This window comes from Nomascus leucogenys, chromosome 5 (genome assembly GCF_006542625.1).
Source record: "Nomascus leucogenys isolate Asia chromosome 5, Asia_NLE_v1, whole genome shotgun sequence".
NCBI lineage: Eukaryota > Metazoa > Chordata > Mammalia > Primates > Hylobatidae > Nomascus > Nomascus leucogenys.
Window position 1 is genome coordinate 78,580,135 of NC_044385.1, and position 57,394 is coordinate 78,637,528.

Here is a 57,394-nt window from a genome sequence, read left to right on the forward strand (position 1 = left end):
CAGCAAGGGCAGGTACTTGTATCTTACTCAGTGTTCCCTGCTGAGGCCCAGGAGCTGTGACTAACTCCTTGCCGGGCCCAGGGCCCTGCCCCTAGTGAGTTTTAGTTAGTATCTGTCTAAAGGAATCATCTTTGTAAACTGTTGGATAGGCCGGGCGCGGTGGCTCACGCCTGTAATCCCAGCACTTTGGGAGGCCGAGACGGGCAGATCACGAGGTCAGGAGATCGAGACCATCCTGGCTAACACGGTGAAACCCCGTCTCTACTAAAAATACAAAAAATTAGCCAGGCGCGGTGGCAGGCACCTGTAGTCCCAGCTACTTGGGAGGCTGAGGCAGCAGAATGGCGTGAACCTGGGAGGCAGAGCTTGCAGTGAGCCGAGGTCGCGCCACTGCACTCCAGCCTGGGCAACAGAGCGAGACTCCGTCTCAAAAAAAAAAAACAAAACAAAAAACTGTTGGATTGCATCATTGTTGTGAAATAGCAAGTGTATGCAGCTTCTCCCTCTTTCTCTTCTCTCTCCTTCTCTCTTGTGTGTACATTTTCACAATGTACTATTTTATAATTACATTAATAATGGTTCTCCCAGTAAAAATAATCTGGATTTAGACCCTTGGTATCTAAATATTTATATGGCACCTATCACTAGATATTTAGCCATTTATAAACATCTTTTAAAAATGCTTTCATTAAATTAGTGATTCTGGGCAAACACAGGCAGATATAACCATTGAACGGACACACAAATAAAGGCCCAGCAGAGTTGAGATGCCATTGCCTTAGAGATTAGCATGCAGGCTCTGGGTCGGACACCTGAGAGGGAAATCCTAGCCTCTCTGCTTCCAGCTGGATGAGTCGGAAAAGTCTCTTGGGGTGGGAATGAGAGGAAAGATCTGGTTCTGCCAGTTGATGCTCTGAGTACCCCCTGCTCCATGCTGCTGCTTCTCAGCTTCATGAGATTGTACCTTTGAGGACTTCCATGGGCCACATTCTAACCCTTTTTTATTTTTTTTTAAGATGCAAGGTCTTGCTCTGTCACCCAGGCTGGAGTGCTGTGGCGTGACCATAGCTCACTGCAGCCTCGAGCTCCCAGACTCAAATGATCCTCCCACCTCAGCCTCCTAAGTAGCTGAGACTACAGGCCTGTGCTACCATGCCTGGCTAATTTTTAATTATTTCGTTTGTGTGTTTGTTTGTAGAGAAGGAGGTCTCACTATATTGACCAGGCTGTTCTCAAACTCGTGGCCTCAAACAATCCTCCCATCTAAGCCTCCCGAAGTGCTGGGATTACAGGTATGAGCCACTGTGCCCAGCACTCACCCTCTTATTTACAATGGGATCGTTTGCCTTGCTGTGCTTAAATTTGTAAAACATGGCCAATTCTTAAATGCTCCATCATTCAAGGTATTTAGTCAATCTCTCTGTTCCAATTAAGCACCAGAAATTTGGAGATGAAAAGCCACACCTCATTTCGTTCACTGAGAATCACAAAGCCAGGCACAGGGGGCTGGGAGCAGTAGGGCATGGGCACAGAACCCAGCCCAGAGAACCAGGAAAGGTTCTGGAGCTTGGGGCAAGAGCTGAGCCTTGAAGTAGGAGTAGGAGTCAGGCAGGGAAGAAAAAGGGAACACAGCATTGGATTGCAAGGAGGTGGGGGAAGGCATGGCCATGTCTGGGAGCTGCAGGGGCTCTGGTCAGTGTAGGAGGAGAGGTAATGGGAAGGAGACTAGCGAAGGAGGCAGGGCTGATCTTGTGGGATCTCACAGGCCCTGCTAAGAGAGTGCAGGGTTTCTTTAGAGGATGGTAGAGGGAGCCGCTGAGTAATACAGACTTCCTGATGTGAACGTGGCTCTGTGGAGGAGGCTGACAGCATGGACTCTGGGTCGACTGTCCGGTCCTCAAAAGCTGGCTCTCCCACCTGATGACTTTGTGATAGTGAGAAGCTCCTGTAAGCCTCAAATTTCTCATCTTAAAAGTGAAAAATGGTGTTAGTTGCCTCACGAAATTTTGTGAAGATGAGACAATACATATAAAGCACTATTATAGTGTCTAATACTTGGTCAATAAATGCTAACTATTGTTATTGATCATTTGAATAATAATGAGGTATACAGTTTGTCTCATTTTATAGACTTGTGATAATGGAGTGAATGAACTTTGTCACAGCAAAATAAGTTTAAAATGTTAGTTGTGTATCCTGATAGGAAATATAAACTTAAAAAGATTTCTTCATGAGACAGAGGTCTCACTATGTTGCTCAGGCTGGTCTCGAACTCCCGGCCTCAAGCTAACCTCTCACCTCAGCCATTGTGCCTGGCTAATATAAACATTTGTTTATTCATTCCACAAATATTGATTGACCATAAAGGATGTACCAGGCACAGTTCTAGGCTCTTGGGATAAGGTAGTAAATGAGGCTGACGGGTCCCTGCTCTCACTGAGCCTACATTCCAGTGGGGAGGCTGATGATGAAGAAGGAAACAATGTGATTCCCAAGACCTGTACATTCCACCAGGGCAGGGAACGTGTTGCATTTGTACCTTGATCTATCCCAAGTGCATGAGACAGGGCCTAGGTCAGGCACTCGATGAACGTGTTGAGTGAATGGAAGATTATTTCAGATAGTGCTGAGTGCCGGAAGACAAGGAAACAGCGTGACATGACAGAGTGGGAAGGTCCACTTGGCTAGATGCGGTGCACGGCTGAGAAAACACTGCTGAGCTGAAGTGGATGGTGTGAAGGAATCAGTCATGGGACAGTCTTTGGGACAGCTATTCCAGGCCAAAGAATTTTCCATGCCTAAGCTGAAGGCCCTGAGGCAGGGCTGTGCTGGGAATGCACAAAGACGGGAATGAATGGACCCCACAGCACAGGGGCCAGTCATTTGTGGGTCATTGGCAGGCATGTCTTTTATCTAACAGGAGACTATTTTTGCCTCCAGAGGGCACTTGAACATGACAAATGCATCTAAGGGCCAGCTTGGGTTAACACTTAAGACAGAGAAGCAGTTTCCTGAAAGCATAACTTCAGAGGCCAGGAAAGCAAAAAGAAAATAATCTCAGCTGAAGCCTTTGCTTATTGAAATTTGAAAGCACCTCTTTTAAAAATTAACTTTTATGAGATAGTACAAGTGTAAGCTAGCAATGCGGGCTTTCATACATTAGTGTTAGTTTAACAACATAGCCCTCCCCTTGGTGGAGAGATGAGAAAGCCGTTTGACAGGTAGGAGAGGGGACGGAAGGCTAATTTAGAGACGTCTCGGCAACAGTGTCAGGCCTGGGTGAGACCCAAAGCAAGGAGGCTCTGGGAAGCTAAAAGGCAACATAGAGAGGGGCCAAGGGACAGGGGCGAATGCGTACAAGAAGGCAAGAGGATGGGCTGGGGGAACCAGAATACTCTCACGTACTTTAGAAATTGACCCGAGGACAGTTCTGCCTGGTCATATCTCTGTCGTCTCCAAAAGTCATGTGCTAAGCACTGTTTCAACATAGTTCTATGTCATATGCTGTGCAATACACACTAGTGTGACATGATTCTGGTCTTCCATGCACTTAAAATCCAAAGCAGTTTTACACATGAATATACTAAGAATGAGTCATCTTACATGGAGGGGAAAGACAAGTACCTAGACCATCTAATTTGAAGGACACGAAACCACTTCGTCTTCCGTCCCATCTCTCATAAGTCCTCCTGCTGTGGGGCTCTCTGTGCCCCTCCCTCTTACTTTGTCCTTTGGCTTTGGGCACTAAAGCGCTTGTGAAGAAGCTAATGAAATCTAGGAGACTCATCCATCTGGGTGCAACCTCTCTGGGCCTCCACAGGCCTGGCACCTGTTGCGTTGCCTATCTTGTTAGATTACCTGCTCCACATCTGTGATGTCTGCTAGATCACTAGCCCCTTGAAGCAGGGAACAAGTCATACTCACCTGTGTATTCCAAGGGGACTAAAGCTTCATTTTTCACATAGTGTTATGCAGTTACACTAATATCATCTACCTATATATTATATAAACATGCACGTATATTCATCTTTTGCTGTTGTTGTTTTTTTTTGAGACAGGCTCTTGCTCTGTCACCCAGGCTGAAGTGCAGTGGCACTGCAGCCTCTGCCTCCAGGGCTCAAGCAATCCTCCCACCTCAGCCTCCAGAGTAGGTGGGACTGCAAGCACACACCGCCATGCCCACCTAATTTGTTTATTGATTTGTATTTTTTGTGGAGATGAGGTTTCACCATGTTTCCCTGGTTAGTCTTGAGCTCTTGGGCTAAAGTAATCACCCACCTTAGCCTCCTAAAGTGCTGTTTTAGGCTGTGTTTGAGGCTGTTTTAGGCTGTGTTGTGGAGATGCAGAGACAAAACAGCTCTTTTTTTTTTTTTTTTTTTTTTTTTGAGATGGAGTCTCGCTCTCTCGCCCAGGCTGGAGCGCAGTAGTGTGATCTCGGCTCATGCAAGCTCTGCCTCCTGGGTTCACGCCATTCTCCTGCCTCAGCCTCTCGAGTAGCTGGGACTACGGGTGCCTGCCACCACGCCCGGCTAATTTTTGTTATTTTTAGTAGAGACGGGGTTTCACCATGTTAGCCAGGATGGTTTCAATCTTCTGACCTTGTGATTCACCTGCCTCAGTCTCCCAAAGTGCTGGGATTACAGGCGTGATCCTTGTTTTGTCATGCCCGGCCCAACAAAATAGCTCTTAATCCACCTAAGAAAAAAGAAAGGAAATACCACATCCAGTATATACCACACACATCATCCCTCACCCAGATCAGGAAACCTCACGATGAGTTATGCCCCCAGTGAGCCCATCCAGCCTCATTCTCTCCTTCTTTCTGTGCCTTTAGCTAGTACGCTGCCTTTGGAAAGATGTCCATAATCCTTTAATACTTTTGCTAGTAGAGCCACAAGTGAATTGAAGTAGGTAGCTGAAACTGCTGGACAACTGGGTTTATTCTGCAGGCTTATTTCACAAAGAGCAAACCTCAGAAAACTGAGGCCATTGGTGGCCTGGCTAGTTGGATTTCCAAATATTGACCATTCCTGGACTCCTCATTACAGGTTTTCATACACCTGCTGAGACACATGACTACCCTTGTTGGATAATCCTGATGTCATTGAGGAAATTAAATGAGATGAGGAAGTAAATTGTTTAGTGTGCAGTGGGCAGTCAGTGGTGTCATCTCATTACCACATTACAGGTATTTATGCTGCGCCCTGATTTTGTTGGAAACAGTCTTATGTACTTTTTTTACACAGAGGCATTGAAAGTTAATTCAGAGTTGATTTTAGGGGAAAGGATTACTTTGAACATAAAAGACACAGATTTACAGACATATTTATTGGGAAATGAAGTCACATATATGGGCAATTCTAGTGACTAAAAAGCAATTAACAAAATAAATTACATTTGATTGCCCGTGAAGTACATAGACAAAGTAAGTATGATGGAAAATGGCATAAAACAAACAGCAGAATAGGGTACATTTTGCTGCACAAGCAAAGTAGCGACAGAGCCTGTAAGCCTCACCTGGGCCATGACATTCATGTTCTGCCATCCTGCCGCTTGGGAGAAGTGGCTTCATGGTTTACCTTTTTGTGTGTGATCCACTAGCATGAACTACTGATTACTTCATGCAGATCGACAGAAGATTCTAAATTTTTTCTGAATCTTTGTAGATGTATTATTTATTCACTTAGATCTTTCCAAGATGTATTATTTACTATATCGAAAGTGTTTCTTAGAATTCATATCGTAATTAAATAATGTTAGAAATGAATCTGGGGTACATTAAATATCATGAGAAAGAAGTTCATTCAGGTGAATTGAAATTGCTTGTACCATTAAGGTAACGTGCTATTTTAATATCTTTGCTGTGATTTTGTAACTTTGTAAGAGTTAACCTGTTTTTAGTATTTCTACGCTATTATGAATACCATGCGTAACATAGTTTTTCAGCTTTTCACTAGTCATTGACTCCCACCTCTAATCATTAGCTATCAACTTTCAAATGATCATTTATTCATAGAGTGTTTTGGAATCAGGGTGGTGATTATAAAAGTTGGGTGAGCATTATTGTGTTATATGGCAGGAAATAGAACTGTTGTACTGGACTCTAGAAACTGGTCAGCATGGGCTTCAAAGATTTCTTTTGGGCAGCTGGACCAACCCCTTCCCTGTGGTTCTTCTGCATCCATGCAACCCCCAGAGCAAGTCAGATTCTTGGTGCTGGTCCTTCCTATCTGCTCGTCCCACTGCAGAAAACAAAGAATGCCTATCTGTGTCTCAGGATAGGACTGATCCTAAGCTCTTATGGACTCCTCCAAAGATATGCTATACTTTGGAACACAGACAAACTCTTCATAATATCCAGTGCTAAGTGCTTTATAATACAACGGAATGCAAGAGCAACACTATTTTCACTTAGATTTCTGACTTTTAATGATGATTCAAGAGGTCTGCAGCACCATGAATTATTAATAGCTGGAAACAATATTCTGATTTCTTTTTCTTTTTCTTTTTTTTTTTTTTTTTGAGACAGAGTTTCGCTCTTGTTGCCCAGGCTGGAGTGCAGTGGTGCTATCTCGGCTCACTGCAACCTCTGCCTCCCGGGTTCAAGCGATTCTCCTGCCTCAGCCTCCAGAGTAGCTGGGATTACAGGCATGTGCCACCACACTTGGGGCTAATTTTGCATTTTTAGCAGAGATGGGGCTTCTCCATGTTGGACACCATCTCAAAAAAAAAAAAAATCAGTAACATTTCTATATGCTAACAGTGAACAATGTGAAAAAGAAACTTAGAAAGTACTCCCAGTTACAATAGCCACACAGAAAATTAAATACTCAGGAATTAACCAATGATGTGAAAAGTCTGTATAATGAAAACCATAAAATACTGATGAAGGAAATTGAAGAGGACATTCAAAAATGGAAAGACATTCCATATTCATAGATTGGAAGAATTGTTAATTGTTAAAACATGCATTCTGCCCAAAGAAATCTACAGATTCAATGCAATTCCTATCAAAATACCAATGACATTCTTCACAGAAATAGAAAAAAAAGAATTCTAAAATGTATCTGAAACCACAAAAGACCCAGAATAGCCAAAGGGATCCCAAGCAAAAAGCACAAAACTGGAGGAATCACATTACCTGACTTCAAATTATACTAGAGAGCTATAGTAACCAAAAGAGCACGGTACGGTACTGGCATAAAAACAGAAACATAGACCAATGAAACAGAATAGAGAACCCCAAAAAAATCCACACTCTACAGTGAACTCACTTTCAACAAAGGCGCCAAGACATATACGGGGGAAAAGACAGTCTCGTCAATAAATGGTGCTGGGAAAACTGGATATCCACATGCAAAAGAATGAAACTAGACCACTATCTCTCGCCATATAGAAAAATCAAATTGAAATGGATGAAAGACTTAAGACCTCAAACTATAAAGCTACTACAAGAAAACATTGGGAAAAATCTCTAAGACATTTGTCTGGGCAAAAATTTCTTGAGTAATACTCTACAAACACAAGCAACCAAAGCGAAAATGAACATATGGGATCACATCAAGTTTAAAAAGCTTCTGCAAAGAAAAGGATACAATCAACAAAGTGAAGGGACAACCCACAGAATGGGAGAAAATATTTGCAAACCACCCATCTGACAAGGGATTAATAACCAGAATATATAAGGAGTTCAAACAACTCTATAGGAAAAAAACTAATAATTTGATCAAAAAATGAGCAAAAGGTTTGAATAGGCATTTCTCAAAAGAAAACAAACAGCAAACAGACATATGAAAAGGTGCTCATCATTATCATCAGAGAAATGCAAATCAAAACTGCAATGAGATATCATTTCACCCCAGTTAAAATGGCTTATATCCAAAGCCAGGCAATAACAAATGCTGGCAAGGATGTGGAGAAAAGGGAACACTTGTACACTGCTGGTGGAATGTATATTAGTACAACCACTATGGAGAACAGTTTGGAGGTTCCTCAAAAAACTAAAAATTGAGCTACTACATCATCCAACAATCCCACTCCTAGGTATATACCCAAAAGAAAGGAAATCAGAATATAGAAAAGATATCCGCACTCCTATGTTTGTTGCAGCACTGTTTACAATAGCTAAGATTTGGAAGCAACCTCAGTGCCCATCAACAAAGGAATGGATAAAGAAAATGTGGTATATATACACAATGGAGTACTATTCAGCCATGAAAAAGAATGAGATCCAGGCATCTGGAACAGCATGGATGGAACTGGAGGTCATTATGCTACATGAAATAAGCTAGGAACAGAAAGACAAACGTCCCATGTTCTCACTTATTTGTGGCAACTAAAAATCAAAACTATGGAACTCATGGTCATAGAGAGTAGAAGGATAGTTACCAGAGGCTGAGAAGGGTAGTGGGGAGTTGGAGGTGAGGTGGGGATGGTTAGTGGGTACAAAAAATATAGAAATAATAAGACCTATTTTAATTGCACAGTAGGGTGACTGTAGTCAATAACAACTTAACTGTATATTTTTAAATAACTTAAAGAATGTAATTGAATTGTCTGTAATTCAAAGGATAAATGCTTGAGTACTCCATTCTCCATGATGTGATGAATACGCATTGCATGCCTATATCAAAACATCTCATGTATTCCATAAGTATATACACCTACTATGTACCCACAAAAATTTTAAAAATCATTTAAAACAGTTTTTTAAAGAAAATACTGATGAAATGAATGGAATTAACTAATTAAAAGTTTTCTAGGATGTGGTAGCAACTCTCTGAAAATCGTCCCCCAGTGACCACTGCTGCTGGTACTTGCAGGGAAGTGTGGTTCCTTCACTTTGAATCTGGACTGGCCCTGTTACCCATTTTGCACCAATAGAATGAAATGAAAGTGATGCCATGTGACTTTCAATGCTGTGCAGCTTTAGTCTGGTGTGAATGTTCACTCTAAGGCAAGCCAGCTGCTCTGTAAGAAGTCCAAATATAGGCCAGGCCCAGTGGCTCACGTCTGTAATCCCAGCACTTTGGGAGGCCGAGGCAGGCCGATCACGAGGTCAAGAGATCAAGATCATCCTGGCCAATGTGATGAAACCCTATCTCTACTAAAACTACAAAAATTAGCTGGGCGTGGTGGTGCACGCCTGTAGTTCCAACTACTCGGTAAGCTGAGGCAGGAGAATTGCTTGAACTCAGGAGGTGGAGGTTGCAGTGAGCTGAGATTGCGCCACTGCACTCCAGCCTGGAGAGAGAGTGAGACTCAAATAATAATAATAATAATAATAATAATAATAATAATAAGAAGAAGAAGAAGAAGAAGAAGTACAAACATACTGAGATGCCATGCTGTGAGGAAGCTCAACCCAGCCAGGTACAAAAGTCATGGGGCAAGCCGGTGCAGTGTCTCACGCCTGTAATCCCACACTTTGGGAGGCTGAGGCAGGTGGATCACCTGAGGTCAGGAGTTTGAGACCAGCCTGGAAAACATGGTGGAACTCCCGTCTCTACTAAAAAAAATACAAAAATTAGCCCAAGGTGGTGTCGTATGCCTGTAGTTCCAGCTAATCTGGAGGCTGAGGCAGGAGGATAGCTTGAACCTGGGAGGCAGAGGTTGTAGTGAGTCAAGATCACAACACTGTGCTCCAGCCTGGCAACAGAGTGAGACTCCATATCAAAAAAAAAAAAAAAAAAAAAGGTCATGGGCAAAGGTGTGGAGAGAGATTCAGCCAGCCCCTGTTTCTTCCAGTTACTCCAGCTGAGTCATCAGATGTGTGGGTGAAGAAATCACCAGAGGCGGTGGCTCACGCCTCTAATACCAGCACTTTGGGAGGCCGAGGCGGGCGGATCACGAGGTCAGGAGTTCGAGACCAGCCTGGCCAACATGCGAAACCCCCGTCTCTACTGAAAGTACAAAAAAAAAAAAAAAAAAAAAAAATTAGCCGGGCGTGGTGGCTCACGCCTGTAATCCTAGCTACTCAGGAGACTGAGGCAGGAGAAGTGCTTGAAGCTGGGAGGCGGAGGTTGCAGTGAGCTAAGATCGCGCCACTGCGCTCCAGCCTGGGCGACAGAGGGAGACTCCGTCTCAGAAAAACAACAACATAAAAACAGACTGATCATCTGTAGTTTTTGCACAACTGATCACGCCCTCCACTATCTTGTTCGGCGGTCTCGGCGGTCTAGGATCCTCCTAGGCCAGCGAACCTTGCTGAACACGGGCCAGGAGTCCGCCTCTAGGAATAGAATCGCGGGGTGGGTGGGGTCGCCTGGAGGTAGCTGGCTCCGCCCGGCCCGCGGGCGAGTCCGGAATACAGTTACCCACCTCAGTTGCCCACCGGAAAGCAAAGGGAGAGGAACACGTCAGACCGGAAACGGAAGTGAGCCCGGAGGATGTGTTTGGCGTGGGGCGCACTGTTACAGTTGCGCTCCTGGTTGGCTTTCTGTCTCCGCGGTGTTTCCTAGGGTCTCGGCGTTTCTACCTCTTCGCACCCTTTCCTGCCACCCTTTGTCCTCTGGAAGCCCGGAGACATCAGCGGCTGCAATTTTGCTACTCGCTGCTCGGCGTGGAAGTGTCAGGTACCGCAGTTCAGCGCTTTTGGCCCCGCAGGTCCTCGGGCATTCCCGTGCCCCGTGCTGTACGTTCAGTTATCCCCCGACTTCCTGGGGTCGATGTTATTACCTGCTGGGTTTTAGAAGCTATTGCTTTAAATCTGAGAAAAGAAAAATCCCAGAAAGATAAGATGACTTGCCCAAGGTCATAGCGTGCGTGGAAAACAGAGCTCCGATTACAAGCCGGGTCGCTGTGCCTCATTCCTCTTGTCATCAACTCCTGTCAGTGTATCCAAGCTCCAAAAGCGAAGTTATTTTATCTTTTGCTTCCCAAGATTTATTTGATAGTCTCACTTCTGTTTCCTTCATTTATTCTTTAGTTCATTATTGGAAAACTTTACAGCGTGCCAGTACTGGTCATAAACCCCAAGTAAGACAGTCTTGTCATCATGGAGGGTGTAGTTCCAGCAAGTAGACAATTCAAGTGCTGTGCAGTGAAGTAATTGCTGAGATAGTGTATGGAAGCACAGAGTACACCATTCATCCAACACGTAATTGCTGGAGGAGCAAATAGGGACATCTAACCATTGCAGGGGCGACTCAGGATATCCTTTCTGGAAGAAAAGTCTGATGAAATCTGAAGGACCACTGGTTGAAATTAGCCAGGAAAGAAAAGGTGTTGCGGCATACTTGGTTTTGCTATTTATCCTCCGAGTACTTTATTGTTATGAAAGCCTAATTCCACCGTGTAAATTCCATGCATAACACTCAGAAGCCAGTTAAGTACAGTGCTGAAGCAGGTTAGTAGCAGTGAAGATGGGAAGGACCAGCTGAATGGAGGAGAAAAATTGCCCAGGTAGAATTAAGGGGATGTGACATCATGGGATAATGGTAGGGTGGTCAGAGATAGCAAAGATTTCAACTGGCTGCTTTGGAGGATTATGGTATCCTTAACGTTAGCAGAAGAATGCAGAGCCGGGGTTGAGAAAGAGTTTTACGTCTGTTATAAATATTGGAAAACAGAAAAAATCTGTTATGTCAGGGAGCATTTTAATATAGAAGTGTGAAAAATGGAAAATCAGTCTGAAAGGGGACGTCTTGAATGTCGTTTTGAAGGTGTTGCATTTGAGGTACTGATGAGATGCTGTCAGTGGAAACAAACTCGGGTGGGAGGTTAGGTTTAGCATTTTATTATATTAGTGTTATGGAGTTACTTATACATAATTTTCCTGTAATGTAGATTGCTTTCTGTGGTATGAAAGCAGTCTTGAAAGAAAACATTGTAGTAAAGATTATATGTGAGATTCATTCCCCTGATTACCACCTTTCTGTTAAAATACCTTTAATATTAACTTTATTTATTTATTTTCTTTTTTTGAGACGGAGTTTTGCTCTTGTTGCCCGGGCTGGAGTGCAATGGCACGATCTCGGCTCACCACAATCTCCGCCTCCTGGGTTCAGGCGATTCGCCTGCCTCAGCCTCCCGAGTAGCTGGGATTACGGGCATGCCCCAGCTAATTTTGTATTTTTAGTAGAGATGGGGTTTCTCCAATGTTGGTCAGGCTCCAACTGCCGACCTCAGGTGATCCGTCCGCCTTGGCCTCTGAAAGTGCTGGGATTACAGGCGTGAGCCACCACGCCCGGCCAGCTTTATTTATTATTATTATTATTATTATTACTAATTATTTTTGAGACGGAGTCTCGCTCTGTGGCCCAGGCTGGAGTACAGTGGCATGATCTTGGCTCACTGCAACCTCTGCCTCCCTGGTTCAAGCGGTTCTTGTGCGTCAGCCTCCTGAATAGCTGGGACTACAGGCATGCGTTACCACGCCTGGCTCATTTTTGTATTTTTAGTAGAAACGGGGTTTCACCGTGTTGGCCAGGCTGGTCTCGAACTCCAGACCTCAGGTGACCCATCCGCCTCGGCCTCCCAAAATGCTGGGATTACAGGCGTGAGCCACTGCACCTGACCAGTGTTAACTTTAAATGTAGAATAATAGGCTGGGCGCGGTGGCTCACGCCTGTAATCCCAGCAGTTTGGGAGGCTGAGGCGGGCGGATCACGAGGTCAGGAGATCCAAACCATCCTGGCTAACACGGTGAAACCCCGTCTCTACTGAAAATACGAAAAATTAGCCGGGTGTGGTGATGGGCGCCTGTAGTCCTCGCTACTCGGGAGGCTGAGGCAGGAGAATGGCGTGAACCCGGGAGGCGGAGCTTGCAGTGAACTGAGATCGCGCCACTGCACTCTAGCCTGGCGACAGAGCGAGATTCCGTCTCAAAAAAAAAAAAATAATAATAATTATTATTATTTTGCTAGATTGTAGCATATATTGATTATTACGAGAGTCCTGTGTACCTATTATGAGGATACTAGTTTGGCAATTGTTTTTTCATTCTAATTTTAAAGTGCCTGATTTGATAGCCTCTGATGTTTTCGTAAGCAGATGAAATAGTTTCAGCATTTTTTGAAATTGCCGTTTTCTCTTTCATGCAAGTATCCTTAGCCTGTGGCTACTATTTTCTGGCTTTGAGAACTTGATATAGTATTTAACCTAAGGTCTGATACAGGCTCTTGAGCTCACCTGCATCAGAAGCACTTGGGTCTTATTTTTTTTTTTTTTTTTTTTGAGACGGAGTCTCGCTCTGTCGCCCAGGCTGTAGTGCAGTGGCGCAATCTCGGCTCACTGCAAGCTCCGACTCCCGGGTTCACGCCATTCTCCTGCCTCAGCCTCTCCGAGTAGCTGGGACTACAGGCGCCCGCCACCACGCCCGGCTAATTTTTTTTTGTATTTTTAGTAGAGACGGGGTTTCACCGTGGTCTCGATCTCCTGACCTCGTGATCCACCCGCCTCGGCCTCCCAAAGTGCTGGGATTACAAGCGTGAGCCACCGCGCCCGGCAAAAATATTTTTAATACAAGTACTTGGGAGATATTGAACTAACGAAGAAAAAAATATCAGCTTGTAAACACAGGGACTCTAATAATTACTTGAGAAATGCTGTGATTGTATTATATTTAAATAACAAGAGGATATCTGTACACAATCCAGTGAAAGGAAAAGGGAAGTGATCTCATTGCAAATTCTACACTCTTACGTATTTATCAGTGTTATTAACTGCCACTTAACTGCCTCTTTAAGCTGTTAATTAACAATATCATTTACATCTTGATTTGAAGGTAGCTTCATGTCTGTAAAGGACTCGCGTATTTGAAATTTTCCATTTTAAAATTTTTTTCTGGAATAAAGTTTAGCATGTTGATTACAACTGCTCTATATGACTTCCTGTGACCAATAACTATCCGTGCTTTCAGCATTCTTGGCTTCCTCAGAGCATTGTAATTACTTGTGCTTGTCAAAAGAGTGTTTAATTCTAAGTGCAATCAGTGATATCTTGGCATTGTGTTGTAGGTTAAATGGCAGTATTTTTTTTTTAATGATACATAATGATGTATTTCAGGGATGTCATTAATTCAAGTAGTAAGGTGTGTGGCTTTAGGATACCCATCATTGACTTCCCTTATCAGAACAAACAGATAATATAGGCTTCTGTTTTTCAGAATGATTTAACATTTTAATGGAACTTCTTGGTTTCTACGTGGTATCAAAAGTACCTCTGGAAAGTATAATTGGGTGGTAGAGTAAGCTAATTCAGACAATCAGTACCCATAATAGGTACTTCCTCCTTGTCCTACTCTTTAGAAACAAAACAGTTACATATAAGTATATGGAAGTAAATAACACAAACATATAAATACTTATCAAGAATGGCATTTTTAAGGCTACCAGACCTGTTTACGACCCCTCATGCCCTTTATTATAATTTAGTTAACTGTTACAGAAATGGTAAAGTGAGTTCAATGCTTTGGAAAGAGTCAGTAAAGGTCACATAAACAATTTCTTTCCAGTTAGGCATGAGTGAGACAAATACACATACGCAGGAACATCATACCCTTAGATCGCTTTGTAAGCTGTCTCACATCCTTGCCCCACTTTTCCACTTAAACCAAAGTTGAAAATATTGCAGGATGGGTGTGATATATATAAAATATATATCTTAGAACCTTTTATCAGTGGTCCTGTGTTTAAAAAAGAGGCTTTGGTCCTACATCAAAAGACTGGTGAATGAGGTGCATTTGTTTTGAGTTTTTAAAAGGTGTCTTTTAATGATTTTTGCCTTCCCTCCCCGCTTTTCAAGGACTCCAGGATGCATGGGATTAGATGAGTCGTGATCTTTGCTTCATGAGGCACTGTCATCATAGCTTCATGCATAGCCTGCTTTTCTTTGTATTATATATTAAATCCCCATTGATATGGTTACCATGGTTACACTACCTCCCAAACTTAGTGGCATAAAACATTCACTCATTATGCCCACAGATTCTGTGGGTTAGCAATTTGGCTGGAACACAGTGGGGAAGGCCAGTCTGTGCTCTCTGATGTCTGGGTCCTCATTTAGAAGACTTAGAAGTCTGAGGCTGGAATCATCTGAAGTTTGCTCACTCAGTGGTCTGGCAGTTGATGCCGGCTGTCAGCTGAGACCTTAGCTGAGGGTGTTAGCAGAAACACCTACATGTGGCTTTCTTTGTGGCCTGGGCTTTCTCACCGCATGGTGGCTGGGTTCCAGGGTGGGTGTCTCAAGAGAAAGTGAGCCAAGAGGAAGTTGTGTTTTGTTTTGTTTTGTTTTGAGATGGAGTCTTGCTCTGTCGCCCAGGCTGGAGTGCAGTGGCACCGTCTTGGCTCACTGCTGTCTCCACCTCCTGGGTTCAAGCAGTTCTCTGCCTCAGCCTCCCGAGTAGCTGGGATTACAGGTTCCTGCCACCATGCCTGGCTAATTTTTGTATTTTTAGTAGAGATGGGATTTCACCATGTTGGCCAGGCTGGTCTTGAACTCCTGACTTTGTGATCCACCCTCCTCGGCCTCCCAAAGTGCTGGGATTACAGGCAAGCCACTGCACCCAGCCAGTTGTATTTTCTTTTTAATGACCTAGCCTTGTAATAAGATTGGACATTACCACGTTTACCCTCTTCCACATGGATTTTCCTAGGATATTTGTTTTTACCACAACCACTTCTGAGACACCATCTTAACAAGGATAATGTCATTGATAGGAATGGAGTAATATACAGTTGGCCCTCTGTATGCGTAGGTTCTGCATCCATAGATAACTTCTGATAACATCTTTTAAGAAACACATAGAAAAAAATACCAATTAAAAAATACAGTATAACAACTACTTATGTAGCATTTGTTGTATTAGGTATTACAAGTAATCTAGAGATGATTTAAAAGTATTCACGAGGGGCCTGGAGCACTGGCTCACGCCTGTAATCCCAGCACTTTGGGAGGCCAAGGTGGGCAGATCACTTGAGGTTAGGAGCTGAGACCCGCCTGATGGACATGGTGAAACCCTATGTCTATTACAAAAATAGAAAAATTAGCTGGGTGTGGTGGCATGGGACTGTAATCGCAGTTACTCGGGAGGCTGAGGTGGGAGAATCCCTTGAACCCGGGAGGTGGACATTGCCGTGAGCCGAGATTGTGCCAGTGTGCTCCAGCATGGGCAACAGAGTGAGACCCTATCTCGAAAAAAAAAAAAAGTTATGAAGGAGAAAAGTATGTATTCATGAAATAGTTTTAATTACAGGATTGAATAGATTCTTAAAAGATACTTTTTTTTTTTTTTGAGATGGAGTCTTGCTGTTTTTTGCCCAGGCTGGAGTGCAGTGGTGTGATCTCGGCTTACTGCAACCTCCGCCTTCTAGGTTCAAGCGATCCTCCTTCCTCAGCCTCCCGAGTAGCTGGGATTACAGGTGCACTCCACAATGCCTGGCTAATTTTTTGTGTTTTTAGTAAAGATGGGGTTTCACCATGTTGACCAGGCTGGCCTCGAACTCCTGACCTCAGGTGATCCACCCGCCTCGGCTTCCTAAAGTGCTGGGATTACTGCCCTGAGCCACCACGCGGCCCTAAAAGATATTTTAACAAGTTCTCATTACATTGTTAAAATCTATGAAGAAAGATCCTTGTATGTAAAAATTATGTTGTTTAATGACACAGGCTCCCTACAATTTTTATTAATTAGAACTTTATAAATTATAAAGCCAGAGACTATAACTATGAAGGAAACCATTGTTATGAAATGCATGATTCTGAAAAATGAATATTCATCTATGTTCTGTGCCTACTCTGATCAAATACACATATTAAAATTTGAAAATGAAGTTTACAAGTGGTTTATGAAAGAAATAACAATGACGTGGAATAAGGTTAAAGCTTTATTCACAGATAACAGTTCTGAAAGCACATTTCATTTTAACTGTTATATTTCCTTTTTTCCTTTTCTTTTTTGAGACAGGGTGTTGCTCTGTGGCCCATGCTGGAGTGTGGTAGAACAATCATCACTCACTGCAGCCTCAACCTCCCAGGCTCAAGTGATCCTCCCACTCAACCTCTCAAGTAGCTGGGACTGTAGGCGTGTGCCACCACTCCTGGCTAATTTTTTTTTTTTTCTTTTTGTGGAGATGGGGTTTTGCCATCTTGCCCAGGCTGGTCTCAAACTCCTGGGCTCAAGGCGATCCTCCCTCCTTAGCCTCCCAGAGTGCTGGAATTACAGGCGTGAGCCACCATGCTCAACCCCTTTTTTCATTCTTCTATTTTTCTTCCATTCCTATCAGATTTTAGATCTTCCATATATATCTCAGTTAAGTCCTTAAAATCTTTCTCCAAGAACTTTAAGAATTTGGGAGCTTTAATTTGAATATTAGGTAATAGATCATAATATAGAAAGTCAGGCATAATAAAATATTAATTTGAGTCCCACTTACTGAGATGGCAGTTCTCTGAGTTTAAAAATGTCGCAAATAGCCAGGTATGGTGAGAGATGCCTGTAGTCCAGGCTACTCAGGAAGATGATGTGGGAGGATTGCTTGAACCCAGGACTTCGAGGCCAGACTTCACGACATATTGAGATCCCATCTCTTAAAAAAAAAAAAAAAGGAAACAATGTTTTATATTTTATATAGTTTACTTTCTTTTTATAATAGGATGTTTTTGTATTAACTTGCTCTAATTTATTTAGGAAGCTTTTAAAAGCTTTTTCTTATGAAAAATCTAAAACATACGCAAAGTACGCAAAATGGTACAGTGAACCCCTTTATACTGTCACCCAGCTTCAACAATGATCAACATTTTGCTATTCTTGTATTATATATACCTTCACCCAGTTTTCATCTCCTACTTGATGATTGATGGCTTTTTTTTTTCCAGGTAAAATTTACATACATTAAAGTGTACAAATCTTAGCTGGAGGATTTTGACAAATGGATAAGCCCATGTGACCCACACACTTAACCAAGACACTGTGTTTCCCGTTTTCACCTTCCCAGTCAGTAGCCTTCTGTCCTGAGGCAATTGCTGTTTTGATTGTTTTTTCACCTCAGATTAGTTTTGCTTGTTCTGGCACTTGACAGCAATGGAATCATACAGAATATATTCTGTGTCCAACTTCTTTCACTTGATCTAATGTCTATGAGAATCATTCATGTTGGCATGAGCTGAGTACTCTTCCGTTGTTTGGATATCTCACAATTTGTTTTTTCATTCTAACAACAGACCTTAGGTTGGTTCCAGTTTGGGGCTATTATGAGTAAAGCTTCTGTGAACAGGTTAAGCTGCCTTAATATTTGCTTGCAATATATATTGTTTTTGAAATACGATAGCATCTAATTGAAAATTCCACTAATTTATAATTTTTGAGGCTGATCCCTTATCCCTCCACCTCATTTATTGTTCTGAGTTAGCATTTCAAAGTTTATATAAAACTGGTACCTAATAGTTGAGAATTCTTGCTTTTGTCAGATATTGAATTGAATGATACTTTTTTGATCAACAGAAAATTTTCCCCCCAAAATCATTTTGCTTTTCACTAAACTACTGGCATAATAAGCAATCTCTCTTTTTTCTTTCTCATTTGGTTTTCATTTTCTTTTTCAGAAATGAGCCCCTGAGTCCTGAGTTGGTGGCAGCTGCATCTGCTGCTCTGTTTTGAAAAGCAGGCAAGCCAGAGCTGCTCAGGCAGCTCCATAGCATGAGGAAGAGTCAGGGGCACAGAGAGATGGAGAGAGACCTAATTAGGTAAGTGAATCAAACCATTAGGTTAGTAATGTTTATATCTCAAAACAGGCCATTTTCATATGGCTAGTAAGTAATACACATAATATATACCACATAAGTGGAATTTACATATAGAATATACCATATAAATAGAATTTTACCAATTCAAGTTTTTAAAAAACTTATGTCTTAAGTAAGATTATAGTTTTAAGAGACCAATTGAATAGTTACTTTCCTTTTAGAAAGTTACAGTTCCTTGTCCATGAAACAAGGAATGATAAATTCAGTAATGTTATTAAAAATAACAGAATAAGATAGCTTTTCTGAGAAAAGTAATTTTTTTTTTCAGTTAAATAGCTTGCTGGTTTTATGCACGGTATAGCAATCTTCAGGTCTGTTTCCTTCTCTTTTTCCTCCTATTCTTATGTTTAAGCTGACATCTTTCCACTTACTCTCTTCATCTCTCATTATTTTATGCTACGTTAGACTCCTTGCTGCCTACAATGTAGTAAGTGGTAACACTGCTTCATCTTGTAGGTGATCTAAATCTGTTGTTCCCAATGAGCGTGTGTACCAGATGTATTTCAGGAAGTTAAAAGAAATGGCCATGGGTGGTGGCTCATGCTCGTAATCCCAGCACTTTGTGAGGCTGAGGTGAGAGGATCACTTGAGGCCAGGAATTTGAGACCAGTCTGAGCAGCAAAACAAGACCTCATCTTTAGAAACCATAAAAAAATTAGCTGGGCATGGTGGCGTGTGCCGGCAGTTCTAGCTACTTTGGGGGCTGAGGCTGGAGGATGGCTTAAGTCCAGAGTTTGAGGCCGCGTTGAGTTAAGATAGGCACCACTGCCCTCCAGCCTGGGTGACAGAGTGAGACCCTATCTCTGAAAGAAATTATATTTAAAAAAAAAAAACCATAAATATCTGGACTGTCTGTTCAGTTACTCATTTTGTTTGTGTTTGAACAAATACAAAGGCAATAAATAAATATATCTATTTTGGTTTTAATTTAGTTATTGAATATAGGTGATAGGTATACAGATACTGATTGTACTTTCTGTTCATTTTCTTGGAATAATTTTTCATGTGACACTTTTATGTTTGAAATGAATATTTCTGAAGAACATCTTTAAAAGACGGAAGTAAACAAAAATTGTAACGTTCTGCGTTATGTGAATGTTAATAGATGACTTTTTAAAATTTAATTTAAACATAACTTTGTATGCTGTATAATTAGTGGATAAAAATGAAATAAGAATTAAATGTTATCACTGTCCTGTTTCAGAAAGTTTATTATTGTTCTGTAGCTAAGGTTTCTTTATTTTTTTATTTTTTTGGAGACAAAGTTTCACTCTTTTTTCCCTGGCTGGACCACAATGGTGCGACTTCGGCTTACTGCAACCTCCACCTCCTGGGTTCAAGCGATTCTCCTGCCTCAGCCTCCCGAGTAGCTGGGATTACGGGCGCCTGCCACTGTGCCCAGCTAATTTTGTACTTTTAGTAGAGAGGGGGTTTCTCCATGTTGGCTTGGCTGGTCTCGAACTCCTGACCTCAGGTCATCCACCAGCCTTGGCCTCCCAAAGTGCTGGGATTACAGGTGTGAGCCACCGTGCCTGGCTGTAGCTAAGATTTCTGATGCATTTGACCTTTTTATTATTTCAGTTTCAATAACAAAATATCAGATATGAAAATTGCCAGATGTGCCACAGCTAGAGTTAATATAAGGCCAGAGCATCAGATTCAGTTTGACCAAGGCTATGACAATTATCCTGGCCAGGAGAAGACTGCTGATCTTCGAAACAGGTTATCAGGCTTTGTAGTCTGCTGGGTTTTGTTTGTGTAGTTTGGTTTTACCTTGACTGTAGATTTACCTTATTATGGGTGTGTATTATTGCTGTTGGATACGTGAGCATTATGAATGCATTTACATCTGTGTTCTTACTCTCTGTATACCACTTCCTAGAGAGGGAACCATGTGCTGGATTTAGCCAGTCCTGCATTTTTCTATACCTTAAATCAAAATGGGCCATGCTTCATATCTACCCATGATGGATAGGGTTCCTTTGATTTAGAATAAATAGAGCTGACTGAATTCTGAACAAGTGAGTATTTTGTGAGAAACATTATTTTTCATTTTAAATATAAATGCCTGTGTATTCATTTACCCTTTATATCTCTATACGTGCTTATCTTTTGTTACACCTTAGAGAAATCGACGAAACCCACCATTGACGAAAAGAAAGAAAGGCATAGGCTGGGCATGGTGGCTCATGCCTGTAATCCCAGCAATTTAGAGGGCCGAGGCAGGCAGATCACGAGGTCGGGAGTTCAAGACCAGCCTGGCTAACATGGTGAAACCCCGCCTCTACTAAAAATACAAAAGTTAGCCGGACGTGGTGGTGAGCTCCTGCAATCCCAGTTACTCAGGAGGCTGAGGCAGGAGAATTGCTTGAATCTGGGAGGTGGAGGTTGCAGTGAGCCAAGATCGTGCCACTGCACCCTATAGCTTAAAATGGTAGATTATTTGTGGCCTTTTGAAATTACTGATTTGAAGTTCTTTAAGATGGTGAGCCATGTCTTACACAGTTATTTTAGAATCTAAAGTTGTTCTGTATTTAAGTAAAGTTTCTATTCTTTCTCTCCTTTAAACCCTGAAAGTGGTAGTTGCGAAGGAGGAGCCAGATATTTGGCATGGTCTGACAAAAATTAACTTGTCTTTTATTTATTTATTCGTTTATTTTTTTGAGATGGAGTCTCACTCTGTCGCCCAGGCTGGAGTGCAGTGGCACCATCTCGGCTCACTGCAACCTCTGCCTCCTGGGTTCTAGCGATTCCCTTGACAGCCTCCTCAGTAGCTGGGATTACAGGTGTGCGCCACCATGCCCAGCTCATTTTTGTATTTTTAGTAGAGACAGGGTTTCACCATGTTGGCCAGGCTGGTAACTCCTGACCTCAAGTGATCCGCCCACCTCGGCCTCCCAAAGTGCTGGGATTACAGGCGTGAGCCACGACGCCCGGCCTAACCTGTCTTTATAGCAGGATATGCTCACAATTGGAGTGTTTTCAATACATCGTGTATTCTGTGGATTTGTTTTAAGTAAAATCAGGCACTTGAGTTAACTCCTTCTGGGTGTTAAATTACTGATTTATACAGGAAAGTTGTAAAAGGTGGTTAGCAGTTAACACAGGAAGTTCAAGAGTTTATGGTGACTTTGGAATATTATTTGAATTACTAATTTAAAGTGATTTAGTATCTGTTACATATTATTGAATAAAGTAGAAAGTGTTCTTGGAGTTTTACTTAAGAATAGTTAACTGAGTCCGTTAAAGTTGAGAAAATTTAACTGAATAATTCAGCTTGCATATAATACTGTGCAGCTACATCGGGATGGCATATTTGATTTTTAATATTAGATTTGATATTTAATATTTTAAAAATTAGGTGGCCAAGGAGAAGCTGAAAAAGTAGGAAGGGTTCCTGTGCCTTCAGTGTGTTAAAAAGCCAGCTAAAGGGGAGTAAGGGAAAGCAATGGTGAGATGCCAAGTTGTTCACTCTGCTATGACTCGGGCAGGGTCTAGGGTATCAATCCCAGACAACCCAGGCCTGGACTTACTGCTTCTGTTGGAAATTGACAGTTCCCACTGGCCTGCCTCAGAATGTTGGCACTGCCACTGACTAATTCTGTGACCGGGGCACCTTTTATAGCCTCCATCAGCCTGTTTCCCCAGCTATAAAATGCTGAAAGTGAAATCTAGCTGAAATGGCTTTGAGGAATAGAAAAGAAACACGTATAAACTATCTGGTACATAGTAGGTGCTCAGCAAATGTTCATTCCCTTTCTTTGTTGTACATTCTTCTTTTGAAGTTCAGTGCTTTACCAAGGCATTTCCTCTCTGCCGTGACTTGCTTTAATCCACCATCCTGTTCACCGGACGTTCGGTTGAGGGAGAAGAATGCAAGGCACTGAGGAAAATTCTGGAGCATAAAAGCCTTTGTTTACAAATAACTTAGGAACCTGCCAGAGGAAAACTTGTATGACTTGAAATCACATTACTTAATGTTCATATGATATTTCCATTTTTTCTGGTAAGTTCTATTTAGTAGCGAAAAGTAATTTAGTCCATAAAAAAAATTTAAAATTATTTTTAAAATTAGCCCTCCAGTTTATAAACTGGATTTTAATCTGCCAGTAAGTTTATTCAAGTAAATATGTAAAGTGATGCATAAAGCAGTTGATTATCAAGTTTGTAAGAAAATGTTACCTGTTAACTCTGATATTAATTTCAATAGTTAAAAAGTCATGTAAAGAAAGTTAATTATTTTACAGAATGATTGCTTTGTGAAAGGGAATGTTGTGATTTACCTACACAATCTTTTGTAATTATAATTTGTAATTAAACATTGCAGTGTTTCCTGCCCTTAAAAACAAATGTTGACTCTTTTTAACAGCTTCTTTTTAGCATAGTTTTATAGTTTTTCACAACATGGAGTTTTTAAAACTTAATATAAAAGAGAACAAATAAAAATTAATACTAATTGAGCTAATCTTTTCAATTAGATATTTTGGAAATTAAGTTGCTGTAACTGATTTGTTGTATTATGAAGCAAAACTTCAAGTGCACATTTCTGTTTTTAGTCTATCAGTCCTAAAAATGTGGCAATTTAGCTAAGATGTTTGATGTACGTCAGTGGAATTATTTTGAATTTTTACATAGAATATTTCACTTAAATTTTTTTCTCATAATTTTGTTGACAGTTTATATTCATTAAAATGTTCTTTTTTTTTAGGAAAAATATATTCGGGGAAGAGATGTAATAGATTTCACATTATGGCAGTTACTAAAGAAGCACGTGAACAGGTTTGTAAAGAATAACTGTTTCTCAGGTGGAAAAATATTCCATCCTTTCAAGATGTCCTTAGTGTTCCGATGGTGTAATAGTTGGATATTTTAATATTCCCTCTTGTCATTGGCCTGGATTCGAATCACGAGTGTGGCGGTTGTTAGAAGGAAAACTTGGGACTGTAAATTGGGAAGGCATTGAGAGACCAGAGAATAATTTGGGCAAGACCAGCTTGATGAATAGATGAGTTTACTAGGACTTACCTACTGGACATTTCTGGGCAGCTGTAGAGTCACCCTGCCTCTTATCTCTAAGCTGCTTTTAAGCTTACATGCTGGCTGTTTGCCTACGTGTGTGCACAATGAGACTGTTTTCCTTGATATGTTTTGAGGTATGCCCTGGGATGTTTTGGTTCTCAGGGACACCTGCTCCTCAGCTAGACACTGTGGCCTTGGCTCCCTGCCCAGCCTTCAGGGTTTAACCAACACACATATACCCTTAAGTAATCTGGTGGGGGACATACCACACTACAGTTGTTGACATTGCTAGTTGTGGTTCGGTTTCCCTCTTGAAATGCTGCATTCTGTGAGATAATGGGAGGTAAGTACTACCAATTACATGAATCCAGAGGTCCAGATTAGCCACTAATTTGGGTTAGAACATTATTAATCACCTACCATTTGCAGTGTATCTCTATGCTATTACATAAAGACATACTGGTTCCTGCCCCTAGGCAGCTTGCTATCTAGAAGAGGAGATAGCATTTATAAAATAACTTATTGAAGTGATTTAGTGATTGTTCAGGAGATGGGAAGAACATTCAAGGAATATATTTAAGAGATTTGTAGTGTTTTTTTCTTAACACATGGTTGGTCTTTGTTCTCTATTCTTCTCCTTTTCTTTGGGTAAGAAATTTACCATTTTAAGTCTAAAAGAGAAATGAGTGTCCTCTTGCTTGGCATTAAATTTGGTTTACTAGTAAAATAAATGAAGAAACTCAGTACAAATGGTCTCCAGAGTGTAAGTGATGAGCATTTCTGAAGAATAGAAGTTAGTTTTTTGGATTTTGATAGAAATAATGTTGTATGTGGACTTAGGAGGCTGAGACAACAGGATGGCTTGGGATTAGGAGTTCAAGACCAGCCTGGGCAACATAGTGAGATCCTTTCTGTAAAAAAAGAGAAAAAAATTATCTGGGTACGGTGGTGCATGCCTATAGTCCTAGCAACCTGGGAGGTTGAGGTGGCAGGATCGCTGGAGCCCAGAATTCGATGCTGCAATGAGCTACAATTGTGCTATAACACTCCAGCCTAAGTGACAGGGTGAGACCCCCTCTCAAAGGGGGAAAAAAAATGTTGTATGTGATAGATAAGTTCCTAGGCCAGCCTCCAATGGCTCATTTAATCTTTCTACCAGTTACTTACATAAACTTCTGATTTTCCCCCTATTTAATAAACTATATTAGAGGCTAGATCTCATTCATGTCTGTATACTCTGTAGCATCTACTCATGTGGCTTACAGATCATAGGAACCAGTTATCTTAAATCTTAAATTCTTTTTTGAATAAACTGTACTATAAAATATACATCTGTAAAGGAAAGTAGTGAATTCAATTAACGTTTGTTCGTTAGAACTGAAGGTGAAGCTAAAAGAACAACCCCCTGTATTACAAAAACTGCATTCTGTTGTGTGTGATAAAAAGGAAATGCAAAACGCATAGGGACAATGAATCACCTCTCCCCTGCTCAAATGGTATCCATTAAGTGTGCATCAGAAAGGAATTTTTTGTCAGGGCACCTGCTGTTGTCCAGCCAAAAGAGACACTTGGATTCTGGAAGGAGCCCGCTTGCTTTTTAAAATAAAATAATCTTATATCTAAAACTGAAATTAGTTGGCAAGGAGGCATTTAAATTTTATGTATTTTATAAAACAGTATCAAATGATTCTACCCTAGTGAGGAAAGTAGCACACAAATTTATGTAATAATTTACTCTAATGAAGGTACTGTTTGTGCTATACTTGCATGAGTCTAAAGAATGTTTTTTGTTTCCAGTTAAGTACAAGAATAGCAAAATGTGGAAACTTAAATTTAGCAATTTTTCATTGTTGTTATCTTACCATCCCAAATAATGCTGGAAATATAGTTGGCATTCAGTAATTTTTTTTATTGACCAATTGAATGAGTTATTCTGTTCCATGATTCCCACGTCTTGTTCCCCACTAAGTTCTTACCACTGCTACAAAGGATATAGTCATAGGCCCTACTGGTTATCCTAGAGTCGACAGGCAGTATAGCCCAACAGAAAGAGTGTTGGTGTTGTGTAGATCTGGATTCAAATTCCGATTCTGCCTCACTAACCTTTCCGCAACTGTACAATGAGGGTTAGTATGTACATCTGAAGGATGAAATGAGGTCATCTGAGAAAAGTGTGAGGCACGGTGCCTGGAACATAGTACACATTTAATAAATGTTTGCAACTATTAGCAAGTGTAAAAATATGATCCTAATGATGATGGAAAAGACATAGGTCTGTCAGTGTCCACCAAATAAAAGATAACTGAGACAATTATTTTATTGGTGTGATTGCTCTGTAAATGTGGCTAGTTAAGCGTAACAATTGTGATAGTTACCCAGTATCAGATGAACTAGGCCAAAATACTTAATATCTGCCAGTCAGTATGTGGTTAGACACATCTCTGCACATAAAGGCTCATAGAAACCGATTCAGAAAAAGCAAATAGATAAAATAAGGCTTACCCAGGTAGAAGAGTAAATGAGCTATTTGTTGACATGCTTTAGGGGGCTTGACAAAAGTGTATAAACAGGTAGGCTGGAGGAGAAATCATATGCAATGTATACCTCTAGCCCGGAAAGATAAAATATGTTTGAAAAAATAATGAAGGACCAAAAATTAGGGAAAAAAGTAGCCAAGGGATAGATAGTGATACTCATTTTCTTTTTACAACTTTATTAAGGTATAATTTGTGTGCAAGGAACTGCACACATTTAGAATATAGAACTCGACTAGTTTTGACAAATAGATACACCCATGAAACTGTCATGTACAAATCTGAACATTTTCATGTTCTTTTGCAACACACACACACACACACACACACACACACACACACACAACACAGGCAACCACTGATCTGCTTTCTGTTAAAATAGATTGGGTTGCATCTCTTAGAATTGTACATAAATGAAATCACACAGTATGTACTCTTTTGCATCTGGCTTCTCTCAGCTAATGATTTGAGATTCATCCATGCTGTAACATGTACTAGTAATGCATTTTTATTACTGAATAGTATACAGTTGTATGGCTGTATTAGCTTTTTTTTTTTTTTTTTTTTTTTTTTTTTTTTGAGACAAGGTCTTGCTCTGTAGCTCAGGCTGGAGTGCAGTGACGTGATCTCGGCTCACTGCAACCTCCACCTCCTGGGTCCCGGTTGAAGCATTTCTCCTGCCTCAGTCTCCTGAGTAGCTGGGATTACAGGCACATGCCACCATGCCCAGCTAATTTTTGTATTTTTAGTAACGACGAGGTTTCACCATGTTGGCCATGCTGTTCTTGAACTCCTGACCTCGTGATCTGCCCGCCTCGGCCTCCCAAAGTGCTGGGATTACAGCTGCAAGCCACTGTGCCCAGCTGATGTATTACATTTTTGTACCTATTCACCTGTTAGTGGACATTTGAATTGTTTCCCACATTACAACTCACATTTGGCTATTAGAAAGAAAGCTGCAATGAACTTTCATGTACAAGTCTTTGTGTGGACATGTATTATCTCTTGGGTAAATATCCAGGGATGAAATAGCTATGATGAATAATAGATGTATTTTTAACTTTTTAAGAAGCCATCAAGCTGTTTTCCAAGATGTTTGTACCATTTTACGTTCCCAGCAGCAGTAACTGGTGGGAATATGGCTCATTCTCAAAAGATGATCTGAAATTTCAAAAGTAAAAAAGTTATTGAAACATGTAATATGATGGTGGTAATTAGCCTACTCACAGGGTTGGTTGTGAGGATTAAATGTGCTAATGCATAAAAAACATTTAAGCACAGAGGAAGCACTCAAGTGTTCATTAGCAGTTTTATTGTTATTCTGTTGATCTAACTTCTTTGGTTGTTAACAGTAGTACATTAGTGACTAATTTTGATAGAGTTAAAATAAACAGCCTAGATTTTAAAAATCAGTCACATATTATATAAAAAATATTCATATTCGTAAAAATACTTTTAAACAAAATACAAATTTATTTTTTTTTTTCCAGTGGAAGGGGCAGTGATTACCTGGCATTGTTGTAAAACCAAAGTTAAGCTTGCCATTATTGTAGTTATAGTCTTTATTTAGCCTTTATTTATTTATTTATTTATTTTTTGAGACAGAGTCTTGCTCTGTCACACAGGTCGGAATGCAGTGGCCTGATCTTGGCTTACTGCAACCTCCGCCTCCCGGGTTCAAGCAGTTCTCCTGCCTCAGCCTCCCAAGTAGTTGGGATTACAGGCACGCACCACTGTGCCCAGCTAATTTTTTGTATTTTTAGTAGAGATGGGGTTTCACCATGTTGGTCAGGCTGATATTGAACTTCTTCCTTTTTTTTTTTTTTTGAGACGGAGTCTTGCTCTGTTGCCCAGGCTGGAGTGCAGTGGCGCAATCTCGGCTTACTGCAAGCTCCGCCTCCCGGCTTCACGCCATTCTTCTGCCTCAGCCTCTCTGAGTAGCTGGGACTACAGGCGCCCGCCACCACGCCTGGCTAATTTTTTGTATTTTTAGTAGAGATGAGGTTTCACTGTGGTCTCGATCTCCTGACCTCGTGATCCGCCCGCCTCGGCCTCCCAAAGTGCTGGGATTACAAGCATGAGCCACCGCGCCCGGCCGATATCGAACTTCTGACCTCCCCACCTTGGCTTCCCAAAGTGCTGGGATTACAGGCATGAGCCACAGCGCCCGGCCTAGTTATAGTCTTTAATATAATTTTTGTTGCTGTTATCTCTCAGCGAGTAACTTTTTATTATATACTGTAATTATGAGTGTCAAGGTATTAAAAATACACGATCAATTCAAGATTGGTTATAACATTTTTAAAAAAGATATTTACATTGACTCGTTCTTATTTAAAATGTCTTATTATACAGACACATCACCTTCACTTTGGGATATGGAATTTGATAAGCAGTTAGCCACAGAATATGAAGAACCCCTTTAGAATGAGATTGAAGAGCTGATCCAGTGGACAAAAGAGGGGAAACTGAGAGTTCCCAATTAACAATGAAGCAGGTAAGTTAATTCCAGGGGTTATAAAATTCATTGATTGAGATTATTTCTGCCAGATATTCACTTTTAGAGTGTAGATACTTACATGAATTTCAAAACACTGTGTAGATATCTTCACGGTGTCCTAAAGACAGTTAGTTGCAGCAGAATGCATGCAATATAATAGAATTTTATAAAATTCAAAAACCAAATTTTGAATATACTTTCTTAGCTCTAAGGGTGATGAAACTATAAAGAAAATGATCAATATAACGTGGTATTTCAGGAAGTCAGGGTAATTGAGTAGGGACACCCAGGGGCTTCGACAGTACTATCATTCTGTTCCTCAGGTTGGACAGCAGGTTCACAGGTGGTCATTTCATCATGCTTTTATCTCGTTTTATGTTGTATATATTATACTATATGTTATCCATATTATAATTACACATTATATTCTTTTGTTTGTAACAATGTTTCATAATATTTCAAGGAATGAATGGAAATGGGCACATAATGAAGATATGCAGTGCCTAGCCATCAGTAGAGTCCCAGCATTATCAGATTCCAAGATAATTCTTATACAAAAACAAGCAAACAAAGGGCATGTTATCTAGAATGAAAAGACCATCCATATTCTAATAAACTGAGACAATCAAATAGGGAATCCCTCTTTTAAGGATGGTATTTGTTATATGCTTGGAAGTGTTTTGAAGTAGAAATTGGTTGTAAATAAATCTCCTTATTAATAGGAAAGTATAAGCTTGCTTTTAATGTCCCTGTTATCCCTACCAAGAAATTTAAAAATCCTGGAGGTTAGTATTGCTTATGAACGCACTTACTTGCTTATTAATAACAGGTGCATTTACTCTTTTAGGGGATGACCATGGGTATTTTAAAAGATAAGAAATTTGCTGAGAATTCCTTAAATTTTTCTGATTTTTACTAGCCAGTGAGGACATTGACCCTTTTTTGCAGGTAGCTTTGAAAGATGATGATACCTCCAGTTGAGACCATGTTGTTAAAACATCCTTCATTTAACCATTTAGACATTTGGTTCTAAAGAATGTATTATCCTTAGATTCTTGTTTCTAAAGAATGTATTATCTTAAGATTCTTGTCTTATTACTATTCTTAAAATTGCCCTAAAACTTGCTGAGGTAATCAGCTTTAAATTCTGTAAATACAGATAACAAAACCCTCTTAATCTTAAAGGTGCTTTTAAAGTTCATGCATTTATACATGTATGCAAATTGGCTATTAAATTGGGACAATTTTATTCTAAGTGACCAAATCTTAAGGAGCTAAAGCCAACCTGCTTTATAAAATATATTAATTCCAGGACTAAGCAATTTCTGAAAACAGACTGATTTACTGTGCTGCTTAATATTTCCTCAAACTAGAATACAAGTGACGGTGGCAGAGGGAGGAAGTAACTCATACTAGGAAGAACAAACAGCTGCTGGAATATGCTTGTGGTTTAGAGCTTCTTTTAAAAATCCTGTCAGCTGCAAAGGGAAGGAAGGATAATATTTTCCACTATGTCAGTAACATCTTTATGAAGATGCTCCTTTTGAATGTGGTACAGAAAGTTGGAAAACACTTAGGCATGGTATCTGGCATCGTGCCCCTTAGGGAGCACTTCACATACAGACGGTCCGGGGCTTAGGATGGTTTAACTTAGAATTTTTTGACTTTTTGATGGTTCCAAAGGCGATGCACATTCAGTAGAAAGCGAACTTTGAGTCCGCATACAACTATCCTGTTTTTCCTGTTTAGGACATTGCTCCCATAAATTTCATGAGCTATTCAACCCTTTATAATAAAAAAGAATTTGTGTTAGATGATTTTGCCCAAATGTAGGTTAATGTAAGTGTTCTGAATACGTTTAAGGTAGGCTAGTCTAAGCTCTGATGTTCCGTAGGTTAGGTGTATTAAAGACATTTTGACTTATAATATCTTCCCCTCCCAATAAACCCATTGTAAGTCAAGAAGCACCTGTAGAGGTCTACCTTTACCAATATCAGCTGTGACAGATTTAATGTTCCTGTATTGCTTTTAAATTGGAGAGCAGCAGCAGGTCTGAAACAAATACTGCAGTTAGCTTTGTGTTCTTCACTATTTATTGAACAGTTCAGAGGGCAAGGAAGCAAAGAGAGGCGCTCTGAGTGTGTCTTTGCTTGCCAGCTCCTGAATTGTTAACAGTTCTATAGTGGCCTTCCTGTATTTTTCTCTCGTTTTATGTGTTCTCTTCTCTTTTTGTTGACCCTGTCTCAAAAGAAGAAAACAAAAAACAAAATCAAATAAAAATATCCCTTGGGAATACGTGATGTTCGTATATGGAAACCCTCATGCCTTTCTTGCTACCTGTAGGATAAAGTCCAAAATCCTTAGCTTAACATTCAAATTTCTCCATCAAACTGGGTTCCTAGGCCAACTATTTGAGAGTTAATGTTCTTTTTTTTTTTTTTTTTTTTTTGAGGTAGTGTCTCACTCTGTTACCCAGTTTAGAGTGCAATGGCACAATCTTGGCTCACTGCAACTGTCACCTTCCAGGGTTCAAGCAGTCCTCTCACTTGGCTCACTGCAACTGTCACCTCCCAGGGTTCAAGCAGTCCTCTCACTTCAGCCTCCCGAGTTGCTGGGACCACAGGCCTGCACCATGCCTGGCTAATAGATGTGTGTATTTTTTGTAGAAAGGGGTTTTCACCATGTTTTCCTGTCTGGTCTCCAACTCCTGGGCTCAAGGGATCCATCCCTCCTTGGCCTCCCAAAGTGGTGGGATTACAGGCTTGAGCCATTGCACCCAGCTGATGTTTTTCTTAAAATGGAAATTCTTTGGTTACACCCCATACCTACTGAATTTGTATCTCATGGGAAAGCTGTACAGTTTGTATTTTTAACTAGTATTGTTTATTTCTTGCTACTCAGAGTGGTCCCCAATTAGCATCTACATCACTGGAAACATTTTAGAAAAATAGAACTCCAGGCCCTGCTCCAGACCTAATGAATCAGAATAACATAGACATTCAAGTTTGAAAAGCACTAGGTAATCTTAATGTACACTTGGAAGTTTAAGAATAACTGATCTGGCCCCAACCTGTCATTTTAAGTTTGTCCCTCAATGTTGCTCTACATTTATTCGTTCAACCAACATGTATTGGGTAAGGTATCAAGGATGGCTTCACATAGTCATGGAACTCTTAGTACAAAGTTGACAGAATATAATGTCTGCCCTCCAGAGACACACTGGGGTTAACCAGTGAAGTTGCTTACTGCTGTGTGTGACCAGCCAGTGGCTCTCACCATCCATTTAGACTAAAGGGATCAGTATTCTGGGCACACACATAACCATTCATAGTACATTAGTTGGGGAGCTCTGCCTTATGTCCTGGTATTTCTTAAGATTCCATTCTTGGCTCTCTTCCCACTGCACATGCGCCTTTGACAATCTCATTTACTGCCGTGGCTCAGTCACATCTGATATCCACATCCAATCAATCATGCAGCCCAGGTAATTTACCTCCTCAAAAGCTTTTAATTTGTCATTTGTCTTCATGTTTCTACCTTAGTTTAAGTTACCATCATTTCTTACAAGGAATATGCAAACTTCTGAACAGGGTTTATAAGGACCAGCATGATCTGTCCAGATAATACGTCTTGACTCTCTGTAGCCCTAACATAATCTAGTCATCAACTCCTGAATAGGACATGGCTGTCAGTACTTGGCCTCTCCACACCAAATCATTGACTCAAGATTGTTTATTAAGGAAGGACCTGTGATGCTCTTGTCATTGTCCTTAACCTGTAAACTTCCTGCCTTCCTCACTTTCCGTTTATTCTTTAACCCTCTGTAGTATTGCATTTGACTTATTACCCTGAATTTGTTGTTGCAAAGGTCACTAAGAGTAAACAGTTTCCATATTGCTGAATCCCATCCTTCCTTCTCTTCCTGGACCTCTTGATCAATTGATAACTTTCATAACTCACTTTTCCTCTAAACTCTCTATTGCCTTCAGTTTTGCCCAATCTGAAGTGCCCAACTCTCCTATCCTGCTTCTGTAATATTTTCCCCCTTTTACCATGTAAAAAATAATTTCCTGATGTTCCCTTTGGGTTGCTCCAGAGACTGTTTCAAAGATTGGAGTTCTCCCAAGTTTTGTCTAAAGGTCACCGTTCTTGTTCTCTGTTTTCAACTTGTCCGCTTCAATCTGTTCTCCCCAATGCAATAGAAGTGTCAGTCTAATTATGTCAAGCCTTCAGTGGTTTTCTTAATCTTTTCAGATGGAGTTGAGGCCCTATGTGGTCTCACGAGACTCTTCTTTATCTCATCAGCCTTATGATCAAATTCTGCACTCCCAGACAGAATAGCAATTAGAATAAGAATGTTTTCAATGGCAAGAAGCAAACAGAAAAACCCAACTCAAAATTATTAAATAATACAAAACAAAAAGTCAGGAGTTTGGAGGCTTCTGGGTTGGTTAACTCAGGAGCTCACTGGTAACACTGATGAACTAGGTTTCTCCATCCTTATGCTTTCATTTTCCTTGGGGTATTGGTTTGGTCTTCCAGGATGGCTATTGCTAAAGGTAGCTGCAGTAATTTATTCTGTGTTTCTGTTTATCAATAAGGAGACCTTTCCCAGAATCCCTGAGCAGACATCTCATGCATGGCCCAATTGGCTAGATTAGTTATATACCCCTTCCTAAACCATGTTGTTTGCCAATATGGCCAACAATGTGGGGTTGGGGATCCCAACAATGTGGGATGTGGGATTACCACAAATGACTTAGTCATGTGCTGGAGAAACAAAATTAGGGCTTCACAGCAAGGAAGAAGGGAGGAGTGAAGTATCCTATTATGTATACTTCTCCTTCTTCCTGTACATACACTCAAAAATGTTCAGGCCCATGTGAAAAATGTATTTATTTCCCAAAGAGAATCAGCCAGAATCTCATCCAAATACTCTATCCAGCTTCATGTCTAAGATCTCTGGTGGAATACGTAGGCTGCTTTTTCATCTGGTGGCTATGGCACTCTGGTGTTTTGTCCTCAACAGCCACATCTAATATGAGCACTGGGAAGAAGACTCTTTCTAAGGCTGCTCAGCTTTAGAGTACATTTCTTCATGGTGTGAGCTTGGTGTCCTGTCTCAGAGTCACTAGTTTCCCAGCCCGAAACAGTTGTGTCTCAATGCCCTCCATCCTGCCATTTCCACCCAGCCAGTTACACACCATTCCAGGTCTGTTTTGTAGCACTCCACTTCCAAATACAAATTGTCTATCAGTTTGGATTCTTAGTCATAAGCCAGAGAGATGGATTCTGGTTTTCAGCATAAGATAAACTGTATTAGAAGAATATTGTGCTGCTTGCAGAATGGCCAAAAGGACTAGAGAATCAGCATCAGTCTGAGCCACACGGCTGGGAATAAATCCTGGAACTATACTGCATAACTGGTCGGGTGAGGAGATTGTAGCCACTGTTGCCAAGCACTGACACACTCTGTGCTTTGTAACACTACCTGCTGCTTTGGGAATTTGATCTTGACACATGTGTTACTGCATCTGGAGAGGACACACTAAGGTCCTTCCTTGATTTGTTGTTGTTAACCAGCTACAAATTTTAAAGTATGTGCAAGTTCAGCTTAAATCGTTTGGCATTTTCAGCTTTTGTAAAGGGAGACTGGCTCAGTGGGAAGACTCAAGGAATTTCCCAGACATAAGAAGGAGCTGAATTCTAAGTAACCCAAAAGAAAGACCTACTTAAGGACAAATCCAGGTTTTGTGGGGCCAAAATTTACACAGTTTGTTGGGGTTGTGGGAGTGGGGAGGGGATTTATTTAGGAAAAATACATACAAAATTATATTAACAAATTAGATAGAGGATTTGAAGGGGCTTTTGCAAATAAACATCCCTGAAGCTGTACTTCCCAAATCACTCCGCTAGCTCTGATTTCCAGCCCACTCTGCTCAGCACAGTTTATCTCATGCTGGTTAACTCCTATATGTTCTTCAGGCTTTGGCTGAGACATTACTCACTCTGAGCTTTCAAAATCTTCTGACTGCTCTCACAGAACCCTTTAATCTCTCCCATTTAGACATATATGACACTATAATAACTGCCTGTTGATATGAGCGATTCCAACACTAGATTATTAAGCACCAAGATTGCAGTCATTTTAGTATCCCCAGTCCCTCGCATATCTATACATAGTAGGGACTCAATATTTATTAAGTGAGAAAACTACATATTTACATATTCTTCTTGCCTTTTTTTTTTTTTTTTTTTTTTTGAGACAGGGTCTCACTCTGTTGCCCAGGTTGGAGTGCAGTGGCATGATAACAGCTCACTGCAACCTCGACCTGGACTCAATCAATCCTCCCACCTCAGCCTCAGTACACTCAGTGGACTACAGGCATGCACCACCACATCTGGCTAATGTATTTTGTAGAGAAAGCGTTTTACCATATTGCCCAGGCTGGTCTCAAGCTTCTGGGCTCAAGGGATGCTCCTGCTTTGGCATCCCAAAGTGATGGGATTACAGATGTGAGCTACTGCGCCTGGCCTCCTTGTGCTCATGTTCTCATGTTGCTTACCACCATCCATATGCTGATTACTATCAATTCTTATCTATAGCTCTAAATGTGTTTTAAAAAATAGCTTTAGGCTGGGCGCGGTGGCTCACGCCTGTAATCCCAGCACTTTGGGAGGCCAAGGCGGGCGGATCATGAGGTCACGAGATCGAGAGCATCCTGGTTAACAAGGTGAAACCCCATCTCTACTAAAAATACAAAAAATTAGCTGGGCGTGGTGGCGGGCACCTATAGTCCCAGCTACTCGGGAGGCTGAGGCAGGAGAATGGTGTGAACCTGGGAGGCGGAGCTTGCAGTGAGCCGAGATTACGTCATTGCACTCCAGCCTGGGCAACAGAGCGAGACTCCGTCTCAAAAAATAAAATAAAATAGCTTTATAGGGCTATAGTTGACATAAAGCAAACCATGCACATTATTTAAAGTGTACAGTTTGAAGTGTTACATATGTATACACTCGTAAAATCATCACCATAATCAAGATAGTGAACATACCTATTACCCCAATATGTTTCCTTATGCATCTTTTATTCTTGAAATTCCACCCTGCTCTCCAGCCCCCACCCCCGCCCAGTAAACCACTGATTGTCATACAGATGAGTTTTAAAATTTTTCAGGATTTTATATAAATGGAATCATACAAAATGGACTATTTTTGTCTGATTTCTTTCACTTAGCATAATTTTGAGATTCATCCATGTTATAGTGTGTAGCAATACTTCATTCCTTTTATTGCTGAGCAGTATTCCATTGTATGGCTATACTGGCTATACTGCTGTTGTTTTTTGTTTGTTTTGAGATGGAGTCTCACTCTGTTGCTCAGGCTGGAGTGCAGTGGTGTGATCCTGGCTCACTGCAACCTCCACTTCCTGCGTTCAAATGGTTCTCCTGCCTCAGCCTCCTGAGTAGCTGGGAATATAGGTGCGTGCCACATTTTTTTGTATTTTTAGACGAGACAGTGTTGGCCAGGCTAGTCTCAAACTCCTGATCTCAGGTGATCCACCCGCCTCGGCCTCCCAAAGTGTGGGATTACAGGCATGAGTCACGCGCCCGGCCAGCTCTACTACTGTTTATCCATTCACCTATTGATGTACATTTGGGTTGTTTCCAGTTTTCAACTGTTAACCATTAAAACTGCTATAAACAGACACACACATTTCTGTACAAACATTGCGTGAACATGTTATTTCATATCTCTTGGGTGCTAATTGTGTAGCAGTGGTCTAAGTCATTTTATGGTTGTGCCTTTTTACATTCCTACCAGTGGTGTATGAGTCTTCCAGTTGCTCTACATCCTTGCCAACATGGTCAGTCTTTCTCATTTTAGCCATTTAAATGAGTGCGTAGTGGCATATGGTTGTGGTTTTAATTTCTATTTCCCTATTGACTTACAGTTTCTGAGTTTTGAGACATCTTCATATATTCTGGATGCAAGCTCTTCATCAGAAATGTGATTGCAAATATTTTCATAGTGTAGAATCTTTTAAATTTTGGTGAAATCTAATTTACAAATTTCTTCTTTTATGGATCATGCTTTTGGTGTGCTAAGAAATCTTTGTCTAACCCAAGCTCACAAAAATTTTCTTTCCTCTAGAAGTTTTATAGGAGTTGTAGCCCCATAATCCATTTTGAGTGAATTGTTGTACATGGTGCAAAGATATGCATTGAAACTCACTTTTTGGCACATGTATATCCAATCTGTTTTAAAGTCTCTCCTTTTCAACTGTTTTTTCTCCACTGAATTACCTTTGGACCTTTGTTAAAAATCAGTTGTCTACATATGGTATGGGTCTATTTATGGATTCTCTGTTCCATTAATCTGTCTGTTTTTGTGCCAATACCACAAGGTTGACAAGTCTTGAAATGAAGTAATGTTATCTCTCCAACTTCGTTATTTTTCAAAGCTGATTTGGCTATTGTAAGTTCTTTGCATTTCCATTTGAATTTTTTCCCCCATTTGAATTTTAGAATCAGTTTGTCAACTTCTAAAAGGGAAAAGCTCTGGGATTTTTTTTTTTTTTTTTGAGACGGAGTCTCGCTCTGTTGCCCAGGCTGGAGTGCACTGGTGCAATCTCGGCTCACTGCAAGCTCCTCCTCCCGGGTTCGTGCCATTCTCCTGTCTCAGCCTCCCGAGTAGTGGGGACTACAGGCGCCCGCCACCACGCCTGGCTAATTTTCTTTATTTTTAGTAGAGATGGGGTTTAACTGTGTTAGCCAGGATGGTCTCGATCTCCTGACCTTGTGATCCGCCCGCCTCGGCCTCCCAAAGTGCTGGGATTACAGGCGTGAGCCACCGCGCCTGGCCAGCTCTGGGATTTTTAAATGTATTTTATTTCAGAGGTGGGGTCTCTGTTGTCTAGGCCAGTCTCCAACTCCTTGCCTCTAAGCAATACTCCTGCCTCAGCCCCAACAAGAACTGAGATTAGACATGAGCCACCATGCCCGACTAGGGATTTTGATTGGGATCATGTTGAGTCTATAGGTCAATCTTGGAAGAACTGAGATCTCAACAATATTGAGTCTTCTTGACTCATGAATTTGGAGTAGCTCTCCATTTGTTAGTTTTCTTTAATTTCTCTTGGCAATGTTGTTGGGTTTTTTTTTTTTTTTTTTTTTAAGAGTCTTGCTCTATTACCCAGGCTGGAGTGCAATGGTGCAATCTTGGCTAACTGCAACCTCCGCCTCCCGGGTTCAAGCAATTCTCCTGCCTCAGTCTCCCAAGTAGCTGGGATTACAAGCACCCGCCACCACGTCTAGCTAATTTGTTTTGTGTTTTTAGTAGAGATGGGGTTTCGCCATGTTGGCCAGCCTGGTCTCAAACTCCTGACCTCAGGTGATCCACCCGCCTTGGCCCCCCAAAGTGCCGGGATTACAGACGTGAGCCACCGCGCCTGGCTGCAATATTTTTTAGTTTTCAGTGCACATCTTGCATATCTTTTGTCAGATTTATTTTTCAGTATTTAATATTTTGATGTTACTATGCATGTCATGGCTTTTTGTATTTTAAATTTTGATTATTACTGATTTTGTTTTAAATCTTTTTTCTGTTGAAGTATAAACTTGGTAAAGTGTACAAATCTTTTTAAAATTTTCTCTCTTTTTTTAAACTTCTCTTTGGGAAAGCTTTATTGTGAAAAAGACACAAATAAGAGATTTTGTTAGATTCAGTTTGAAATTATCAAGTGTAATACACTTAAGGATGGCTTCAGTGTTAGACTGGGAAGGTTTTCTCTTTTAAATGAAAAGGATCCCTTTCCTAGGAAGATGTTAGGTAACACAGTATAAGTGACTATTTTCACTCTTCAGTTTGAAGATGAATTATCCTTCAATAAGTGCCCACTTAATCCAGCATGGTCACTCCTCCCCTTCTTTAAATTACCAAGGCTAAGCACATTGGTATATTTAGTTATGTCATTTGCACATAAAAACGTTTTTTTTAACTTTTTTTTCTTTTTTGCGATAAATCTTGCTCTTGTCCTCCAGGCTTGAGTGCAATGGCTCAATCTCGGCTCACTGCAACCTCCGCTTCCCGGATTCAAACGATTCTCCTGCCTCTGCCTCCCAAGTAGCTGGGATTGAGGCGCCTGCCACCATGCCCGGCTAATTTTTCTAATTTTTTAGTAGAGACGAGGTTTCACCAAGTTGGCCAGGCTGGTCTTGAACTCCTGACCTCAGGTGATCTGCCCACCTCGGCCTCCCAAAGCGCTGGGATTACAGGCGTAAGCCACCGCGCCTGGCTGAAAACATTTTATTAATAACTTCTTAAGCATTTGTCTCTCCTTCCTCCCAAGATTTCAATAAACTGATGCCAAGAATTTATGGAGAAAATTATAAAAACTTTACTGAAAGACATACGAATAACTGAATGAAACAAGCAATTATGTTCATGGACTGGAAGAGGCAATACAAGGGAAAGATATCATTTCTCCTCAAACGAATCTGCAAAATCAAAGTGAACAATTTGTTGTTGTTGTTGTTGTTGAGACTCACACTGCTACGTAGGCTGGAGTGCAGTAACACGATAAGAGTCTCAACCTCCTGGGCTCAAGCGATCCTCCTGCCTCAGCCTCCCAAGTAGCGAGGCACGCACCACCATGCTTCGCTAATGTTTTTTATTTATTTTTTGTAGAGACCAGGTCTCACCATCTTGCCCCAGGCTGGTCTTGAACTCCTAGGCTCAAGTGATTTTTCTGCCTTGGCTTCCCAAAGTGTTGGGATTACAGGTGTGAGCCACTGCACCCAGCCTGCACAAATCTTGTGCATAACTTGATAAAATTTTATGTTTGAATACACTGCTGTGATTACCTGCCAGATCAAGATATGTAACATTTCCCACATCCGAGAAGATTTCTTCATGCTCCTGTTCCCCACCCTCCCTGACAACCAGGAGGTTCCCTTATGATACCTCTCTTCTAAGTGGAATCAATCATGATGTACTCTGTCTGGCTTTTTTTTTTTTTTTTTTTACCACAACTTATGTATATAAGGTTCATCCATATCGTTGTGTGTAGTAGTCGTTCATTCTTATTGCTATGTAATTTTTTTTCTCCTATTTAAGGACATTTAGATTATTTCCAGTTTTTGCTACCTTGGGTAATGCTGCAATGAATATTCTTCTACATGATCATAAATAATAAATACTCTTGGGTATATGCCCAGTGGTAGAATTATTGGGTTATGGTCTGTGTATAACTAGCTTTAGTAGATAGTGTCTGATATAGTTTGGATATGTGTCCCCACCCAAATCACATGTCAAATTGTAATCCCCAGTGTTGGAGGTGGGGCCTGGTGGGAGGTAACTGGATCATAGGGGTGGGTTTCTCATGAATTGTTAAGTACCACCTCCCTTGGTACTGTCCTCACAACAGTGAATTCTTGTGAGATCTGGTTGTTTAAAAATGTGTAGCACTTACCCCACCCTACTTGCTCCTGCCATGTAAGATGGCTGCTCTACCTTTGCCTTCTGCCGTGATTGGAAGCTTCCTGAGGCCTCTGCAAAAGTAGAAGCTGCTATGCTTCTTGTACAGTCTGCAGAACCATGAGCGAATTAAACATTTTTTTCTTTATAAATTACCTAGTCTCAAGTATTTATAGCAATGCAAGAACAGACATACAGTACCAGTTTTCCAAAATGATTAAACTCTCACCAACAATATATGAAAGATACAGTTGCTACATATCCTTGTCAATGCTTGGTATTGGAAGTCCTTTTAATTTAAGCCATTCTGGTGGTAGTTTTGGTATCTCATTGATTTCAATGTCCATAATACATAGAACTTCTTTTCATCTTGGGCACGTAGGTCAGCCTTGGAATTCACCCTTTCAGAGGCCATACATATATGTGTATTGGTGCATGGCAGAGGCTGGTGTACACACATTAGTGTATGGCTGAGCCATAACTGGAGCATACCTGAGACTAACCCTATGGTCTAAGAAGAACTTAGTTTGGAGTCCTGGGCTAAGGAATCCAGGAGTAGCCAATCCAGAGATTGACTCCTTATCTATGAAGGACATCCACATCCCTGGCCCATATCTTAGGCTGTACAGGAGATCAAGGCCCTTCGTTTTGGGTTAAATGGAGATTGCTAGAAGGAGGGTGCTAAGTGAAAATGCTATATAGACTACATGCTTTTTACAAATGGTAGCAGTTCTCCAGGCCAGCCCATCACCACTGGACCACCCTTGTATGTATCTTGAATAAACCTTGTCTCCTTCACTGACTCTGCCTCTCTTCTTACAGTGCCATCACAACTGGAGTCAGTGGGGTCCAGAAAGACAATTAGCCATTTAGATAACATTTGAAAATTAACCAAGGTAACTCATAGCAACATTAAAAAATACAAATGAACATTTCAATAAAGGCAGAAAAAGCACTTGATATTCAGTGCTTTCCTCCTGATGTTATGACCAAGACAAGGAAGTCCATTATCATTATTTTTATTCAATAGTGGAAACACTAGCCAGCAACAAAAGGCAAAAATAAATAAAATAAAAGGTATAAAGGTTACAGAGAAGTTAAACTATCTTTATTCGTGGATCGCAAGATTTTGATCACAGAAATTCCGAAAGAATCTACAGAGTATTACAAATAACAAGGGAACTTAGAAAGATGCTTGAATATAAGGTCAGTATGTTAAAATCAATATTGTTTATTCTTACGAGTAGAATATAAAAAAGTCAAAATGCCATTTAACATTGTATACAACACTAAATACTCAAGAATAAATCTAATGAAAGATATATATGTTCTCTATACTGCAATCTATCCAAGCACAGCTGCATTAAAATATAGATATATGTGCAATCTACAAAACATTGCCAGGAGAAATTAAAGACCACTTAAATAAATGGTGGGGGAAGAATGATATTCATGGATTGAAGGACTTAATGTTGTTAAGATACTAGTTTTCCCGAAACAGATCTATAGATTCAATGCGAGCCCAGTAAAAATCCCCCCCCCCTTTTTTTAAACAAGCTAATTCCAAAATTCACCTAGAAATACAAAGGCCGTAGAATAAGCCAAAAAAATCTTGGGAGAATAAGTTACAGGACTTAAAGATTTATTATAAAACTACATTAAATTAACACAGTTTGGTACTGGTATAAAGTTAGACAAAGATTACTCCCTCCCGCTCCTCAATCTGCCCCCATCCCTAGAACGTGCTGGCAGCTTTCTCCATCCGATCTGCAAGGGTTAAAGGGCGCTGAGGAAGGGCTGACCGACTGGGGTGGGAAACAAAGCGGCACTGAGATAACTTCAGGCCACCTTCCTCCCCTCAGTACCTTCGGATGAAAGGTTTCCTTCTTGGTCTGGGAAGCCCACTAAGAAGAAAGCCTGGGCTGTGGCGTTCTGGGGAAGGGAATAGTACGGCCGCCGGGCGCGTCGCTCCAGGAACCGGAAGGCTTTTTGCCGCTATTAGGGCAGAATGACTTCCGGCAAGTCCCAGACGTTTCGGATTCCCAGCCCAAAGATCGCGGGGATCCATGCGTCATCCGGGCCTCTGCTCCCGGAAGAGACCACGCCGCCGCGAATGACGTAATGGAGGCGAAAGGGCTTGGCTACCTGTGGCAGCCATGATAAAAACTAGGGAAAATGGGAGCTCGAAGTAGCTTGCGTTATTAACAGACATACAAACGCCCCTAACTGCCACACGTTCCTTAGGGATGACAGTACGTTACAAAAGTGCTTCTAAACTACTACTGAAAGCTCCGTGGGAGTGCCCGCTGGCGTGGGCGCGCTGGAAGGGAGGGAGAACGTGTACGCCCCAGGCCTCCGTAACCATGGCTGCGAGGGGCGGGGACTGGGAGCGCTGGTGCTGGGCCGGGGTGGGGCTGGGAGGAATCGGTCCTCCACTGTCCCAGCCGGCCACGCGCCGGCGTGTCGCTTCCCGTCCCGCTAGCAGCACGCTGCGTGGCTGCTCGTTGGCTATTTAGGACGGAAGCTCGGTTGGTGTTTCTCCAGAAGTTTCCCCCTTGGGCGGTGGTGGAGGTAGTAACCGTGATAGTAGCAGCTTTCGGCCGGCAGCAACAGCGACTACGAGGGATGGCGGCGGCTGCAGCAGGAACTGCAACATCCCAGAGGTGCGTGTTTTTCTTTCCCTTTGCTGTTTATTTTATCCCCGTTTCCTTGGCTAGTGAGCCCTGCTGAAGTCGTTGTTTTCTTGACAGGTTTTTCCAGAGCTTCTCGGATGCCCTAATCGACGAGGACCCCCAGAAGGCGTTAGAGGTGAGAGAGCCCATTTCTGCTTCCTCCTCTCTCCTTAGGGGAACTGGGCCACTTCGGGTCCCCGCTGACCCGCCTTCTCCCCGCACCGCCGGACAGGGACCCAGGCTCCTGTTGATGCTGTGTCTCAGCCCCGGTATTGAGATTGTCGGTCTCCTTTCTCTGTTACACGGTAGTCGCGTTACCCCAGACTCCTATCTTGCCCTTTCCACTCCCTACAGCTCCTGAGAAATACCTCCTCTATTTCTTGGGAGCATGGTTGGCATTTGTAGTTTGGCTGAAAGGATTTTTCTACTGGAGCAAAAACCTTTTCCCTTACGTCCCTGAAACTTTCCAGAGGTCTTATCACAGTTCATTATTCACTTATTTGTATATTCATCAAAAAATTTTTTGGAGTGGCTGTGTGCAAAGGCGCTGATTGCTGTGGGTTAAAGTCTTGGTTATATACTTAGCTAACCTAGAAATCACTTTTTGTAGGTGTGCAGTGAAGACGAACCATAAAGCTGTAAAGGAATGTAAAAGAGCAAGAGTTAATAATAAGAATTAAAGGAGAACCTGAGGATAAATGCTGCTGTGGGTCACAGAATTTAGTCAGGAGTTTTTGTTTGTTTTTGCGTTAAATCACAGAAAAGAGGAAACCTGTTTTGTTGTTACGTTTAATAATTTGAGGCAAGACAGCGTCTTTTCTAGCTGTGACTTTTATAAGAAATATGCCACATGGTACTAGAGCCTCCATTGAGATCTTTGAGCGGAGATTTGAGGAACAAGGGAATTAGCTTGGAAGCTCTGGGGAAAAGAATATTCCAGGCAGGACCAAGAGCCAGTGCAGATCCTGAGGTAGGAATGAAGTTGGCCTGTATGTGAAGCAACACAAAGGCCCTTTTTATTAGAGGGCCCATTTGATTAAGAGATAAGGTTGGACAGGAAACTAGGAGCCAGGTCCTATAAGGCCTTTTAGGGTCCAGGTATATTTTTTACATCTAATATATAGACCTTTAGATACTGGGAGTAAGGCTTCTGGGATGAGTTTGGGGAAAATATTACAGGAAGCACTGAGAATTTTTCTCCATAATTTCTTGTATTAGCTAGACAGCTATTACTTTTAATTTACATTTGCATTGTTTAATTTACATTTGTTTAATTTACATTTGTATTGTGTTAGATAATTAAACAATTTACATTGTAATTAAACAATTTACATTGTTTAATTTACATTTGTATTGTCGTGTTAGACCTAGTGCTTCCTTTGGGGATCCAGTTTATATAAAAGTTGCTTGTAAACAGTATTAACATAATGATTTTATTGTCACTTTCCATCTTATTTTACTTTAAAAATTTTTATGGAGGCATATATGATATATGTAAATAACACAGGTTTTAAGTCTATAGTTTGGTGAGTTTTCACATGTTTACACCACAGATTAAGATACAGAGTATCTCCATTCATAATGCTCCTTCATGCTCTTTCTCAGCCAGTAATTCTTCTTTACTGTCCTGCTGACTCCTGCTTTGACCTCCATCACCATCAGTTTTGTTTGTTCTTGACTCATAAAAAGAATCATACAGTAGGTGCTTTATTGAATGTAGGCACTCTGTTTTTGCTTTAATGATTACATGAGTATAAATTCATTTTGTGTGAAGCAGTAGTTCTTTTGCATTGCTGTGTAATATTCCATTGTATAAATATATGTTGTATAGCCGTAAGTACGGTGCAGTTTATTCTAACAGTGGACATCTGGGTTATTTCTAGTTATTAGCTAGCATAAAGCTTCTGTGAATACTCTTGTACATGTATTTTGGGTGAACACATGCATTTCTTTTGGTTGTATGTACCTAGGAGAAGAATTGCCTAGGATAGTCATGTGGCTAGCATTAGTACCTTGGTTTTTAATGTGTGGGTCTTGGACCAGCATTATCAGCATCACCTGGCAATTCATTAGAAGTGCAGCTGGGCGCGGTGGCTCACGCCTATAGTCCCAGCACTCTGGGAGGCCGAGGCGGGCGGATCACGAGGGCAGGAATTCAAGACTAGCCTGGCCAACATTGGTGAAACCCCGTCTCTATTAAAAATACAAAAAATTAGCCGGGCATGGTGGTGGGCAGCCATAATCAGTTGCCTGCGAGGCTGATGCGGGAGAATCGCTTGAACCCTGGAGGCGGAGGTTACAGTGAGCTGAGATCGCGGCATTGCACTCCACTCCAGGCGACAGTGAGGCCAGGCCATCAAAGGCATTAAATCCCAGCACAGGGTTTTCAGTTTTATCATGTGATTATGGAGATCTGTTAGGAATTTGGAGGAAGGAAAATGAAATTTTCTGAATTATGAAACCTTTAAAAGCAGAGTAGATAGTGAATTGGAGGAGGCACAAGGGATAGTGGATAGCAGGAAGATGGTCTTGCAGACCGGGTCAAAGATGAATATCTGCATGAAGGGCAGTGATTGAGGGCATGGAGGGGAGTTGTTTTATGTAAATGCACTGGACTTGGTGACGATTAGAATATAAGGGATGTCTTCTGAGTTTCTGGCTGGGGGAATGTAATAGGAACTGGTGCCATTCATTTAGATAGCACTTAGGATGATAGCACTTAGAAGATTGCATTCAGCATGGGGGAAATAGGTTTGAGGAGAGAAAGTAGTTTTAGATTGTGAATATTTGTATATGAGTTGCCTCTGGGACATTTCAGGTAAAGTCTAGAGAAAACTATACACCGATGTTGCTCAGGACCACTGTCTAGGCTCAAGATTTGAGTCATCAGCATGCATCAACACATACGTGAAGCCCTGCAGTAGTTAAGGAATCAAAGAATGTTTGTAGAGGGGAAGAAGTCTTAAGCACTGATCCCAAGGAGAACATTAGTTTTTAAGAGGCAACAGAATGGTAAGCCGAAAGGCCTGGTTATTATTGTCAAGGGCCACAGAGAGATCAAGTCAGATAGGAATCAGTTGGATTTTATAAGGGGTTATTAGTGACTTTGAGAAGATTAAGACTAGAGAGGCAAATATTTTTGTATTCTGTGGCGAAGGAGATGCAGTCAAAGTAGAGACCGGGGGAAAAGGGTGAAAAAAAGTCTGCAATGAGAAAAATCAATACTTTTCATTGAGTGATTACTGGATGTCACATACAGATCTAGGCAAGCCCAACACCCTGGAGTCATCTTCAGTTTCCCTTATCCCACATGTTCACCCATTAGCAAATCTCTCTGCTTCTAATATGTTCCAACTTAATCGTATTTCTCTTCATCACCTCTGTGGCTAACATCCTTTTCTAGCCTAGACTTAGTGTAGTAGTTTCCTAAGAAGTCTCCATTTCCAGTCTTGATTTGATAATGTGTTCACCATACTGCAGCCAGAGTGACATTTAAAAAAAAAGTAAATTGGACCATGTTCCCCTTACTAACAGTGAACTTTCCATGGCTTTCCATCAACCTAAGGTCCAAATTCCTTTAAACAGCCTGCAAGCTGCAAAGTAAGGCCCTTGAAGTAGCATCTTACAGCTTGTTTGCTCTCTTGGTTTGAGCCATACTTTCTGTTGATTGACTGTAACCCCATGTGAGTTGAGGAGCATCTGTATATGTTGCTTTCTGAGAGTCACACTACTAGGTTAAAGCAAAGTCAATGATACATGTGGCTCTTGAAATAATTTTACCATTTTAAGAAAACTACCAAATCCCTAGAGTTTGTAGGCAGTTGGCAGAAAATAAAAGTGTTCTTGCACTTGTCTTTGATCTCCCTAATTGTGTAATCTCTTACATCATTATTTTTCCAGCTACCGCACCTATATGTTGTGACTGCACAGGTTAGAAAAGTTTCAATCTCTAATGTTAACTCTTGATAGTTGACATAGCCATCTATTAGATTGTATCTGGGCTTTGAACAGAATATTTAGTTGGGTCTTATTAGAGTTGCATGCTATTGATAGAGGCTAGGAGACGGCCAGGTACAGTTGATTGTGTATGTATTGATTGTCTTAACCTCCCAGAGTGCTAGATCTAACTTCTGGTCTTTTTTTATTGCACCAGCTTCACATTTTCTAGGAATCTCAAATTCTATATGGTGTTTGAATCTTCTTCAAATTAGTAGGAGGAAGTCTGTAATGGTCAATGTGTAACAATTAAACTCTTCAGAATATATGAGCTGATAATAATTACCATTTATTGAGATCTATAGACCAGGAACTAAAAGCTTTATGGTACAGAGACACTACATTAGATTGCCTACTTTTGGGAGGAGGGGCAAGAGAAGTGGGGGGAGATAGTGATCCTTTTATAAGGAAAAACTCCAATATTACATCCCTGTTATCTTTCCTCCAAATAGCTTCTGACAATATGTTACTTGATTAAAAATTATGTTTTAGGTTAGAATTTGATGGCTTCTTACAAACTTTTACTGACACTCCCACATGTTTGTTTTGTAGGAGCTGACTAAGGCTTTGGAACAGAAACCAGATGATGCACAATATTATTGTCAAAGAGCTTATTGTCACATTCTTCTTGGGAATTACTGTGGTAACATTTCTTATAAAGTATATTGCCCTTTTTAATAAGTTACTTATAGGTTTTACCCATGACAAATTAAAGTTTGTCTTTGAGAATTTTTAAATTGGTCTTTTATACAAGGTAAATTAGCTCAAATGTGACAGACATGGTGAGCAACCACCCATTTAAATTTTATGGATGTCGCTTTTTCCTTCATTGGGTGGAGAATGTATACAGATTTTCATTCATAGTTATTGGGTATGCTGATAAAAAATAGCATCACATTTACTATTTGGCGGAGTATTAAAATGAAATGCTCGTTTATATTTTTTTTATAAAAAAGAATGTGGCCAGGCATGGTGGCTCACGCCTGTAATCCCAACACTTTGGGAGGCCAAAGCAGGAGGATCATTTGAGCCAGGAGTTCAAGACCAGCCTGGGCAACATAACAAGACCACCTGTATTTAAAAAGTAATGTATTTCTGTATTTGTACCTTCTGAATAGGGAAAAACTGAATACCTTGAGTAAAATTACATAGATGATGTTAATGAGACGAGGTGAATTTTGTGACACAGCTCTAGTCATTGAAGAGCATTAAGAAGGAAGCTAAATGTTAAGCCAGAAGGGAGATACAAGAGTAATATTTATTTGAATTCTATCTTGTATTAGCTTTTCCTAATTTAAAACCATTTGGCATTTCTACCAACTTGAAAACTTTAGAAATCTAAAACTGATTCATATGTTATGTGTATTTGCTAGGATCTATAAATAACTGACTAAATACCCATCTTTTTCTACATAGTTGCTGTTGCTGATGCAAAGAAGTCTCTAGAACTCAATCCAAATAATTCCACTGCTATGCTGAGAAAAGGGTATGCAAGTAGCTACTCTTCTTGTTGAGCTTGGTATAGATAGTAGGTATTTGTTGAATGAGTTCATTGCAAGCTTTATATAAGTTGTAAAAATTCTGTATACATTATATAGCAGAGATATGATTCAATTTTAAATACAACTTATAGTTATATTATTTTGTTAACCATAGTATGTGATAGGAGATCTGTACTTAGTAAATTTTAAAATAGTGATGATTGAAATAATTGCAAGGTATAGATGAAACTGATAGATTTCACATTGCTTTTTTTTTTTTTTTTTTCAATCATTTTGGAATTTACTATATTTAATTGACTGGACAACATCCTATTCAGCAAAGCTGAATAGGCTACATTTAATGCTATGAAAGCTCTATATCTGTATACTTGATATCCCATCTTGTTTCTGTTGATAAGTATAACTATTCTTTAAGAACTTCCTTAATTCCTTTATATAATTATATTTTGGAGTAAGCAAGTCTGTACAATTAAAGTCAGATTCCTTCTGAAGTGAGTTCTAAAATTGAATTTTAGTAGGAATTGTACTAGATCTTAACAGTATATTAGAAAGTCTCTAGATTTATTAACATATACTTAAAATAAATTTTTTCTATACTTAAAATAAATTTTTTCTTTCAACAGTAGAAAATACTAAGTTTTTCATTTAGAAAGAAGGCTATTTTCCAGATTTTTTGTGTGTCTTAATTTGTTTTAAATATATTCTTGCAGAATATGTGAATATCATGAAAAAAACTATGCTGCTGCCCTAGAAACTTTACAGAAGGACAAAAATTAGATAGTAAGTATTAACAATTATACGTTGTTAAACTTATCTATTTCTGTCTTAAATACCAAAGCTGAATTTTGGTATGTTAATTTCAGGTTAATTGTAGAAACCCAATACTTGTTTTTCTCATCTTAATTATATTTCATATTGATCGCAGATATGAGATCACTTAAAATTGATTAAATTAGCCTTTTGGCATTTAAATCACAGATGAACTTTACCATTAGAAGTAAAAAACTCTATAGAATAAACACTTAACATGCTCTCTCTATTTAGTCTGGCTTTGTTTTTCTCTAATGGAGAAGTGAAAGTTTAATTTGCCTTCTTGGTCAGAAGTCTGTTCATTTTAAGTTATTCAGATTGCTGAGATGTGAAATCTTAACATTAAAGGTTTTATGGAGAAGTGAAGTGTACGTTTGGGTAAATTATGAGAGGGTACAGAAGAAACACAGTTTTGAGAGTATTGTGACTTTTAATGTATATTTTTTGAGGGGAATATATTGAAAGTATCACAGTGGTGTGGATATCTAGACATACAGAAATTGTGAGAGCCAAGAATTTTTTTTTTTTGAGACGGAGTCTTACTCTGTCGCCCAGGCTGGAGTGCAGTGGCGCGATCTCGACTCACTGCCAACCTCTGCCTCCCGGGTTCATGCCATTCTCCTGCCTCAGCCCCCCTGAGTAGCTGGGACTACAGGCGACCACTACCACGCCCGGCCAATTTTTTTGTGTTTTTAGTAGAGATGGGGTTTCACCATGTTAGCCAGGATGGTCTCAATCTCCTGACCTTGTGATCCACCCTCCTCGGCCTCCCAAAATGCTGGGATTACAGGCATGAGCCACCGCACCCAGCCGAGAGCCAAGAATTTTTAAATCTGAAAAATACTAAGAGATTGTGAGTAATCTCAGAAAATTGGAGACTACATAATCCTACTTGTATTATCATTTTATTTTTATGTTATGATAGAGTTTTATCACAGTTCTCTAAAGAAGTTGGTTCTTAACTGGAAACGATTTTGCTTCCCAGGAAACTTTATGCAATGTCTGAAGAGATTTTTGATAATCTTGAATAGTGGATGGGGGGGATGTGCTACTGACATCTAATGAGTATAACCAGGGGTGCTACTAAATATCCCTATAATGCCCAAGACAGTTCTGCCTAACAAAGAAGTATCTGGTCCAAAATATCAGTAGTGCTGAAATTAAGAAACTTCACTCTTAGTATTTTATGTTACATTCTTACTTTGTACTGTTTTGAATGTTTGCCTTTCTGTTGTGTACCTATTCAGAAAAAAGGATTTTAGCACTGATTATGCAAATGGAAGCTACAAATTAAAAAAGGAGAGGTCTGGGTGATAAGGCTTATTCTCAAACTTGCTTATCCCAGTTTTGGTACGTGAATAGTAGGGCTATTCCAGTCAGCAAACAGGACATCTGCAACTCTTAGCAAATCTAGAGTCAAGTTATTGTAGTGCCTTGAATACCTAATGTGAAAATCCTGAAGAAACATGAGTCATATCATTCTCTACATTTTCAATTTTTCTTTCTTTTTTTAGCAAGAGAAGGTCTCGCTCTGTCCGCCCAGGCTGGAGTGCAGTGGTGCGATTCTTGGGTCACTGCAGCCTCCACCTCTTGGCTCAAGTGATCCTCTCACCTCAGTCTCCCGAGTAACTGGGGCTACAGGCACATGCCACCACACCTGACTAATTTTTGCATTTTTTTTTGCAGAGATGGGGTTTTGCCATGTTGCCCAGGCTGGTCTTGAACTCCTGGACTCAAGTGTTCTGCCTGCCTCGGCCTCGGAAAGTTCTGGGGTTACAGGCACGAGCCACTGCGTCTGGCCCCTAAATTATTTATTGAGTAATATCTTAATATCATGCCATTGACATTTATTCTTTAGTTATTTCAGAGGTGGCCTTCAGAGGAAGACCTATTTGGTAAAATTGCTGTTGAGGATATTTTACTTAAAAATAAATTTGTCTTTAAATCTAGGAAACTTTTTTTGTTGTTTTTTGGGGGGTTTTTTGGGGTTTTTTTTTTGTTTGTTTGTTTCTTTTTTTGAGACTGAGTCTCGCTGTGTTGTCCAGGCCATAGTGCAGTTCTCTGTCTCGAGTTCAGGTGATTCTCCTGCCTCAACCTCCTGAGCAGCTGGGACTACAGGCCTGCACTACCATGCCTGGCTAATGTTTGTATTTTTAGTAGAAACGGGGTTTCATCGTGTTGGCCAGGCTGGTCTCCAACTCCTGACCTCAAGTGATCCACCTGCCTTGGACTCCCAAAGTGCTGGGATTACAGGTGTGAGCCACCCTGCCCGGCCAAAATCTGGGAAAAAGTTAAGTTAAACTTTTAGGCCTCTATTTTTATCAGACAAGGTAAAGAATTGTTACCTTTTCCCCTCTTTGTGTGATAGATTGCTTGGTTTTAGTTATTGATTACTTAAAATAATAGGTTACTCATATCTAAGATTTTGATATAATAGTTCTCTAGAATACAGTGTGTGTGAGAGTGTATTTAAATTTTTTATTAAGGCTGGTTGGATTTCTTTTATAAATTAGTAAAGTAGAAATTTTTGTTAAGAAATTTTTAATTTAAAATTTTCAAATTTATCTTGCCTGCAGTTAACTTGAATTAATAAGCTTTTATTTCGAGTACTTTTAATATTTTTAACATATCTTACTATGCACTGTGACTGTTTAAATGTAATCATTGTTCTGTGTCTCCAGAAGTGAATAATTTGTTTATGCATACATTTACACTGTTATCTGTAAATATATAATACATCACCTATAGCCTCTCGACTGCCATGTAACTTGGAGATAGGACAAAACTTCACGGAATTTGAAGATGCTTGGTGTTGATAGGAAAGACATGGTAACAGATAAAGCCACTGAGAGAATAGTGGACTGAATAGGTATCTGCATTGAAGAGCAAGCTGGGGCTGGGAAAGGCTTTTGGACCTCAACTCAGCTCCAAGTTACCAAGCCTCCTCTCCACCCTAACTGATGATGTATTGGAAGTCTGATTTACAACTGATTTTGTTCTGTGTGTGAGGAAGCTTCTCTAAGAGCATTGGGATTGGGGGAAATGTAGATTATTTGTATCTGTGAAATTAAGGTTGACTGTAGTTAAAATTTTTAGAAAATCAAAATGTTTCATGATTAACAACTAAATGTTAAACTATTGGTATAACTATAGTAGAGTTGGCGATAAGGTCTGTTAAGACAGATTTTATTCACTGCTGACTCCCCAGTGCTTAGAACACTGCCTGGGATGTAGCAGGTATTCAGTAAGTATTTGTTGATTTATAGGTTGTGCAGTTGAGTGATGTTATAGTCAATTTTTTCTTTCTAGGTGCAGATGCTAATTTCAGTATCTGGATTAAAAGGTGTCAAGAAGCTCAGAATGGTATGTGGGTCTCCCTTGGTATTTGTTTCGATTTAAAAAGAAGTAAACATCTGAAATTTTTTTGGTTTAAACAAATTTGTTTTTATCTTTATAATTTCTTTTAAATAGTATACGTTTCCTTAGATGTGGGCTTCCAAAGATACACTGGTTTTTGCATAGCTTCTTATGTTGAGAGGGAGATTTGGGTGGATTTGCTTGTACGGTATATCAGTAAGAAATTACTAAGGAGTCTAAAATGAATGCAGGATGCAAAATGAAACCACTCTTCTTTAGTTGAAAGGTATGGAGAATTTGCTTGCTTAATCAGTATGTTTGTGCTATAGAAATCATATAAATAACTTTGCTTATAAATGCACTGTTACCTGAAAATGTTTCCTTTTTATGTTTTAATAGGCTCAGAATCTGAGGTGGTAAGTCCAAAGTTTTCATTCTTCGTGTTTTTATTATTTTAAATTTCAAATACCAAATATATTTGAGACAAGACTCAGGATGATCTGTCTGATATTTAAATATTAAGCAATTCCATTTAAGTGCTGGTTCCTCTAGGAACTGAAATAAAATCATTTTTTGATAAACATAGAAGTTTCCAGTCATGAAAATTATTCGCCTGTTTTAATGAATTTAGTGTGTGGTTAAAGTTGATTTCGTGTGTTTTAGTATGGTCATGATGATTATTTATCTTTTCGTTACTAAAACCTTATTGCATTTATTTAGGTTCAACAGTTTGAATCACTTGTAGGGCTTTTTATGATAGGCTAAGACAAAAGTTAAGGAAAATTGGAAATTGACAGAGTCTTGCTCTGTTCTGCAGGCTGGAGTGCAGTGGTGCCATCATAGTGCACTTGAGCTTCAAACTCCTGGGCTCAAGCAATCTTCCCACCTCAGCCACCCAAGCAGCTGGGACTACAGGTGTACACCACCAAGCCTGGCTAATTAGTGTGTTTCTTTAAAACGATTTTTAAAACAATGTTATTTTAGTTTAGGGAGTTGCTGAATCTTAGAACTGGCCATTTTATATAAGCAACCTTTTCTAATCACGCCTTTAGAAGTTTTCTGTTATTTGAAGTTCTGTTATTTTAGAGGAAAAATCTTTTATGAAATTGGATCTAAGATTTTTTAAATGCTGAACATTCTAATTTTTTTCCAAAAACTAGTGGTTTTTAACAATTACAGTTACTATGTCTTTGAAGAAAATTTTCATGTAGTTATATCAAAATAACTGCAGCGTTGGGTAAATTAATAATACATGCATTTTAATATACAGTTGCTAAACCGACTTGTAAAAATCTTTCTCTTTCAACTTGCCAAAATCAATCTGCATCCCAGTGGACTCATCAGTCAAAAATCAAGTAAGTGTTTCTTTTTCATAAAACAATGCATGATAAATATGCCTAAAGAGGAAGAAACCCTGTAGCTTAATAGTAAGCAAATTCTTACCCTGTGATTTTTAAGTTTTTGTTTGTTTTCTAAAATTGTGGTAACAGCTTTATGTAAAGCTAATTTTAAGGCTGTTTAAGGATTAATATTTATACTTAAGTTAAATTCAAATCATTTCTTATCTTTAAAGTTGCTTCACTTGGTTTCATGTTATGTTACCTTTCCATATATTAAGGAGAGTCTCTTCCAGTTAAGTTTATGTTACTGCACAGGTAAACAAGTTAGTAGTAGATCTAACAGAATTGTAACTTACCTTGCCTTTTATATTTGGAGCAAATTTTTCATAGGAATATTCTCTATGCATTGAAAGTTAATATTGCTGAGAGCAGCAATTATAATAATAAGCAACTAGCAAGTCTTCGACTTTTAATTATTCATTAGCCTGTGTACAGCTTGCATTCTTAGGACTGTAACAGAAAGAAACACAAGCCGTTGATCTGGAGCTTTGCATCCTTACTGAATTGCAAAGGGAAACTGAGACTTTTAAAGTTCATTTCTTTAATCAAGGTGGTTTTGGATATAATTACCTAAAATAGCCTGGAAAAGTTAAAAACAATCTATTCATGGTAGTTGTGGGGAGATACAGGATGAAATTCCAAGTACCTAGTAGATAAGGAACTTTGACTTGCCCTGGTGGCAGCAGCAGGAGTAGGGCACATAACCATGAAATAATAATTAAGGTGTTCAGAGCATAAAATAATCCAACATCTGACTTAATATACATGTACCAGACACTGTGCTTGGTCCTAGGGATATAATAGTGACAGGATAAACAGCTCTGCCCTCAGAGAGCTTTTAATGTAGTCTAATTTGAAAGTGAGAATTCCGACATTTCTAGAGCTTTCAGTACAAAAGATGCACATAATTAAAATCTCGACCCATTAGTCTTTCCGTGTATCTTGAAATTGAAGGAAAGTGTTGTGTATGATGTTTGCCTGACACAGTTAAACTTCACATGATTTTAATTTTAGTTCATTTGCCCCTGTTTTGTGTGCTCAAGTCTGTCTGCTTCCAACATCAGTTTTGAGAGCTTGGAGTGTTGACTCAGTCTTATTGCTTCACCTTTCTGAGCTTAAGTTTTATCATCTGTAAAATAGGGATTTAAGTGTTTATCTTTAGTATTTGGATGAAATGAGAGTGTAAAAACTCTGTTGATGGCATATAAATATTAGCTGTTTAAAATAAATGACATCTTTAATATTATATTAGTTTAAGCACAACAGTGCTAGAGATGAGTCAGAACCCAGAAAATCATGCAAGTATTTAAGTCTACTGAAAAGGTGTGAGCATCATCTACCTTACCATTTTTTTCCATTAGTACAGAGCATAAAAAACTAGTTATATAAAGTTGTTCTGTGAATCAGTAGCTGCTTTGCTGTTTTCTTTCTCCAGGTGGAGCTCTTGTTGTTTATCAGACTAGTTTTTGTTTTGACAATAGCTTTAAGAAAATTAGAAGAGTTACTTAAGTTTCTTTTTTTTTTAATAGGTATGACTGGTATCAAACAGAATCTCAAGTAGTCATTACACTTATGATCAAGAATGTTCAGAAGAATGATGTAAATGTGGAATTTTCAGAAAAAGAGGTTAGACTTTGAATCATTTTTCAATATTACTATTATTTGCAAGTTTAGTATATTGCAGAATAATCGATTAACAGTTTATCAGATAAATGCCATTTCTTCCTGAGATGATGTGGAAAATGTTGAATAAAATCTGAAGCTGTTGCTTTGAGATAAGAATATGTATGTTGGTAAATTATAGCTGGATGTGCGTTTTTTTCTTTAGATTTGAAATTTAAAGCAGAATTTGGTTATATTAGTAAGATAATGTGATTTGGTTATACTTGTGTGGTGTACTTCATGAAAAAGATCTAGTTTTGTGATCACACATGTCTTAGAATTGACTAGCCATGTTTAATGAGTGTGACTTTTTTTTGTTGTTTTTTTGAGACAGAGTCTCGCTCTTGCCTAGGCTGGAGTGCAGTGGCGCGATTTCGGCTCACTGCAGCCTCCTCCTCCTGGGTTCAAACAATTTTCCTGCCTCAGCCTCCTGAGTAGTTGGGACTACAGGCACATCCCACCATGCCTGGCTAATTTTTGTAGAAACGGGGTTTCACCATGTTGGGCCAGGCTGTTATCAAACTCCTGACCTCAAGTGATCCACCCCCTTGGCCTCCCAAAGTGCTGGGATTAGAGGCATGCACCACCGTGCCCAGCCTCTTGAGTATGACTTTTAACAACTTGATTTCTTAGCATTTAGTAGAGAACCTTATAATAGATTATTTAAAAGAGATAGTGATAGAACTGTATGTTTTGCACATGGGTAACTTTTTGTTATATATCGTTTTGCTTTTGTATGTTTTCTTGAAATCTAAATATCAAATAGGTGTTATTAAATATATGACAAATATTATGAAACTTATTCTTTTCTGCTGTTTAATGATGTCTATAAGAATTCATGTCAAGGATACCAGATGGAAAAAAAAAGTTTCTTAAATCTGAAATTCCATATATAATGTTTAAAATAATTTGTAACATTGTTGAAGATTTGTAATTATTTTGTCTAGGTTTTTTACCCTCCATTATGTACATTTACAAAATGTGATGCTAATTTTGTGTTCATTAGTTGTCTGCTTTGGTTAAACTTCCTTCTGGAGAGGATTACAATTTGAAACTGGAACTTCTTCATCCTATAATACCAGAACAGAGCACGTTTAAAGTACTTTCAACAAAGGTAAGACAATTGAAAAGGTTTGTTACTAATAATGTTTTCAGAATTATAGAAATACTGGTGAACTAATCACCCATGTGTTTAAGCTTGTAGATTCTTTCAGCCCTTTATCTTTAAAAGGGACAGGAAAATAAGAATGGTAACTTTTGAGTATAAGGGTTATTTTACCTCTCAAATTCTAGTACAGTAAAGTATAAAAATCCACTTAGATTGTGTGGCATTTGTGTACTTACTAAGACAGATATAATGTTTTTCAATAAAGAGATTTTTTTAAAAGATACAATTATCAGCCTGTCTTTAAGATTTGATACTGACAGTGTCTCTTCCTTTGAACTTGTCAGTTTTGTCTGTTTTGATGTACAAATACTTTTGTCACCCTACCTCGTGCAGTTAAAATTCAAACTACTATAAAGATGAATCTGCCTTTTTTTTTTTTTTTTTTTTTTTCCGGTTGAGACGGAGTCTTGCTTTGTTGCCCAGGCTGGAGTGCAGTGTCGCGATCTCGGCTCACTGCAACCTCTGCCTTCTGGATCCAAGTGATTCTCCTGCTTCAGCCTTCCAAGTAGCTGGGACTACAGGCATGCACCACACGCCCTGCTAAATTTTTGT

The 57,394-nt window shown here is 39.9% G+C and overlaps 1 long non-coding RNA gene and 1 pseudogene across 2 annotated transcripts; both read left to right on the forward strand.

The window, feature by feature from the left end:
* The first annotated feature begins 17,772 nt into the window (after positions 1 to 17,772).
* Positions 17,773 to 39,391, forward strand: LOC115835197. 2 transcript variants are annotated; one of them, XR_004030188.1, is made up of 4 exons: positions 17,773 to 18,684; positions 23,453 to 23,523; positions 28,653 to 28,794; positions 38,841 to 38,881. It is a non-coding gene; the product is annotated as an uncharacterized LOC115835197 (long non-coding RNA). The 2 variants fall into 2 exon arrangements; XR_004030187.1 differs by lacking the exon at positions 38,841 to 38,881 and adding an exon at positions 39,149 to 39,391 and having other exon boundaries at positions 17,775 to 18,684.
* Positions 39,392 to 42,883: 3,492 nt separating this feature from the next.
* Positions 42,884 to 56,854, forward strand: LOC115835065 (annotated as a pseudogene).
* Positions 56,855 to 57,394: the final 540 nt, after the last annotated feature.